General features: G+C 33.9%; 4 protein-coding genes across 6 annotated transcripts; 1 reads left to right on the top strand and 3 right to left on the bottom strand.

Annotated features, from left to right (window-relative positions):
* Window positions 1-22314: 22314 nt before the first annotated feature.
* Window positions 22315-23272, bottom strand: LOC109150636 (calcium load-activated calcium channel-like). The gene has a single exon (XM_019298617.1). The coding sequence runs from the start codon at window positions 23117-23119 to the stop codon at window positions 22529-22531; it is 591 nt and encodes a 196-aa protein (XP_019154162.1). The 5' UTR covers window positions 23120-23272; the 3' UTR covers window positions 22315-22528.
* A 4590-nt stretch (window positions 23273-27862) lies between these two features.
* On the top strand, window positions 27863-31481 carry LOC109150627 (lipid phosphate phosphatase delta-like). The gene is made up of 8 exons (XM_019298606.1): window positions 27863-28215; window positions 28369-28464; window positions 28553-28627; window positions 28733-28863; window positions 29594-29697; window positions 29770-29898; window positions 30325-30440; window positions 30952-31481. The coding sequence occupies exons 1-8, from the start codon at window positions 28054-28056 to the stop codon at window positions 31360-31362; spliced, it is 1224 nt and encodes a 407-aa protein (XP_019154151.1). The 5' UTR covers window positions 27863-28053; the 3' UTR covers window positions 31363-31481.
* A 182-nt stretch (window positions 31482-31663) lies between these two features.
* Window positions 31664-34908, bottom strand: LOC109150613 (fatty acyl-CoA reductase 2-like). Of its 3 annotated transcripts, none has more exons than XM_019298584.1 (10): window positions 34324-34908; window positions 34147-34293; window positions 33954-34057; window positions 33671-33870; window positions 33490-33590; window positions 33201-33411; window positions 32925-33086; window positions 32746-32827; window positions 32257-32654; window positions 31664-32175 (listed from the first exon to the last, which is right to left on the bottom strand). In XM_019298584.1, exons 1-10 carry the CDS (start codon window positions 34550-34552, stop codon window positions 32010-32012), a joined length of 1800 nt encoding a protein of 599 aa, XP_019154129.1. In that variant the 5' UTR covers window positions 34553-34908; the 3' UTR covers window positions 31664-32009. The 3 variants fall into 3 exon arrangements, with proteins under 3 accessions (XP_019154129.1, XP_019154139.1, XP_019154120.1); XM_019298594.1 differs by having other exon boundaries at window positions 34147-34284; XM_019298575.1 differs by having other exon boundaries at window positions 34147-34908.
* Window positions 34909-45057: 10149 nt separating this feature from the next.
* On the bottom strand, window positions 45058-49306 carry LOC109150604. Its single transcript, XM_019298561.1, has 3 exons — window positions 48868-49306; window positions 46836-47180; window positions 45058-45913 (listed from the first exon to the last, which is right to left on the bottom strand). The coding sequence occupies exons 1-3, from the start codon at window positions 49087-49089 to the stop codon at window positions 45386-45388; spliced, it is 1095 nt and encodes a 364-aa protein (XP_019154106.1). The 5' UTR covers window positions 49090-49306; the 3' UTR covers window positions 45058-45385.
* Between the last annotated feature and the right edge of the window lie 18431 nt (window positions 49307-67737).

The following is a 67737-nucleotide window of genomic DNA, read 5'->3' as shown; positions in this document are numbered from 1 at the left end:
ATCAATGCATAATTTGAATTAATTTATTTAATGATATATATATATATATATATATATATATATATATATATATATATATATATATATAAAAGGTGCATGGTTTTGGTAAGTAGTTATTGAAACTATAGAGTACTACTGACTCGCCGCTATTGGGGCTCGAACCTACAACCTCTCATATAAAAGAGCAATTTGGTGTCATTAGATCACAATATCCTTAGCGGTATCTAATAAAAAAACTTGATTTTCAATCTTGACGGAGATGGGTCGGGGATGAATACAAATTTGGGAATATTGGAACAGAATTGAGGTGAGATTTTTAGTTCCCTCGGATGTGGTTATCTTAAAAAATTAATTAATTATTTTGTGAATCGACTAATCTTAACTACCACAAACTAGTCTCATGATAAAAGTATATCATTCGAGACTTGGAGAGTATTGAAAATAAAGTGTGTAGTCGTAGAAGGAATGATTAAATGAATAGCGCATGATTCTTATAATTGAAAGGTCACAAATTTAGTGTTAGTCGAGCGTATTGCACAATTTTTGTTAGTGCGGTTTAATTGTTTAAGATCGAGTAGGAGCATTGATTAGATAAGTTTTAATTCAAGCTGGAGATAAACTCATCTAAATTTAAAATATTAAGAGGTAGGTAAAACTAAAATGGCAGAAAATCAAATTAAAGAAAATAAAAAACTAAAAATAAAAAAAGAACAAAAGGTATGTAGTAGCCACTAGCCACTAGCCAGTTAGAAAAAAAAAATGTATGGGGTAGGGGGGGGGGGGGGGGTGTTCCATAAGTGTTTATTCATTTCAAATCATTAAGATTTTGGACAATGCAACTTTGCACAAATGAGACAAAAATATGGAGCGGACCACGCGCATTTCTCTATCACCACCATGCACTACTATACCTCAATATATTTTTACATCCATACACTTTTTATAAAAAAAAAAAAAAAAAAAAAAAAAAAAAAAAAAAAAAAAAAAAAAACTGAATTCAGTACAGCCCCTATATGCATCCAAATTTTTAATTTTCTCCATATGGTTTGAATAGTATTATAATGTGAGTTTCTACAGTCTCATAATGTCCCCTGTCCTATTATACTTACATATATAAATAGTTATATGTTGAAACTTGAAATAGTCCATGGCACAACCAAAAAATGTTTATAACAAAATATGAAACATTATTAATTGGATAAAATAGATTATTGGATATATGTATGGAGGGGCGGGTCTAACATTCTGTTATAGTATCACAATAACTTGTTTAATTTGAAATTTGGTGGTGGGTCAATATGAAGATAGCTAAGACAGGAGCAGGGTACTTGTAGTTGGTGCTGCTTCTTTATTACCAGTGTTAGCCTGTTTTTAGACACATATATTATGGTCTGCAGGCATTAGTCAGCAATATAATGTCCTGTGGTCCTCCATTCTAGCTTGTTCATTCTAAGCTTAGTAACTAATCTCAGACTTACATTATTATAATATTATCATCTATCATGAAGCTAATTAACCTAGTACAGATCTTCATTAATTCATGACATGTTGGGTGATTTTATTTTATTTCAAAGCCACTTAGGTTGGAGTATTGTTACTATTAATCTTTTGTTAATAAACGATCTGTAAAGTTTGTATATGACTATAAACATTTTATGATCAGACAGCATCTAATCGATGTATTATCAATTATGTATGTCATAGGTATATGAGATTTATGCATTGTAACCAAGTCAGAAGTACTTAAACAAAAAAAGAATATGAGGTTTAATTTATAATGTAAATGAATGTGCTTCATTTTAATTTAGTGATCATGCATGTGACTCCGTCTTCGTTGAAATTATATTTTATATTATGAAGTGATGCATTCATTTAAAATAAAACAAAAATTATTATTGTAATAAGTGTATAGTAGAATTTGGGGCAATCTTAATCAAGTTAGTTGGATAGTTGGCTGGGAGGAGAGCTGTGCGGTCTATTGTCATTTTTTGTTTGAGCTGGTCAACTATATGCAACTTACGTTAGTTTACCTTTTTTGTGGTCCTTTGCCGGCTAAGCTCACAAGATAGGTTGTACTCCGAACGTATCTTTAAATAACGATTGCGAATTTTTTCATAAATCAAAGTATATAATAAAATTTTGATGAAAAATGTAATATTATTCTCCATATAGGACTAATTGATGCATGATATATTTTGGTTTACTGCTACAACTTTCTACCATACTATGTTTTAGTATAAAAATAAATGTGCATCAAATTATATTCTTAGTGTTATTTACCTCTTTTGTGTAATTTGAGATGCACATCATTAGATACCAATTATCGGCATTTCTTGTCACAAAAACAAATATAAAAGGAAATGCATTATTATATAAGTACCCAAATATATGTGCATCCGCCAGAATATATGTACATCTCTCCATCAATGATTGTCATGATTATGCAATATATTGTCATAAGAATTATAATTATTAAACCATATTCATCATTTAATGTTAATTTCATCTCAAGAAAATTTATTGTTGTTGCAAGAAATGCAAAATATAATTTTTTTTAAAAAATGAATTAAATTAACCTACAATCGTGCTAAACATTTATTTAAAGACAATAATATCTTAGTTAATTTATCTAGATTCCCAAATTAAAGGACATATTTTGACTTCTATTTGCTTTGATACCACATTAAAGATTAAATTAATAATAATAATAATAATAATAATAATAATAATAATAATAATAATAATAATACCACATGTTTATTATTGGATATATGTTTTATATTCAAACACTCCTATTGATTATTATCAACATCCTACTATTATGACTACTAGCTAGCTAGGTTGGGGTGCTTGGTATTTTCTAAGAAAAATAGCACTTTTTTTTCCTGAATTATATACTTATAGTATTTTTTCCCCTGAATTATTTAAGTGGCCGTTTTTCCCCCGTAAAATATTAAATGGACATATTTACCCTTAAAATAAATATTTAAAATAAATATTTTATTTATTTTTCTTGTCCAACAAATTATGACCACAATTTGGTTCAAACCAAAAAAACACTATAGCAACCAAACCGAAATATTTCAATTACAATTTAGAATCGAAACTCGATATTTAGAGTTATTAAAATCACGAACCGGAACGGCCGGTTCATGTTTCGAACTGAAAAATAAAATACATTTATTGTTGAATTTAGACTATTTTAAAATAAAAAATAAAATTTTAAAATAAAGACGGTTCAAAATCGCGAACCGGATCCGAAACTGCCGGTTCACGGTTCAGGGTCCAATTTTTTATTCATAATTTTAATAAACTGAAATGCAAATTAATATTGGGTCCTGGATCTGAATCATAACCGGAAACTTTTAATTCGATTGGTATACTGTCCGGTTTAGTTCGAATCAAACCGTGGTCATCCCTACATATACACAATAATTTGTTGGAGAAGAAAAATAAACAAAATGTTTACTTTAAGGGTAGAAATGTCAAGTTAATATATCATGGGGAAAAACTGTCACTTTTAGAATAATTGAGGGAGCTAATATGCTTACTTGAATAATTCGGAGAGAAAAAATGCTATATGTATATAACTCAGGGGGAAAAGTATATTTTCTCCTTTTTTTTTTTTTTTTTCTCTATTTGATCAGTGCAAGAATTTCTATATTTGTTAATCTTTTAATATTATTTATAAAGATACAAATAGTTATAATATATAATATAGTCTTATAAATTAAAATAATATATGTAGTGACTTTTTTTTATGTTTTAAAATATAATTGTTATTGATCAATATATATATATATATATATATATATATATATATATATATATATATATATTCAAATTTGTAGGATTGATATGTGAAATGGAAGTGGGATGATTATGAAAAAAATCAGTCTTTTTTTGCATGCAGTCCTTATACAATATACCTCTTCAATTTGCCTCTTCAATTAATAATTCCTTTGAGTTGCTTCTTCTGTCATCCCAAGACTAGTCACTATCCTCTATACCCAAACTAAACAAATAATTTCTTTTAATTCAATAATAAAGATCATACATAGAGAAACACACCCATTTCCCACCTTTACAAATTTATTTATTTGTTTCCTAATCATGACTTTTATTATATAATAATAATAATAATAATAATAATATGAAGTATATATATAATTGCATGCATCTAGTCTTAGGTGTTGGGATTAATATTATGTATCCCATCATTAAATCATGACGTATATTGTTACATAATAAAAGTGATAAAATTACATATTTATTAATTACTGATTATAACTTTTGGTCTAATGATAAATATTTGATTCGAATTTAATTAATATTAAGTTGTGCTTAAATTTGACTAATGTTACGACAGTAAAATTTAAAAATTTGGTAGTAGGTAAATTTTATAGTGGGATGAATTGCAGCATGCATATGGGGAGGTGGGGTCCTTACCTATCTCCATATCCAACAACAATAATGCCTTAGATTTAAACTCCAAATTTGATTGGAAACCCTAGCTAACACAACAGCTAGCAAACTCTTGAAATCTTTGCCATTAAAGTCATATTCAAGGTATGGACTATGGAGGGGACCATGAAAATTCATTTCCGTTTTTTTTTTTTTTAAATTAAAAAAAAAAATCATTTTCATCATATATATGTAATATATAATGTAGCTAGATACGATACGAAGAGAGTTAGTTCAACTTCATTGCACCAGTTGGTGCGTTCATAAAGTTGGAAAATTATCTGACATATACCTTTCTCTCTCTCACTCACTGGCCCTCCCTCTCTTCTTTTCCTTTAATCTGTGCCTATGTTTTGGCAACATCATCCTCTGTTAACTATTCATTCTCCATAACTACCTCTACCAGCTTTTCTTCTTCCTTTTTCCTTCTACAGTTCTACCTTCAACTCTCTCTCTCTCTCTCTCTCTCTCTATATATATATATATATATGCCTCGACCTAATTCACTAATCTTGATTTCTTGATCTAATGATTAATAGTACGGACTACGATGTATATAATTTAGAGGTTATATTAGAGATTCAATTTATTTGAATTATACATATAGAGTATGTACTTAATTTTTTTGTTTTTAATAGATCAAGAATCTATTAGAGCATCCTCAATAGTGGGTTTGTGGTTTTTGAGGAGTTTTTGTGAGTGTGATTAGGAAAGAGAAGATGGTAAGAAAGAGAAAAAAATGAAATAAATAAATAAATAAATAAATGCTGATTTCAATAAAATAAAATAAAATAAATAGAGTCCAATAACGCGCCTACTGGGCGCCATTTTGGCCTTCACGCGAGTAGCGAGCGAATGGCTTTGACAAGACAGTGAGTTCCACTTTCTGATAAAACCTCCTCCTTACAGGAAGATCTCTACCCCTCTCTCTCTCACACCTCACTAAAATTTTCTCAAAATCTGGTCCAAAAATTACTAATGGAAATAGCCTACAAGACTTGTCATGTAGTTGCACTACATACTTGTCTCAAATTTTTTAAATGATCAGCGCAATAATTTCCTTCTCGAAACAAGTTATGATGGATTCCCACCACCCACTTTTCTCAAGCATTCATCATCTACCTTTAGTAGTCCACTATAGCTAGAGCTCTAAGCTGATGATGTAAACCTATATATTTAATTTGGCCTTATTTAATATTGAAAAACATAATAGTATAGTAATTATTGACTATTAATTAACTTACTTATATTAGAAATTAAAAAGGTACAAATTTAATGCGTTTTATAATGAAATGATACTTGAGTTCCTCACTAGATCGAACATATTCGAGCATAACAAATATAATAAAATGTGTGGGGCTATTATATTTATATAAAAATGAGTTAATTTTGAATTTAGGCTTATGACTATCACTCATTTTTAATTTTAATCATTGATTTTTAAAGCTACCAAATTTGATTGTTCAATATTGAATCATTTCCAAAACCATATTTCCTAATACTTGCGTAGTAATCAGTGTTATGTTTCGATGGTATAGTAGGATGCTGAATTCGACTCTCCAAGCCATCATCCAACAACCCTTTTAACTGTACTTTTCGAATAAGCTGCAGTTTTGTTTGGTGGCAATGGATAATATGCATGTAAACTTCGTTGCTAGCTAGCTATAACTTTTAGTATAGTCGTAAATATTTAATCCTAACAATTGGTAGATGGATTGTAACAAGTCACTAGTTACTATATATCAAGACAAGTTTTAGTCTATAAAGCAACAAAACCACTAAACTACATTAAAATTTTACATAGTACATGGTTGTTATGCAAAACAAGTTTTAGTCTATAGAGCAACATAACCATTAAACTACATTAAAATTTTACATAGTATATGAATATTTTAGTATTTTTTTTCTTTACAATCTCTTCAATTTCGGTATTTCATTTAGAAACAAAGATTTGTCTTCCCCTTTTTCTAAATTTCCCTCTTCAATTGTGGTATATCGTCCATATTTTTCTCCCTATAAGACCCTATTAAAATAAAATTCACTATTTTTGTAGATGAAATGCCAAACTTAGAAAGAGTACATATAAAGAAGACACATGAGAAATTACTAAATATTAATGAACTAAGTAAAGCCCTAATAGAGTTTAATGGTTCTATTACTCTGATCTATGGATTAAAATAGAGTTTAATGCATGGCTTTATTGCTCTAAGGATTATAAATACAGCTTAAAAATTTAGAGGGTATATATAAAACTATAAATATTCCAATGATAAAAAAAAGGACTAAAATAACTAACAATAAATAATTGAGAAACTAAATTAAAATGCATTTGTCACAAAGTGTTATATTTATTAGCTTCTCGTAAATTGATCAATCACACACAATTTTTAAAATTCACCGAACTATCAAAAATTTCAATCAAATAACGTTACATCAAAATGTGAATACTAAAAATTTAAAACTCGTCAAAAATTGAGTCTAGCATGACCCATTATTCACATGATTGAAAAAATCGCTACGCACTCATCGGTGCCTAGCGCCTAGGCGGCGATTAATCGGCATCTGGGTGCTCGTGTATTTTTTATTTTTAAAAAAATTGTTTAAAATTTTTAAGAGCTGATAATTATAAACTACTATTTAATACTTTAATAGTTAATACTAAAATATTAACCAAAAAAATATCTAGAGTTTGAACAATTTAGGGTTATTTCGCTCAAAATGATGTCGTTTTGAATGAAATAATAACCAATTTAAAAAAGAATGAAACAATAACTAATCAACGCCGACCAGTCGCCTAGACCACTGATTATGGTGATACGCTATAGGCGGCAGCCGGGCAGCGCTTAGTGCCTAGGCGGGATTTTTGCAACACTGATTATTTTAATTTTCGTACCAATTTTGTGGAGGGAATGTGTAAATTAAAGAAGCATTATTGGGTTAGGTGAAATGATGCATTATATTATATCCCAATTAAGTAAGCAAACCCCACACCATGCATCGGTCGCTGGCACCTTAATACGAAAGGGAAGACATGACACAAACACAGATGGAAACACTTGAATTTGTGATAACTAACGTACGTTATTTATGCATGCCTATGTATGTATATGAATGATTAATTAGACGTAATTGTCCAACTACGAATTATATATCTATCTATCTATCTATATTCAAGTACAGTCGTTATTTATGGCTAGCATGACGCAGAACTACTAATTAATTAATGCCAGATGGAGACATGTCTCAATTCACCAAAAACCATGGGACCTCTCATTTTGTTATTCGTATTTAATTCACTGACGGGCGATTTGAGAATTGAGATCTATGGACAGCGGTCAAATAACAGGTCCGATCCCACACCCATTATTAATTCAAACCTATATATATATGGGGCTCATGTAGGAGAATCCGAGTTTGATTTATAATCATACCCTATTCATAGAATGTGTTATGAACTCCAATTTAATTCATCTTAGGGATTATCTAACGTTAATGAATTGATCCGGTCGTATGAAGTAGCCACGACCAGGTCCACTAGATATTTATGTAATTATAGGTGCCGGTTTAAGCTAAGGATTATAGGTTTAAGCTAAGGATTATATTAAACTTCGTCAAATTATTGTGTGGACTGTGGTCCATACAGCTGTGTGGACCACGGTCCAAAACGATGCCGTTGAATATTATGTGTTAGAATAATGTGCATTATATGTTAGAACAATGAAATTTCTGCGGTAATATAATGTACATTATGAGTTATAAAAATATATGTTGCAGCAGGTTGCGAAAATATATATATATATATATATATATATATATATATATATATATATATATATATATATATACAAAATAACGTGGTTTTTGGACCATAAAAAAAATGTCATGTCAACTCCATCCATCAGCAAATCTTTGGCATGATCCTCCCTACCTCACCACAAATAGAGGCCTTGATGTGGTTAGGGATTCAATTTTCAATTCTTAATTACACATTGTAGCCAACCACATCAAAGCCTACTATGCAACTCACTTATAGTAGGATTCAAACTATTGTATTCATATCTATTAATCGAATCAAATAACACTCCCATTACTCACCTAAACCATTTACTTGAATTCTATGAAGTAGGAGTATTCATATATCCACCTGTCCAAATCACAGTATGCTATCAAGTCCTAAAAGTGCCATTTGGGTGAAAATTGATGGACTAAACTTCTTTAAAAACTTAAAGTTGAATTATACAGGATACATTCTTCCAAAAGGTTGAATCCCCAACTCCAAGGGGCCCCACATAACTGGGAGGATGTAAATCATGGTAACTCAGTTGAACACAGAGGCTAAACCTTTACTTACTGCGCATCATGGTAACTCAGTTGAACACACAAGGAGCCCCCCCTTACTTTGAGAAATTACTCCCACACTGCCGCTAGTGAGATTCGATCCTGGATTATTGTTCACAAATTTTACCCCTGTGACTAACTGAGCTGTCCATGCATGCAATTCTACACAATACATGTATAAATTGAGTGGGGTGGTTCAATTGACATTCCTAATATTAGCATAACTTTAAAATTATATGCAGCCAAAATTTTGTTGTACATTAAAATAATGAAAGGTCGGTCAATGATTCAATTATATTTTTCAAATGGAAATCCATATATTTTAAAAATGCCCTTTTTTTATTTACCTAATTTAGAAGGGACAAAGTCTGAAGCTAGCTAACAAACGATCCAAAATTAAATGATGGTTTGAAAAATTAATCAAAGCTAGTGGGTTGAGTGGACAAAACCAAACAAGTGGCAGATATATGGAAGATGAGATGATTTATCCTAATTATTTTTTAAAATTTCAAATTTCCAAGTTCTAAGTTGCCTGAAGATGTGAGATGTCATGAAGTTCACTACCACCAGCAACACCAAAAAGTGTCACCATCCCACCTTAATGCTCTCTTTAAACTACATACATAAGCCAGCCAGCCAGCCAGCATGCAAAAGGAGTTTTGTTTTTGGCATCTATATACCATATCCCCTGGCTACCCCTTATCACTATGCCTGCCCCCACCCCCCTCTCAGATCTCTCTCGAGGACAGAAACGTCACTTTCCTGTCTTTGCAATCTCTCTTTCACCATAGGTGGCCTGAATGAGACCTTTAATTTGCCTCTTATTATTAACTCTTCTCTATATGTGTTGGCCTGGCCTGCCCGGGCTGGGGACCTCTCATCTCTCACCACTCTTTGCTTGCTTCTCCGCCAGCATGTGTTCCCCATGTGTGGACGAGCTCACCTTGATTTTGACTTGCAGTATGTAACGTTACGTTTCACTTTCTTTAATTTTATCAATAAATGTATTTTCTGGAATCACCTACATACTGCACATTTTTATTAATCCTTATTAACATTCCTAACATCTCTTTCCCATTCAATTATGTTAATCATAATTTCTTTTTTTAAGGTATTTGTTAGGCGGAGGCGGGTGAAGGCCGGATCAAGTCCAGCATCTTGTCTCTCGTAAATAATGTGGTATAAGGAAATAAAGTTACGTCTTCTATCGCTACGAGCTGAGCTATAACTTTTGACGTAGTAATAAACCTTCTTTAGTAACATAGTTAGCTTATCAGTCAATTTTGGCTTATTTGATCACTATTAGTTGTTTGACTTGGTTAAACAACCAATATCAATGTTTGATTAATTAGTTTTTTGTAACCAACTTAGTGCTCCAAAACGCTAAAATTCAAAAAACATTTTGATAAAGTCATTTTGCAAGTAATCAGTTATCAGCTAATTAACAACTAATTTACCAAACATCTTTCTACCATCAGCTAATGCTATCAACGAACTAATCAAAATCACTAACCCAATCAGCTAACAACTATTTATCAAACACCCATACACATAGACATTTGATCCTAACAAGTGGTATTAGAGCCAAAACTTACAGGTGCTAGGAGGGAAACTTGGTAGCTAAGAAATTGTTGGGTGGAGGCCTGTGAAGGGCCAAGAAAGTTCAACATCATACCTCTAAAAAATGTCTGCTAGACTAAATTTATCATTCTAGCATCAAAATGTAAGGTTGATATGCAAGGATAGTATAATATAGTTTTGGGTCACATGCGTGCCTAGTTATCATAGTTTATGGGACATATCTATAATTGGCTTGGTTAATATACCTGATCTGATTAATGATTACTTATTAAGAATGCCTGCTGAGAATTGGTCCCTCCTACAAAAGGCAGCCTACCAACATCTCTCTCTCTCTCTCTTTATATTAATCTAGGGTTTGATATGGAGTCAAATTAAAATAATAAGTATAATAATATTTGTTTCTTGCATTGATACAAATAGTATATATCACAATATTTTCAGTGGGATGAATTAAAGCGGAATTTAAATCTAAAAGTGGTCCACTAAACAAAGATGGGAAGTCATTGCCAAATGGCAATTGAGCTATATATACAACATTATTATATTTTCATGCATATATAGGGATATGAATTACTGAGAAGGAAAGATATTATGATAGGGCTACAATTCAGACATTCCTGATGCCTGCCCATTTTGAGCTTCCATCACATGCATGTGACTTCGGTACACTAAATATATAGATATTGACAAGTATTTTTTGAATTTTCAAAATGATCGAATCATTTAATTTTTAACTGATGATCCAAAATTTTGAGTTTTACAATGGTAAATTTTATTGTTATTTTTAATTAAAAATAAATAAATAAATTGACAGGAGAAGAGGAAATTTATTAAAAAAAAAAAAAAAAGGGAAAAGAGAAACATGTGATGGTGCATTGTGAGAGTGATGGGGCAAAAACGTAGGCATCAAGTAGAATATGGAGATCTCCTTAACTGTCAGTATAAGAACAAGTCTTTGAACTCTTAAAGAGGTTGATGAGTATGATCCATCATTGTTGGACCACCTATATGGCATCTTTTCAGATGTTGCATTAACAACACCTCAACTCAGACAGAAAAAGATGCATCTTTAAACTCACCAATATCCTTGGTCCCTTTCTCAATTCTCATTTTCCATCCATCACCACCTCCATTTTTATTTCTTTATTCTTTTATTTGGTTTTTATATATAAATCTCTTTGTATATGTATAATGAAAGATTTCGGTATCCTTACTTCTGGTGTTGTCATATTTAATTAAAAAGAAAGTAGAATGACTGTTTCGGAAGAAATTAAACTATGGGAGTGTTTGGTAAATGGATGTTATTAGCTTCTTCTGTCAGCGAGTTTGACTAATTGATAGCAATAACTGATTTAGAAAAAGTATTTGGTAAATTAGTTGTTAGCTGATTATATACAAAATGACTTTTTTCAAAAAGCTTATCGAAAAAGTTATTTTGAGCAGTTTTTTGAATTTTAGCATTTTAGAGCAATAAGTTATTACAAAAAGCTAATTAATCAAACACTTATCATATTGATTATTTAACCAAGTCAAACAACTAATAGTGATCAAATAAGTTAAAATTGACGGCTAACTATTTCACCAAACTGAGCCTATTTCTTTTCGATCACTTGATAGGATCAAAATACTTTTGTCCTTTTTATTATTCTTAGTAGGTATAGTGGAGGCAGTAGCGCTAAAGGATTTTTTACATACACAAATGCATGTATTTTCCTTATTTTCAATATTATGGTGAAATTTTCTACTTGTATATAATAAATTTCACTTGATATGATCAAAATACCCTTATCCAATCCCTTTTTAGTATAAACACAGAAGGCAGCAATGCTAAAGAATATTTTTACACTCAAATGTTTGTATTTTCCTTATTTTCAACATTATATATAGTGAAAATTTCTACTTTTATGTAACAAATTTCATATGATTAGTTTATAGTATTGTAGTAAGGTTGATTATATTATTAAAAGAAATGAGCTAAAACCTAACTACTATCAAAGGTTCTATGGACCGTAACGGCCTCTGATCTATCGCATTCCCACACAAAAAAAAAAAAAAAAAAAAAAAGAATATATATAGATTAGAAATTATATGAATTAACCTCCCTATTATAAGTCTATAAGAACTAATCTGGTGTATTAAAAAATTAAATTTATGAGTGCGGTTAATTGGGAGAATTAAAAAGGCGCATTTGGATATAGAGCATTATGATATTTGTATATTATGCATGTCTCTATGTTTAATATGCACACGTGCATTTTTTAACTTACTGAAGCCCAACGAATCAATACCACTTCTACTAGGTTCGAACCCATTAATTTCCCTAATTAATATAATCTATAGATCTACTTTTTTAATGCACAGAAATAATCAGAAATAAATTAAAGATGGGCAATTAAAGGAAGCTAATTATATTATTGATTGAATTTCAATGGTGCAAGTGTCGGTGAAATATCACTATCCTTAGATTCCGACTGGATTTTGATGTTCAATCATCAATGCCTCGTTTCTTGTTTATCTCCATTTGTGGTAGGCAGCCAATGATTTAATGCAATTACCACCTTATAACAACCCCTTTATTTTATTATTACTACTATTTTTTTACAGCTAGCTTAGTCTGCCCCATCTAGGGTTTTCACTTTTCATTAACTAGAGTATCTCAGTGCCCATGTTTTCTTAAGGCAATTATGAGTTTGGGCCGCCGGCAGAAACATAAGCCGATGGTCATAGGTGCCGGAATTAAAAAATTTCGATCGTTAAAGTTAATTTCTTTTAATTTTTAAAAATTTTCATCATTTGTGATGGTTAGAAATTTGTGACCACATCTTATGATACTTTTTTTTAGTAGTTAGTGTTTTCAATCACTTTTGATGTATGACTATTAATAATAGCAATGAGTACATTTTCAGACTCTAAAAGTGATTGGAATTGTGATTTCTTATTATAGACTCTAGGTTTATGATCAGGTTTTATGGTCAGAAATTTTAAGTTTTATCCATTAAAGTGTGTGAAATGTCTACATATTGGTAAAAAAGGTTGGATTCCCACTTAGAATTGAATATTATGAATGTGGTGAATAACTTAAAACGTAGTTTTCAAAGGGTGTGGGGTTATGGGGGGAGATTAATTGACGTTACGTATGTATGTATGTGTTGTTGAATTAGACAATATAATAATATATAATAATATAAACGAACATTGGTTGATGTATGTTGGGTAGTTGCAAGTTAAGGACATTCACATGAATGTTGTTCCCTCATTTACTTCAATCACTGCCTAGTGGTCCTCATCTTTGGTTTTAGATGTTGACATGAGAAGCTCAATATTGGTGGATGAATTCAATTCATTAAATTATTATATTTCATCTTTTTAGCTACTCCCAGGCCAATTTTAGATACATATATATTCTCAAAATGTATAAATTCAAAACAACAAATTTAATTATAGTTATATTTTGCTAAGTATTATCACTATGTAATGGAATATATTATTGAATGCAACACTTCTATACTATTTTGGTGTTACTTAATCATATAAGTCTTACCATTATTATATATGCTTTTAAATTCCTATTTGCAAACCTAAAGTAGCTAGAGCTCACCACAACTAGAAACACTCTTGTTTTCAACCACAAAAACATAGTTGAAAATTGAGGATTTCTTAGCATTCGCAAAAAGTCTTCTCCGATAAGTAATCCTGACCAATGTTCAAAGTGGTCGATTGTATTGATAATCCCCACATGTTATTGGAAATATTTGAACAAGTGTATCAACTTTGAGAAATCAATGTTTTCGACTACTAACTAGTGATGTTGTCTTTTTCTAGTTCGTGATAGTGTTATCTTTTCAAACTGTGGTTAAAAAATGTACTTATAGCAAGTTAGCAACAAATGGCAATGACCTCCCATTGCAAATTATATTTACCTATTACAATATCCCATACAACTTCAAAATGTAAGTAACACGCAAAAGGATAAGTAGTTTTAAGGAAAAATAGCGTTTTTCCCCATGAATTATATGGTTATAACATTTTTGCTTCCTGAATTGTTTATGTATTCACATTAGCCCTTTTCGTTATTTTAAAAGTGGTATTTTTCCCTATTTTCTATTAAATGGACATTTTTACATGTAAAAATAAATATTTCATTTTTTTATTTTCCAACAAATTATTGTTTATATGTGAGAATAAAAATAAATGCTAAAAAAACCAGACACGATTTATTATAATTATAATTTTAAGTTATGGCTAGAAACAATACAACTTTAACAATGCATCATTAATTTCCAAAAGGTAATCAACCTGCAACGAGGCTGCATGAGAGAGGGCTCTTATCCCAGCTTTTCCTTCTATTCAACATAAAAAGAATATTTAGATGTCATTTAATTTTTAATTTAATTATAAATGAATTGATTGTATGCAACTTATTAGTCTTCATCTGTGTTCCATGATAAGGATAAAACTAGCTACTTGATCATCATAATTCATAATTTAGCTCTCCTAATTTAAAAACTACTAAACCACCTTAATGTTTAATTTATATTTATATCTTACATAGATATCAATTGGTTTTAGACGTTTAGTTGATTGGTTAAAGAACTAAAACCATTTACATATACAGACCGACTGCTCAGTGACTAGTATCACCCCAACAATATCGATCGAACTGACTAAATAATAGACATTGTTGAGAAATAAAAAAGAGGTTAATTAAGGGCAAAAACTTCAATTCTCAAAACCTAGTTGTGGGACTTCCCTACCTTTGAAGTATGTCTTATGTGATCGAAAAAGAATTATTAAAAATTGTTTGATGGTTTTCCAGAAAAAGCAGTGGTTTGGCTAGTGTATGTGGCAATCATTTATCTGGTAATAGCAGCATACACGGGTGAGTGACTGAACATATGCGTCAGATTGCAGTTGTTGTAATTAAGTGTGGAGTACAAAGCAGATGAATATGAAGAGAGAGAGAGAGTCATAGTCCATGCACTTTGTGGGACTTTGCCTTCATTCATTAACATTGTTTTTGGCATCATCATACAAGTGTTGTCAGTGGTCCTAAAAACCAACAACTCCATTCTTCAATTCTCTGCCCAATTTGTCCTTCTCTTTTCATTTTTATCTTCTTTTCATCCACTTCCTCCACACATACTCTTCTTGACTTTTTCTTCCATCCCCCCACAGATGCCCATGCCCATGGCCTGCCCCTGGGGGGACCAACCTGCCCTTAAATTACCTACCTTCATTCCCATGCTTAATCAAAACTACTGCTCATGCAAAATTTTAAAGTGTCCATTGGCATCGATTTTAGTACTATCCCAAACTGAATGGTTGAGGGTTTGAGTTTGTAACAGGTACTATAAGCCTCGTATATATAAACATAGACAATCTTCTAAAGCTTTTGTTGTATATATTCATAGCACCAGTCTTGCTAATGGACACCATAGACTTTTCATATAATTTTATGTTATAAAGTTTCTCATTTAACCTACAAAGCTAAATTTGACCCTATATGGTGTTTGTGAAGCAAAGGAATTAGTTGATTCTCTTGTCTAACATCGAATATTTAAGGGGAGGTTTAATTTCCCCCTTTTTATACAATTAATTTCATTTCAATTGGTATTTAAAGTCTTATATATGGAGTATGCATGGACCACCTTGCATATGCCTACTGTGGTGAATTTTACCTAGAGCCTTAATATAGGGTTATTTCTATCATGTCATTAAGAAGTTATAAAATCATATATAATTAAAAAATATAAAAACATATAAGATTCTAATGTGATATATATTTTAACATGATGGGGACACAATAATTATTTGATTAGTTTTGCAAGTACATAAACAATAGTAACATATGCACTGGCTTATTATAGATTTTTCTTGATTTGTAAGTTTTCGATTGTTTAACTAGGTTGTCTTTGTTTATCCTCAGCCACATTTGTCAAATCCAAAGAAGCTTATTGGGTCCGATCCGATCCTTGATTTTGATACAAGATGAAGTTAAGTCGCATTCATTTAAAGTTCTTGCCAAATTTCTATACATTAAAGTAAAGTACATGCTTTACTATGCCAACATCCTTCATGATGCAAGTGGGATATATATATGGTATCTAAAATGATTTATTAGGTTTAATTTTTTTTTTCTTTTTTAACTTCATTCCAGTAAACTTAACATTAATCCGGTACACTATAATTTGGTTGTAAATGAATTGAAATTCAATGAACATGATGAATTACATTGTTTGGTTGGAGGGAATTGCAATTCTATCGAAATGCAATTCCCTTCTTTTGTTGAATTGCAATTCAATAGTTGTGAGAAAAGAAAATAGATGAAATGACAATATTACCTTTATTTATTATTATTACTATTATTATTATTATTATTATTATTATTATTATTATTATTATTATTATTATTATTATTACACAAGGGTATTTTAGTCTTTATACAACTTCTTTCCTTCCCAATTCCAATAATTTTATTTCTCACCACCAAACAACGTAATTTGAATTCTACTTTATTCCACCTGATTCTTTTCACACTAAATTACAATTTCTCTCGCTCATAATTCATTCCAACTAAACGCCTTGTAAATGCAGAGGTCCATACTACTTGTAACATTTGTTAGTCTTTTTCGAATAAGTTCTATTCAAATGCTTATAAGTTACTCCGTACTACATTGGTAATTCACGAAAAGTTATGATTAAATTATCAATTTTATGCTTCATAGAATTCAATGAAAGATCATTCAAATTAGGTCACCGAACTACACGTAAAAGTGCATGCATGGATGTCCTAATTGCACTTTATGATCATGGATGATGTTCCACACCAATAGGATGTCCTAATTGTATTTTTAAGTGTAGTGGTTAATTTGAGCCTTATTATCATAAACAATGTGAGAATGGGGATGAGAAAATTCATTAGTCAAAGAGGGTTGGAATGAATTTCCTCACTAAGAGTGGAAGAAAAATGATCACATACATAAGTGAAATGAAGAAAAATTCATTACTTTTCATTGGTTTCTTGACTTCTGGTTGGTGACTGCATTTGACAGTGAGATATCACATATGTGAAATGAAGTAGTTTGGGTTCATCTTATGATTCAAGTTTTGCTTCATCTTCCATAGGCAAAGGCAAAGGAATTCAGTGGCTTTAATTTGTAGCAGCAAAAGTTCCTTTCAAGATAGGATAGGAAACACATCATATATATTTGTAAGAGAAGTAAGTACAGGCTTGTAAGGACAGAATGGTAGAATTTTGGCAATAACCTTCGTAAGAGTGTTAGAATACACACACAATTTGAACACATGTGATGACCTAACCTCATAGCGGAAGCATAATGATCAAGCAAAAACTCCAGCCATAGTTGATACTTTGTTGAATTGTATTGTTGCTTCAAGAACTCCAATGATCAAAGTTTTGTTGTCTACCATTAATCTCCTGTATGAACTAGATGGTGTAGTTGTAAGGCTGCAACAGGAGCAATGGGAGGACAATGCTTAAATAGCCTACATGCCATCATTATAGGCTAAGTAACGGAAACCGTTACTTCCGTTTCAAACCACAACATAATGGCCATAAATGACCTATTAAACTTGCACCACTTAATAGTGTAATTATAATGAAAATGTTACAAAGAGGACACTCAACGTGGAAACAAAAGATTTCCAAAGCAGTTTCCGAGAAGAGCCTAGAGTGTGAGTCGTCTAATAAGTGTCTTGAATTCTATTGTTTGGCCTAGCAAAACTGTTAAATTGCCAGGGTTGTTTGACAATTTATTCCAACAGGATTGCTGTGAATGTGGTTGACTATGTGTTGCTTGTTCTAAGTGGGATGCAAAAGTTGAAATAATATAAGATCCATTTGTGGATTCTTGAGCACCTACAGCTGCACCTCTTCCTCTATTGCCAAAAATAAGTGCTGCAACCTCTCAATCCATGGCCCAACTTTCCGAAGCTTCATAATTTTTGAACTATATATTCATAATTGTGAACAGTTTTAGAACCGTGTCCACCTTGCAAGGTGGACATGATTCCACAACATAATTTGTCGCATATGATGATGTGCATTTAGTTTAGAATTTTTGGACATTACAACTTATATTTATAGACATATAAAATAAATATTAGAGTAAATTTCAATTTTAATCCGCTGACTATTATACATGAATCACATTTGGTCCTTGACTATTAAAATTTTCTAATTGGGTGCATGACTATGTAATTTTTCGGCCAACTATTGTCGTAAGTTCTCCTTCCGAAATAAGTAAATGCATGCAGTGCTCCTTCCATAAGTGGTCATTCCGGAAGAAGCAAATGTAGCACTTCCGGCAATAGTTAGCTGGAAAATTGGACGAGAAGACTAAATGTGATACAAATTACATAGTCATGCACCTAATTAGAAAATTTTAATAGTCAAGGACCAAATGTGATTCATGTATTATTGTCAGGGACCAAAAGTGAAATTTTTTCTAAATATTATTGACATAATACGTGATAAATATTATTAAACATGATGCGTCTATAGTAATATTTATATACATTAAACTTTGTTTTTATGAACATTATGAACCTACTATAGAGTGAATGTAATTAATACATATTATGTATATTTAGTTTAGTGTTCATGAACTTTAATGTTTATGTTTATAGACATATATAACAAATATTATGTGTATAGCACACAATGAATATTACTAAACATGATGCGTTCATAGTATACTGTCTATGAACATTAAGCTTTATTTTTATGAACATATAGAATGAATATTATGAACCAACTATAGGTGAATGAAAATGCATATAATGTAATTTAGTTTTGTGTTTATGGAGACTAAAGTTTGATTTATGGACATATAGAACAAATATTATGAACATAGTCTATGATAATGTTGTTAAATATGATGTACTAATTGGCATTTGATATAAAACAATGTCGTTTTGGACCAGGATCCACCATAGAAGGTGGCCTTGGTCCACCTTGGAAGCAACACGCATTGCCTGCATTTACTAAAAGAATATATTATCCTGGACACCTTAAACAACACACATAGCCTGCGCTTACTAATATTACATTATATTTAGTGTAATAGTTTAGTATATGCAAATTCTAATACTTTTGGACAGCCAAATACATTATTTGTCGTGTTGACTATATTTATTTAAAATTTTCAAATTCAAAATTTATGTCTAGCAAAGTCACTTTGCAATCTAGCTTTTAAATATGTCCCTTAGCTTGCTTATAAATACCCACAAATTAAGTTCAGTCTTTGTAATTTTTTTGGTATAGTTTTCTTTGTATGCCCATGGTATTTTTGTAGTTTGACAAGTGATGGGTATATGGTCCCTTTTTTTGGAATGAAATTTCTCACTAAGGGTGGAAGAAAAATGATCACATATGTGAAATGAAGAAAAATTCATTACTTTTCATTGGTTTCTTGACTTCTGATTGGTGACTGCATTTGACAGTGAGATATCACATATGTGAAATGTAGTGGTTTGGGTTCATCTTATGATTCAAGTTTTGCTTCATCTTCCATAGGCAAAGGAATACAGTGGCTTTGTAGCATCAAAAGTTCCTTTCAAGATAGGAAACACATAAGATATCATATATATTTGTAAGAGAAGTGAGTACAGGCTTGCAAGGACAGAATGGTAGAAATTTTGGCAATAACCTTCCTAAGAGGACCAATAGTGGAAACAAAAGATTTCCAAAGCAATTTCCGAGAAGAGCCCAGAGTGTGAGCCGTCTAATAAGTGCCTAGAATTGTATTGTGTTGAGTAAAAGGGTTTTGTCTTGAAAATTCAAGTTTCCCCATTTTGTGTGTGATTGGTGAATGATAATATTCACAAATAAGGCATCAAAATGGTGTGCATATAGGCTTTGTGGAAGGTCAACAGTGCATGGAACTTCTAATCCATCACCAGACTCTTCTTCTTCACAAGTTTGTGTGTGTGTTGGTACAAAAGGGTCTTGTTTTCCCCTATTGTTTCAGTTCTAACTCAGAAAAGCTGAAACTAAATGTCTCGAGCATCCTATTACTGGCAAGGGATGAATGTTATGCAGAAGTTGGATTGTTGAGGTTTCCGAACTTACTAAACTCTTATAAATCTGGAAAGTGTCAAGCTTCATCTCGTGTCAAGACCTATACTTAATTCCAGATTATCTAGCACAGCAAGAAGAGCTGAAGCAGAGAGTTACAATAAGCTATTTGAAACTTTGATGCTATTGATATTTAGATGATGTTCTGGGGGCAAACTCCATTTGCCCCCCTCATTTTTTTCTAGAAGCAGCTAATGATTCAAAACACCTGCCTGGCATACTTAGATTTCTCATACAGAATTATTTTGGAACTGATTCAAAAGAACACCAGAGTTTTGGAACCAGAAACTGAAGGAGGATAGTTCATACGCCAAAGAATTAGCATCTGCTGCAGCTATTGTTAAATGCGCAGTCAGATAGAGTGTCAAATCACTTGAACCCAAAAATGAAATATTAGTTGCTTGGTACAGCACCAAAGAGTTACCCTGTCCTGCTATGCACAAAAACAGAATATCGCCACACAAAATAGACAGATGGCCGTATCATATGAAGTGACACAACCAGGGAATGCTAGTGTCATATATCAAAAAAGGGTTGGTTTTTAGGTATGATTGTATGAAAGCCTGTCATGTGAAACTGGCTCTAGCAAAAAAGGATCAGAGATACTCAACTACAAAGGAATGTCAGAAGAATCCAAATCAAGAGAAGCTTATCATGAGAATGAACTAGCCAAAACATGGGACAAAGCCACACAGCTAAAACCGATAACCCTGAAGCAACATGATATGACCAGAGAATTCATGGGTTTTGATTTTGGTTAACCCATTGAACACAAAGAGTTTAAGTGATTAAATCTGTTAACTAAAAGCAACAATACTTCATGCCAGTTCCCTATCTGCTAGGTTCCTAGGTAGGGTTGGTTTTAATTGCCCAGGTTTCTTTCTTACTAGTCTGCCTTTTTCCCTTATTAACTTGACACCTCCCATGTTGTATGTACCAAATTGATTGTTTGTGCAAATGACTAGGCCATAATATAGTTAATCAGTTAGACTTTGGTACTTTAGCATCTTTTATTCTCCAATCTCCAACTGTACATCTGTAAAATTCTTAAACTACATGGTCCATCCATTCCTTAGATTCTACTAAACAGGTAAAAGAGCACACCAAACACCTTCAATTTAGAGGCTAGCATTGGATGGGGATGCTGGCTAAAACTCACTAAAGAACTACTCCTAGTAGACCTTTTGTATAGATATTTATATAGGGGGTGTTTGGTAAATGGCCGTTAGCTGATTGGATTAGTGGATTTGACTAGTTGATAGCATTAGCTAATTGTAGAAAAGTGTTTGGTAAGTTAGATGGTAGCTGATTACATACAAAATGACTTTCTCAAAAAGCCGATCCAAAAAAACTACATTGAGCAACTTTTTGAATTTTAGCATTTTAGAACAATAAGTTCTAATTAATCAAACACTCATATTGATTGCTTAACCAAGTCAAACAGCTAATAGTGATCAAATAGCCAAAATTGACTGATAAGCTAACTATTTTACCAAACAGGACCATAACACCACTAGTTCAGTATAAAAAATACTCTTAATAGTTATATAGTGTCAAAACTATTACAAGCAGGAAACCTATGAAACCTCCCAAAATGCTAGTTTTCAATGTTTTGATTAAATCAACTATATAAGAGGTGGAAGATGCCTAACAGTTTGATGCAAAACTTTACAACATCAAAACACACCATTCCATCTCTCTCACCAAATGAATGAAGATCAATAAGAAATACCTTAGGAACAGCATTTAATTTTACATAGAAGTAAAACATCAGAAAAGAACCCTTCATATGATGCTAAAATAAAATAAATACCAACATTAAAGATTCAAACTTTCAATGAAAATGGTCAAGCAAAGATAAAACATTTTCCATGAACGTAGTTTCTATGAAACAAACTATGTCCCCGAGATAAAATTATTGCTATCATCAAAGTGTAAACCAAAAATCTGAAACAGCTATTTCTAATAGCAAAAACTCAAAATAGATTCAAAAAGGTAAACTGGAAAAATAAATTATTAATAAGACAAGAATTTGGATCACCGGGATCAATTGGTCTTTGGATCAGGCATAGGGAAGAGGCCAGCTCCAGCAGCTCCGCGCGGTGGTGCGAACCCTAAGAACTTCTGAAGATTTGTGCGAATACTAATTGAGCAAAGGAAGTACAAAAATGCCATTGAACAATCCGTCATATCCTCCCCGGGCAACCCTCGGTGGCTCATCTTCTGAACGAGCCGAATGGGCACAAAGGGCAATTTCGCCACTGGCTTCCCCTCAAACAGGTTGTTGAGAAACCCGAAGACCAGAAAGAGAACCACCGCCACTACAAACCCTGATTTGAACTTGAAGAGTGAGAGGTCGCGACTGGACTCCTTGAGTGAGGTCTCGACGCGATCGATTTTCTTAGTTTTGGACTTTTTAGTGGTCAAGAAAGCAGCGGGATTGGATAATTCAAGGGTTTTCATGGTCTCAAGCTTCTTGGAGGCCTTGTCGATGGTGGATTTCAGAGATTTGTAAGAGTTGGTGCGGTAGATTAGAAGCCATGAGATAGCTTCGCAGATTACTGCAGTGCAGATTGAGATGCCGACGACGGTGAGGCTGTCGGAGTACCGGAGGTGGGAGAACGTTGTCGCCGCCATCTGTGTCGCCGAGATATTGAAGGGAATAGCGAAGAAAACTTCTTTCAAATGAAAGATGGGGGAGTTCTTTTTATGGGCAAAGTTTGACTTCCAGACTATAACCTCATAACTTAATGAAAAGGGAATTCCATTGAGAGTTGTGGTTCGTTTATTCCATCAAGAGTTCAAGACTGCGTTTATAAAATTTAAATGATTTTTATAGAAAAATTTTAAACTTTTGTTAACATTTATAAAATATTCTATAAGTAAAAATTCAACGTCTCACGGATCATTGTTCAAGTCAATATAAAAATGTCTGAAAAATGTAATACTTTTTACTAATCAACACTAAAGTGTTTATTATTTATAAAGGAAAGTATAATAATTTAAAGAAAAAAACGTAATACTTTTAAATTAAAATATAAAATATTTCATTTTTTTTTCAAAAATATTGCATTTTTCAATGATGGTGCTTTTGATAAATCGTTCATCTTATGGAAGCTTAAAATTCGACCCAAGTGGAAGACCTTTCTATGGAGGACTATAAGTGATATCTTTTCCACTACCAACAATTTGCTTATAAAGAAGGTAAATGTTAATCCGATTTGTGCCATGTATGGAATCATTCATGAGGACACTATGCACTCATTGGTATTGTGTGGCTATGCAAATTCCATATGGGCTCAATCTAACCTTCCACTCACCAATATTGTGACAAATGTTTTCCATATATGGTTTAGTGCAATCTTGAATGTTCTAGACACTAATGGAATTATGTACACAGTTGCAATTTTATATCATATTTGGAGAGCGCGGAATGGAGCAGTTTGGGACGCCTATCTACCAATGCCGAAGAAATTGATTGCCGCAGCGGCTGCCACCATGTAGGCATGGCGACGAGTACACCACGCGGCTGCCGACTATGCGCCAGCCGAAGATGCCGGTTCTGACAACACTGCCGAGCCGACGCTGCCTCCACCGCCACTGCCTACTGTTGTGACCTAGACTGCTGCAGTACGTCAGAGAAGGTGCTACGTCGACGCTGGGTATCATCATGCCACGAACTCGGCCACGACCGGAGCAATACTTCTCGTCGCCGAAGGTGGTTATGTTTCCCACTTATGGCCAAGGCATTCGCGTTCAAAGATGCCTTGTCATAGCGAAGGGCTCGTGGAGAACAGTCTATATAGCTAGACACAGATTGTCATACACTTCAGTGCTACCTATCTTCAGCAGGTACTCCGCCTCGATCGTATATTGGTTATGCTATTGATGGTTGCAAAGCTTGCATATCTACGTTTGATTTTTGCTCAATTAATTTTATTCCTAGATCACAGAATTATTTAGCTCACACTTTAGATTCTACAGCTTTTGAACATGGTACGACTATGTATTGGGACGTTGTCTGGCCTGACTCTATTTCAGTTTATCTCTAAAGAAAATCGCATTGGTTTGCTTTCAAAAAAAAAAAAATCAATATTTTATTTTTTATTAGTATTAGTATTACGTTTTTTAGGATCCGCGAGACGGTTTCACAGGAAAGCCACTATATATATATATATATATATATATATATATATATATATATATATATATATATATATATATATATATATATATATATAATTTTTTTAAAAAAAATAAAAAGTCTACTAAAGGTATTAACACTCTACTTGTGTGTTGGTGTTTCTCGCGTCCTCAAAAGATTTGGGGTAGTGAGAAATTTTGAAGTAGGAGTTACCCCAAATGGAGCAGAAGGGGAAGGGTTTACCGTCCACTCAGACAAAAGAAAAATCTCTCTTACTAATCCATTCAGGCTTCCTTGAAAAAGGAGTCGAAACAAAATTTGATGTTTGAATTTTGGACTAGTAGCATGAAAAAGAAGTCCACATTCAGTCCATTCATGTCTCCTTGAAAAAAGGAGTTGGAACAAAGTTTGGCAAGTTTTTGGCTAGTAGCCTGACAAAAGGAGTCGAAGTTCAATACATTCATGCCTCATTGAAAAAAAAGAGTAGGAACTAAGTCCATCACGGAGTTTATAATATGTTAGTAGTGTACTATGTGTCATTTTCTGTATAATTTTTGAAAAATATCTTTGAAAAAATATTTTTATTGTTTTGAAGATGCCTCGTGACACTTGTGTTATAAATATTTTATGAGTAAAGAATGTTATGTTTGTGAAATTATTATTTTGAAAATGAATTATGTATATATTGAAAATCTATTTTTGAGAAAATTATACAAGTGAATATAGTGTTGTAATTGAGAATGTTATTTTGATAGCTTAAGGGCAAAGAGTATTGGTGTAAATTGATATTATTTTGGAAAGGTTATGGTTGTGTTATATATTTTGAGATATATGTTGTAAAGTATAATATTATTTTGAGAAGTTTTATATATACAAATGTATTATTTTGGAGGAAATGATTATAAAAATGTAAATATTTTGGAGGATATGTGGATTGTGGGCTTCGACCCTATTTTGTGAATTGCATATGCTAGAAAACATTCTGAATACGTTATTTGATGATTGATTTTGGTGAGCTTCGGCCCTATTTTGTGAATTGTATTTGGTAGAAAATATCATGGATACTTTATTTGAGGGTAACCTAGTAGAAAATTTCATGGATTAATAGGAATAGTTTACTACCCGGTGGGCTTGGAATCTTAATTAGGGGTGTGCATACTTAATGTAGTGGTCTTGATTACACCTTGGTAAAGTTGAGTTTTGTGGTGTGTTCAGTAGGGAGTTACTGTTCACCTAGGACTTTGTTGCGATGATGTTCATGCCCTACTAGTAAGATATGAATTCCTCTATATGTGTATGTGATACTTGGAAAAACATTTTTTTTAAAAAATTATGATTTAAATTCCTCCATAACTGTATATATCTATGTATGTGTATGAGAATGATTTTTGAGAAAATCTATATTTTGAGATGATTGTTTATCGAGCAATACTACCTAACTTTGTAAATTCCTCCATATCTAGACAATGTTTTTAATTGCCTATTGTATAAGAATCATTATGTCGAAAAATGATATTTTGAAATCCTCTACATTTATGTATATTATAGATATGTTGTGAGAAAGTATTGTGCCTTGAATGACTTATGATATTCATAGTTTCATACTATGCCTTAGAAATGAATTTAAATGCTTATCTTGGGGATCTCTTGTTTTTAGTATGAGTTATACTCGTTAAGTCTTTCTCTTTTATTTATTTATGAGAATTATTGTATTTGGTAAAATGTTGTCTAGAGATGCCTTGAAAACTCTTTTGAAAATGTACTTGTAAGACCCTTAGCTAAATCTTTTCTAAAATTTAGGTTATTCGAGTATAAAAACTTATTTACAAAAGTATACTTATTTTTTAAAATAAAAATTTAATTATTTTACGGGGCAGAGTGGTTCTTACTTAGCATTTTTATGATAACTTTGTATTTTTATATGTTTTAGACTAAACCTCTTCAGGATTGGAGTAGATGTTTGCTTCCGAGAGCGCGTAATAGTGGTTGTAACTCCCGTATTGATTCCTCTTGTTTAGATTTGACCCTTGAGACATTAGTATTATGGTTTGAGAAAATTGTAGACTTGATAACTTTAGACGCTTGTTTTTTTTTTTTTTTTTTTTTTTTTTTTTTGAAAACACTTTAGACGCTTGTTATTTTCTTTTGGGTTGCTAGTTCTTGGGTATTTGTATGATGAATTTGACAATTGGGTCTTGTGGAACCCGTGTTTTGGATTATGTTAGTTTTAGTGGTAGCCTTGCATCTATCCGTGAGTGGATAGGTGGGCAAATTATGCTGTGCATCCGTATGCACCATGCATGGTGCACACAGATGCAAAAACGACGTCGTTTTGACTAAAAACGCGCGTCCACTTAAAAAAAAAAAATCAGTTTCGATTCTCGGCAACAGCATTATGTTGTGCATAATTTGAACTATATATTCAGAATCAATGAACTAAAAATTCATAATGAATGAACTAAAATCTATAATGAATGAACTAAAAATCCATAATGAATGAACTAAATATCAATAATGAATGAACTAAATATCCAGCATTAATGAAAAAAAAAATTAGTTTCGATTTCCGTCTAAATATCCAGAATCAATGAACTAAAAATTCAGAATCAATGAACTAAAAATCCAGAAATCAATGAACAACATAATGTTGTTGAGGGGAATTGAAATTGGTTTTTTTTTTTTTAAGTGGGACGCGTGTTTTTAGTCAAAACGACGTCGTTTTTGCATCCGTGTGCACCATGCATGGTGCACGCGGATGCACAACATAACGATTGGGATAGGTGTGGCGGTAACACTCCCTTGTTTTAAGGAGTTTAGTATTATCTTAGTTGGATGAAATCTTAAGAGTATTTATATTTTTCAATTAGATGATTTCCTTATGTTATTGTGTCACAATTTGACTAAAATGTCAACTAATTTTGGTCATGAATAGACAAATATAACCTTAAAAACTTTTTATTAGATGACAATTAGCCCGATTAAGCCATGATATGATCAAAGTTGCTAAAAATTGATATTCATGCACTAAAGCTACTAATTTTAATAGATGAGAACCTAAATTGAGATGACCACCATAGTTTTGGGAGTATAAGTGCAATTTTTTTTTTAAATAATATATTTTAAATAAAAGTACTATTTGAGACATTTTCAAACAATTTTTTGTATAAAGAGCTTCTATTAAATGCTTACACTATTACACTACTTTGTTTATAGTATAAGCTATTTTCCATAAAAATTTTACTAATTGGAAGTGCATGCCCAGCCCCACCTCTATAAAGGAGCCTAATTTTGTTTTGGTTTTTTGGGTGTTTGGAGAAAGAACAGAATCTTTCGGGTGTCATCAACCCTTCTTTCTGAATTCTCGAAATACAGGAAAAAGGAATTGCGGAGTAATATTTAGAGAGATACAGAGAGAAGGGTGTTGGAAATGAAGAGCATACCTGGGTGGCAAGGTGTGTTTCTGGGAGGAATAGCTTCATGGGTTGTGATATCTTCAATTCTTAAAGTGACTGAAAAGCTTAGATCTCTCATTCAACCATGGGTTTCTCAACATGTCATCTCTGGCACCCCCTTCACTCTCAAGATCCAGGTCTTGCACCTTAACAATATGTTTTCTTTATGTGTGTGAGAAAAACCAATAATTCATACCGGAGTATTCACTTTTTTTTTTTTGCGATTATCTCCTAATTATGTTTTAACTTATTCTTGTTTCATTTGAATTTTGATAATTTGGGTTCTGCAGAGGTACCAGTATAGGTATTTGGATGCCTTATTTTCTGGTTTGTCTTGTATTGTTTCTGTACCTTTCTACACTGGCTTTCTCCCATTGCTCTTCTGGGTAATCTCTCTCTCTCTCTCTCTCTGTGCGAAAATTTTTGCTAGTTTTTTCTGTTTATGGTATAAAAATCTTAGCTTTTGTACTGCAGAGTGGGCATTGTAAATTGGCTAGGCAGATGACCCTTTTGATGGCTTTCTGTGATTATATGGGAAACTGCATAAAGGTAGTGGCTTTCTCTCTCATTTTCACCTTTCTACATGATCTTTGGGTGTTATTTTTCTATCTATTGATTTTGTTTTGTGATTCAATGTTTGATTGTTCTTTTCAGGATGTGGTGGCAGCCCCTAGACCTAGTTCACTTCATGTTAGGAGAGTAACTGCAACTGAGGATGAGAAAGAAAATGCACTTGAATATGGACTACCTTCTTCACATACCCTTAACACTGTCTGCTTGTCAGGGTAATGGGGTTTATCTATTTCCTTCCCTAGATGACATTTTATATGAATTCTTACAGGATTGTTATAGAATTAGCCAAATATTCATCCCGTGCCATAGTCACTGATTGTATTGTTCTTGGCTAAATATATAGGGGTGTTTGGTAAATAGCTGTTAGCTGATTAGGTTAGTAGGTTTGAGTAGTTGATAGCATTAGCTGATTGTAGAAAAGTGTTTGGAAAATTGGCCGTTAGCTTATAGCTGATTACATGCAACATGACTTTCTCAAAGAGCTGATCGAAAAAGCTGTTTTGAGCAGCTTTTTGAATTTTAGCATTTTGGAGCAATAAGCTGTTACAAAAAGCTAATTAATCAAACACTCATATTTGATTATTTAACCAAGTCAAACAACTAATAGTAGTCAAATAAGCCAAAATTGGCTGATAAGCTAACTATATTACCAAACAGAGCCATAATTTATCTTCCTCGTAGTAAGATTTCAGGCTGTCACTAACAGCAAAGTCTTGAGAACCCAAAAGTATTGCCCTTGTCTTCGTGTTTGGAACTTCCTGGATTCAAACCCCAAAATCTCCTTCCTCCCAGAATAAGGAAAAAAAGGATAGCGTGTTTTATGAGGTCTTGTTTCCCTTAGAACAAAGAAAAGAATGATTGCCTTGTTTGAAACATGCTGCTAATCTATGTTACTGGAAATGTGTATACATATTTACTTCTGTTCTTTCTATGGCAACTCAGATTCCTTATGCATTATGTCTTATCCTACACCCAGAATGAAGATCTTTCCACAGAGTTAGCAGGACTTGCGGTGATTTCTTTGCTTGTGGGACTGATTGGTTTAGGCGAGTTTCATTTTTATACGGTGCTTTCTGCATTTGTTTTTGAGTTTCGTGACTGAATTGCTCTCTTGTTAGGAAGAATTTACCTTGGGATGCACAGCTTGATTGACATTATTGGAGGTCTCGCTATTGGACTGGCAATCCTGGCATTTTGGATTTTTGCTCATAGTTACATAGACAGTTTCATAGTTTCAGGACAAAATGGTATGAATACACTTAACCGTTCGTCAATTTTAAGTTCATACCCATCCTTACACTAATTTTGTGCTGTTATTACAAATCATAGTTTCTTTTTTTTGGAAAGGGGAAAACTTATAGTAGAGAACATAAAGATATTGTTTTAGTGTCTTATTTGTAAAGAGCACACAGATATTGTGTTTTCCTTAAGAAAACGCTTTCTCCAAGTACGGGTCTTTATTATCCGATCCTTCCTAGGATGGATTTGCATGTAGGGGTTGAGGTGTGCTGATGTATCTAGTATAGTTTAGTAGGACAACCTTTGAATGTATAATAAGATGAAATGGAAACTGCTAAAAATGGTCGGGTTTTCTAGTCTCATACTATGCTTTTGCTATTTTGAATATCAATGATTCCTCTGGTTCTTACTTCCTGAGATTTTCCCGTTTGCAGTTGCATCCTTTTGGACCGCACTTGCGTTCTTATTGCTCTTTGCTTACCCAACTCCCGAGTTGCCTACTCCAAGTTTTGAATACCATACAGCTTTCAATGGCGTTGCTTTGGGAATTGTAAGCACACATCTCTCTTCTTTATTTTCCATTATTCGCTACTATTCAGGAAATTGTGGGGGTGTTTGGTAAATAGCTGTTAACTGATTGGGTTAGTGAGTTTGACTAGTTGATAGCAGTAGCTTATTGTAGAAAGATGTTTGGTAAATTAGCTGTTAGCTGATAGCTGATTACATACAAAATGACTTTCTCAAAAAGCTAATCGAAAAAGCTGCTTTGAATTTTAGTGTTTTGGAGCAATAAGTTGTTACAAAAAGCTAATTAGTCCAACACTCATATTGGTTGCTTAACCAAGTCAAATAGCTAGTAGTGGTCAAACAAGCCAAAATTGACTGATAGGTTAACCATTTACCAAACAGGGCCTGTGTTTTCATTGCTATTAGAGTTGCTCCGTATTTTTTAATGCTCAAAAACTACAAAACTGCTTTTATCAAAGTTGTTTTTGATGAAAAAAAAGAGGGATAAAGAGACTAAAACCTTGTTTAAACTTCATGACGAAACACTTTACCAGGTAATTGGAGTCCAGCAAACATATCATCAGTTTCACCATGAAAACGTTCCACGGATCTTTACTCCTCAGCTCTCGTTCCCTGCATTCGTGGGTAGAATGCTAGTCGGGCTTCCAACAATACTGCTCGTGAAGTACTGTAGCAAGGCTCTTGCCAAGCGCACGCTGCCCATGCTTGCCAATGCCCTGAGCATCCCGATAAGATCAACCAGCTACATACCCGGGCTGTGCGGTCCAAACACCACTAAGAAACCAAACGAAACAAAACAAGCCGGTTATGTACTGAAGCTATTCTTCTTCTCTCAGCAAGACTCCTTTGATGTCGATACTGGTATTAGGCTCCTTCAGTACACTGGCCTTGCATGGTCTGTGGTTGATCTTGTTCCATCTCTATTCACCTACTTACACTTGTGATGATATTATAGAAAAATGATGTCTTTTTGATGATACAATTGGGAAAGTATCTTTTGTTTAGATGACATTCTTGGATCTCAGAGCAAACTTAACAGTTGAGGTTTTTTCTCCAGTTCTTTTTGTGGGTCCCACCATTCACCTCAGCATTCACTATCTCACTCAACTTTCGAGTTTTTTTTTTTTTTTGCGGACCCATTAATCTATATCAACTATATAGTGATTTACTGCAGTTTTGTGAGTGTGTAAAAGATAGCCTTTTGTGTGAGGAAGTATTTGTGATGAATGAGATGAGAGATTAGATTATAAAATGTACCATTAATAAAGGAGGATATGATGAATCAACTGACAAAGGTTCCAAATACAGTAATATTTCTACATACATCTTCTCTCAGTTCCAAGCTTTACTGCTAAGGAACTCCAAACACCACTTATAGACTTGAATTCAAAGGATATTACATCTTTAATCAGAGATTAACATGCAATTTCTTTGCTCCCATCTTGTTGGAGAAAAAGGAAGAAAGAAAAAAAGAAAAACTCACCAAAAAAAAAACACAAGAAAAAGAAAAAAGAAAAAGAGCACCATTACTATACTTCCATTACAATAAGCTGCAGACATTAACAAGCAGAAGAAGCATTATGTGTGGCCCTTAGCTGCATGAGCCTCTTCCTTTCATGACATGCCTCCTAAGCCCAGGAATGTGGACATTGGAGATATAATCTTTCCAATCTATACTCTCGACTTCAAACCCAAATTGCCATCTTTCTTCTTTAGACATGCATTCCATCAACTTCTGGGCATTGCTGTTATCAAACCTGCAGTTTTAGGGTTGTTATAAGTGCAGAATCTTACAAAAAACTGTTGGAAGTGTGACATTAAAGTATCTTTCTTTATACCTTCCACCATAAAAAGTGTAGGGTTCATAGATGCTGGCCAAGTACTTTGCTTGCTCCACTGATTTTCTGCAGATATTCTCAAGCTTGGTAGATAGCTTTCCCTTGGAATCTCCCAAAGCTGTTAGTCCACTTTTGTCAATCGCGTCTCGCCATAAGTGGGAAGACAAGGCTTCCATGGAGCTGAAAAGCTTCATTCTTGGCACATCAATTGGTTTTCCCTTTGAGTCAATGTATGGCTTAGATTGGAAATGTTCATACAGCAATCTGGCCAAGTCATCGAAGACTAACGGGTTTACAACAGACGAAGCAATGTGATAAATGCTTGTTCCTGGTTTTCCAGCCGCCCCGTGCTTTGCCATGGCCGCCAAGGTTGCATTTACAACCATGTCTGCTGGAACCTGAAGCACAACAGGTATCAGATACTGCATTGTAACAGAGTCAATAGTACTAAAAAAAAAAAAGAAAAGACATGAAGTTAAACTGGCTTACCACATCAAGTACTCCATTGGGGTCTACAAGGAATCCTGTAAGTTGCCCTTTCCCATAGTGCAAAATAATTGGATCCATCATCCTCCATGATAGTAATGTTTAAGGTTTAAGGTTTAAGGTTAGTCTAGGACGAACGTACAAGAAACTGCCTGATGAAAAACGAGTTTATCTCGAATTACCTGTTTCCTTCCATCCATCCAGGGAAGGGTTCTTTATGTGTGCTCTCAATGACACTAGGCCGAACTATAACCACCGGTATATTACCCCTCATATTATCAATCATCATTTCCCCCATAGCCTTTGTGAAGACATAAGTGTCTTGCCACCCAAATTTGTTTGCTCTGAACATGCAAAAAAAAAAAAAAAAAAAAAAAAAAAACCATTCTTTTCAAAACTCTGTACTTCCCATTTTAACTAGAATGGCTATGCCATGAAAGTTTTCGATGCATTATTACCTCTCTAGACCGAGTTCTTTCATCTTCTGAGCCATCGCACCATCTGAGAGACCTTGTTTAGCACTCAAAACCATCTCCATCTCATCCTCAACATTCAGCTTAGGGACTGAACTTTCTTGATTCCCATTCACCACACTTTCGCCCGCTATACTTTCACCTATGCAGAATGGTTTCTCTATGATCTTTCCTTGTCGTTGTCCATTAACATAAGCTGTTCATTCAAATAAGCTTAAAACCATTAACAGAAGCACATGCATATATAGCTATGAATAACAAACACACCACTCACCTGTTGAAACATGGAGGAAGAGCTTAAGCTTGTGGCATTGATGGGCAAATTTCATTAGGCGATTAGGCCCCCCGGTGTTTATATCAAGAGCAACATCATATCTGAAAAACCACACAAAAAATTTCAGTCCCTGAAATAGAAGATTGAGAACAAAACAAAAGTGTATGCAAATTAAAGCAACCTTTCATCAAAGGTTGTATTAGCTGCAGAGTTAACGATGATGTCGACCTCCTTGGCAATCATCTCAGCCGTGTGATCATCTATTCCCAGGTCAGATTCACACACATTCCCGACCACGGGAACCAACTTGCTGAGCATGAAGACTTGGTAAGATTTCCCATAGGTTTGTTTCAGAAACTTGAACAGCTCAGCACTGATGATCTATAGAGACATGAAAAGATGTGAGTAAAAACAGAAATTGGAAGAAAATTAAAAGCCATATATTTTAGCATATATATACTGACTTCTTTTTTCAATCTCTCCATAGCAACTTCTTTGTTGTCTGCCTTGATTAAGATGTATATTTTGTGGACATCAGGCACTGTCCTCAGAATCTTCTCGATCAGAACTGATGAGAAACATGAAGATATATATTATGAGCAAATTAAAAACCAAGAAAACTAATCTGGGAATCTGCAATAATACTAAAAACAATACCTTTTCCTAAAAAACCAGTTCCACCAGTGATGAGAAAGGACTTCCCACGAAGGAATCTAACAATGCCAATACCATCTTCATGCTTCTCTACATAAGAAGACACCAATTCCTTCATCCCAACATTCTCTGCAGCAGAAGCAGAAGCAGAAGCAGAAGAAGCAGCAGCCGCCTGGGCATTCCCATTGGGGGCCAAAAGCAAGCTCCCGGCCTCCATTAACGCCGCCGCCTTGCTGGCCTGATCCACCGCCCTCCCGGTGGTCACAATGTTACTCCCACCACCCTGGCAGTAAACCATGTTGTTGATCCTGAGTGGGAGGCACAGTCTATGCTTGGAGACCACGAAACAAAGCCTTCTTGTTCTGGGGAGAAAGGAGGAGGGAGGAGAAGAAAGATAAAAAGCTTCCATTTGTGGGAAGAAATGGAAACCAATTAAGAGCTCTAATGGAATACAGACAGTGCAGTGCAGTGCAGTGAGGTAGCTAGCTAACCACCAGCACACTACTTTTCTTTGTTGTTTTTTTTTTTTTTTTGTTCTTTTGGGAAAAAAGAAAGTAAAAAACAAGTTAACAAACTTGAATCTATCAATCAAAACAGGAGAGTTTTGGTTAGATTTAAGAGGGGGATAAAGAGTGAGACGAGTTGAAGAAGCAAGAGTGTTTGGTTGAGGTTTTAAGGGAGAGTGAGGGAGATGAAAGTTAGGAGAAATGGCTAAAGGCTCTCTTTTTGCCACCCTCCTTCACACAATTCTTCCTAACGGCTTAGATGCCGCTTCTCTCTCTCTCATCTCATCTTCTTTATATACTTTTCATTCTCATTTTTTCAACTTTCTTGCGTGATATGATGACTTCACTTATTATTTTAACATTTAACCACAAACGGTGTGGGTTGTGTGCCTCTATCATATTATATATAATATTATTCCTTTTTTTTTTTCTTTTATTATGCTCCTCAGCCATTTTTATATTTCTGCATGCCTTGCCACGTGATATAATTTAGTGGGACTACGTCAATTGTCCATTTATACTTTTTTTTCCTGGAGAAGTGAAGGATTGGAAAAGAAAAATTAAAAAAATGTAATAATATGTTTATTTCAACATTTTTTTTTGTAATTTAAAAATAAAATAAAATAAAAATTTAGAGAATTAAAATAAATGCAACTTAAATTTTGCTTAGGCTGATTAATTGCTTATTTTGAATAATTTGTGTGGACTTATGAATAATTAATAAAAATAAAAGTTAATTATGAAGTCACATTATCGTCAAAAAAAAAAATAAATTGTGTACACAAGTATATAAGAGCTAATGTTGAGCTTGTCTCATATAGGATTATGAAGAGCTAATTACTGAAACGGTCTCTTGACTATAACAAAATTACCAATTTGGTCCTTGACTATTTTTTTTGACCAATTAAGTCCTTAACTTTAAAAATCTTAACGAATTTGGTCCTCCGTTTGTTTGACCGTTAGTCAACCGTTAACTTAGGACCAAATTGATAATTTGTTATAGTCAAGGGACCATTTTGGTAATTAATTTTAAGGGTGGACAATTCAATTTAGTTTTCTCGAACCGGACCGTACCAAACTAGTTAGATTCGGTAATATACCGAATAACTGAACGATAATAGATTCTTGTATACCGAACAGTTTGGTAAAAACTCGAACCGAACTGAATTTGTTCTGTAAAAACCGAACCGAACCGAATACCCTTTGAACTTTGGATTGCTATTTTGTTATATATTAGACTTTGGATATGGACTATGTAAACACCATAACACATAATATAGAACTTTTGATAACAAACTATAAAGAAATCAAATAAAATATTTACGACAGATACCTGTGAGAATGTGAGCTGAACGGCAGAGCAAGCAGTAAGGGACTTGGATTTATTATTTATTTATTTATTTATTATTTTTATTATTATTATTATTATTATATTTAAAAAAAAAAATCAAACGGTATTTAGTTCAGTTCAATTTTTTACCGAATAATTCGGATCGATTTTTTATTGAATGTTCGGTATACAAGAATCCAATACCGTTCGGTTGTTCGGTATATTACTGAACCAAATTAGTTCGGTTCGGTTTGGTACGGTTCAGTTCGAGAAAACTAAACCGAATTTCTCACCCCTAAAGTTAATTACCAAAATGGTCCCTTGACTATAGCAAAATTACCAATTTAGTCCCAAGTTAACGGTTGACTAACGGTCAAACAAATGGATGATCAAATTGGTTAAGATTTTTAAAGTTGAGGGACTTAATTGGTTTTAAAAAATAGTCAAGGACCAAATTGGTAATTTCGCTATAGTCAAGGGACCATTTCGGTAATTAACTCGATTATGAATATAAGTCTAACTTATATAAGGAATATGAGATAAGCGATTTGGGTTAGATTCATTGTACAGAGATTAGAGATAAATACATTAATTGGTTGTATTCCTAAGTGTTACCACCACAATCATCACTCCCGTGCACGTAGGCACATTGTCAAACCATGTAAATCATGCCTACTTTCCTTTTCCGTCATTATTATTGTTTCTTATTCTTGTTAATCTCAACAAATTGATATCAGAGCATTGTTGAGATGGTCAGTTCTAGTACAAAATTCGAGGCATTATGGTACAGAGACTTTTGATTTATGGCAGTCTAGGGTAAAAAGTTTGTTGGCCCTGTTTCAAGTGCAAAATTTGAGGCATTATGGTACAGAGAATTTTGGGTTATGGTAGTCTAGGGTAAAAAGTTTGTTAGCACAATAGGGCCTTCTGAAAACCTTGAAGACTAAAAAGCCAGTTGATTGCGATGAGTTGAAGGATCGAACCATTTAGTTATGGCTCGATGATAATTGTGTATCACGTTATGGCCCTGGAAATCCCAAAAGAAATTTGGGATAAATTAGAAACTCGGGAAAAATTTCTGTATCTAACGCAATGGCTTTATGGGCTTAAGATGCCAGAGAGTTCAAACTTGGTGCATCATATTAATGTCTTCAACCAGATCAGATATCTCAGATCTAGCCAGGCTTGATGTCAAGATTGGAGATGAAGACAGGGCAATGATCTTGCTATGTTCATTGCCTCTTTCTTTTGAACATCTGGTGACTACTCTTATATACGGGAATGACACGATTAAATACAGTGAGATCTATGCAGCCCTGAAGGCTCATAATAAGCGTATGCAGAATGTCACTGCTGGAAATTATGGAATTTCCGACCAGAGCAAATTACACTTTTGGTCCTGTGACTATTGGGTGTGTGTTAATTTGAGTACGTGACTTTTAAAACTAACAATTTAGTCCTTTAACTATCATTTTTTTAGCAGATTTGGTCCTCCAGACCAAATTGCCGGTGGAATTTGGCCGGAAAGACGTTCGAATTTTTAAATCAAACGCTATTTTTTTTACAATTAAAAAGACCGAATTACCCCCACTAATATTTGATTTAAAAATTCGAATGTCTTTCCGGCCAAATTCCACCGGCAATTTGGTCTGGAGGATCAAATCTGCTAAAAAAATGATAGTTAAAGGACTAAATTGTTAGTTTTAAAAGTCACGTACTCAAATTAACACACACCCAATAGTCACAGGACCAAAAGTGTAATTTGCTCTTTCCGACCACCTGAAAGTGATCTTAAATCAAGTCGAAAGCCTTGTTCCGACCACTTTTGGTATCCGGAAAAACCTTTGTTGCTATTTCCCACCACTTTTTACTTTTGACTTGATTTAAGATCACTTTCAGGTGGTCGGAAATTCCATAATTTCCAGCAGTGTGTAGTGGAGGGATCTGTTTGTGAAAGTTTGTATGCTAAGGAGAGTCATGATCGTAGAAGGAAGCAAGAGAGAGATAATTCTGGAAAGAGAAACTCTAGGTCTAAGTCTAGAAATAGCAAGAAAAGTCGGTGCTACACGTGCAAAGAGATTGGGCACATGAAAAGATAATGTCCAAAGTTGAAAAAACAACAAGAGGCAGCGAACGTGGTACATACTAATGACTCATGAAGGTGATGTTCTAGCTGTTAATATTGACAAGATCAAACATTGTTTGGACTTGTTGGGTGTTTCTAGATGCTAGATGAGAAGGTGGGGAGGGGCGCTGTAGTGTTGGCAGCGTGGATACCAAGAAGGGTTGTTCACCTGGTATAGGCTGATATGGACTCGGTATGAGCTAGTATGGTATGAGTCGAATGTGAAAGTCGACTGAGGGGTGCTGTAGGGATGGGCAAAACGGGTACTGGGCATGGTGAGGACCTAGCATGAGTAGCGACTGATATGATAGGTCGACGACTGAAGGCGAACGAGTTGGGATGAAGTAGTTTGTGAGCGTGCACTAGTGGAACGCTAGATAGTGCATGCAATGGTGCATGTGGTTGGCTAGTTGGGATGAACATGAGTCGCGACTGATATGGCAAGTCGACAATTGAAGGCGAATGGCTCGAGACGAAGCAGTTCGTGAACATGCACTGAAAAACATTTGATGTTGTGTGGTGCATGTGGCTGGCCAATTGGAATGAGCATGGTTCTTTCAACCCATGTGTATATGTGAGATAAGTATTTTCTCATAAATGGCATATTCGCCAAGGTGGAGATTTGCTGAGTTGTCATTTTTCCTAAAGGGCATATTCGCTTAAGTTTGTCTCATATAGAGAGTAGGAATATGAGTCAGTCTTATAAGGAATAGGAGTGTAGCAGTTTGGGTTAGTTAGACACATTATACAGAGGTTAGATGCATATAAATACATTGGTTGTATCCCTATGTGTCAACGTGTCGTATCAACACAATCACAATAAGAATAGTTTCACTCCCCGTAGACATAGGCACGTTGTCAACCACATAAAATTTATATTCTTTCTTTTCTGCCATTATCATTGTTTCTTGTTATTGTTAACCTCTAACAGCCAAAAAGTTTTTTTTTTTTTTTTTTTTTTTTTTTTTTTTTTTTTTTGTCAATAACAGAGCTTGGATTGTTAATGCATGTAAAGGACAAAAATTCTAACTACATATATACTACACCACATTATTAATTTGTTAATATGTTTGTATATAATTGTTAACAACATACAGTGTGGGTCGTGTGGGTGTATAATATAATATTATTCCAAATATGTTTTTCTAGTGATCCGTCTTCATATTCATACTTGTTCAGATAATAACTGCAATTAAAAAAAAAAAAAAAACAATAACTATCATTACTATCACCACCACCAACACAACCTTTTATTATTATTATTATTATTATTATTATTATTATTATTATTATTATTATTATTATTATTAGTAATATTTAACTTTTATAATATTATTATACTATTTCTGCTATTAATAAAATAAAGTATTTAATACGGAGTAATTAATTTGATGATAGACTTAGGTAAAATTGCATAGAGAGGAAATTATGCATTGACGCAGTCAGCAGATCGGTGTTGACTTGATGCAGACAGTTATGGTAAACTCCGTAACAGATATTGCGCTAATGCCGGTACGGTCAAGTCGTCCACCATCTTAATTTTCCGAATGAATTGAAGTGGACTCACTAATCACTATAAGAGCAACCCAATAGTAGAAAATTTTTGGTGATGGTTTATGGCAAATTATTGTGTCCACCGTGAATATAATATATATTTTTAATATATTAAAAGTATATTATTTGTATACTAAATTTACATTATTTGATAATATATAAAATATTATATAATTTCAAATATTTTATGTATGTATATAAATAATGTATTTTTTATTTATGATTCACGCAAATGTATCGACCATGGTCCATGAAATAATAATTGGGTTTTTGTCATGACAACAAGAAAAGAGAAAGAATATCAGAGTGGAGAGAAAAAAAAAAGCAAAAAAAAAAAAAAAAAAAAAAAAAAAAAGTAAAAACAAAAAATTAATGCGCCCAGTCGGGCACGTGCATGGGTGCGAGATGTGCTGCACATACGATTCTTGTGCATTAATTTTGCCTTCTTTTCTCTCTCCTCTAGGCTCACAATAAACCTATCTTCACAAGAGAAAAACCCCTCAAAAAATCATTTATCCCATTTGTTAAAAATCAACCCATTCATTTGTTACTCTTTCAAAAACTACCAAAAGTGCACTGTTGTAGATGCTCTAAGTATTGTCATGAAATCCACATAGTACAAAGTTATACCGGACTTGTTCACACGAGCTTAGCTCATTGATTTAGTAGGTAATATTTGGGAGAAGAGACCAAAGTTCAAACCTCAACAGTGTGGGAATTATTTTCAAAGTGAACAGACCTCTTGTACACACTGACATTTGATCATGTCTACTGAACAATTGAGTTACCATAATTTACATTCTTCCAAATGCTATGTTAAATTAAAGAGTTAATTCCAGCAATGGTCCTCCGACTATAGTGATTTTCCAAAATTAGTCTCCGACTTTTAATTTGGACACTTTAGGTCCCTTGACTTTCAATTTCTTTCCAATTGAGGTCCTTTCGTTAGAATACGGTTCATTAGACTTTAAATGAAGGGGTAAATTCGTCCTTTCACCTGCCTATGTATTATTCTTCGTATTTCTCCCTTCATATTTCGTTGTTATACCTTGTAAACATCTCAATAATAGAGGAACGCACACACGAGTAGTCAGCAAATGGGGAACGACGAGGAACATTTTAGGGTTTCGACTAAGATTATCTTCATATATATCGCGTATACAATGGAGAAATACTAAGAATAATACATAGGCAAGTGAAATGATGAGTTTACCCCTTCATTTAAAATTCAATTAACCGTATTCTGACGAAAGGACCTCAATTGAAAAGAAATTGAAAGTCAAGGGACCTAAAGTGTCCAAATTAAAAGTCAGGGACTAATTTTGGAAAATCACTATAGTTGGAGGACCATTGCTGGAATTAACTCTTAAATTAAAATATAAGAATCACTTGAAATAGGAGATTTAATAGTTTAGGAGAAAATAGTTATACCGGACTGGGCCTTTGGGGATTCAATCTTAAGCCACTAATGTAGACTTTTTGCAAATGTAGATGTATTTGGGACATCTACTATGTTCGTGGTGTTTCAAAATAATCATTGGACTTTGAAATGAGAGCTTGGAAAGTTGTTGGAATGTCAATTCGAATGTTTTCCGTCTAATTCAGTTTTCACTTTTCAAATAAGTGGTTGTGGAAAAGTTAGATGTATGCTAGAATATGAGTCAATTTTGTTTACTCCGTATTAATTATAGTGATGTTTTAACTGTTAACTAGGGGCTGTGTGGAGCATATGAGAATAAATTTGGATTTTTCGGAGTGGAGAGTGTGTTTGATTTATAGATTTAGCTATCAGAGATGAGAATTTATTATTTGGTTGATAGAATTTTAGAACATTACTATAAAATTTGATTACCTTCTTAATTTGAAAACTAATTCCCTAATAAAATAATGATTCCATTCCATTATTTCTCTCCTAATTGGTAATTTTATTTTTAATTTTGCATTAGTGCTTTTAAAATTTTGTTTTTACTCCATTTTTTTTTGTTCATATTGGTGTTTTGGACGTCTTTATATTAGAATAAATTGTCTTGATTTTTTGTTATTGTATTTTTTAAAACACTTATTCCCATTATAGGATCATACATGACCAAACAACAATATTGATAATCATTTCGATTCCACCCTACTACCAAACATGCAAAATACTTTCACCAAAATTCATTACCATTACCAAGTATTTAATTATCATTCCGATTCCAATTCTTATGTGCGAACCAAACACACCCAAATTTACTAAATGCAGATTTGGAAAATCTTATTCCCATTCTCATTCACAATTGTTATATCATGGACCAGGGTTCACCTTGCAAGGTGGACCCTGGTCCTAAATTGTGTATTTTTAAAAATTTGTGAATACAATAGATGGTCATCATAAATTGTAAATTTTTAAAAGGTAAATTGTGAACATTTAGTATGTAAATTGTGTATCTCTGAACGCAGGTCCACAGAATAATTTGCCAACCAAAATGGGGAGGTGCGGGGGCCAACGACGATTGAAGTTTACTAAATCAAATACGTTAATATCCATTTAACATATTTCAACATAATCAATATATTATAAATTTATCAGGACTATGTGGTCTAATGGTATTCGGGTTGGATTTTCATTTGGAAGATTATGAGTTTGAGCCTCAGTGGAGGCGTTATTGGTTTTTTGTGTTTCAATAAGTTGAGAAAGTATATGAACAGATACTACAATGTAATAGAGTCAATAGCTTTCAAAAAAATATATTATAAATTTACTAAAATTTATATCTTGATCAAATTCCGTGAACTCCGCAATATAATTCATCAAAATTCGAAAGATTCAAAGTTTTAAAAGGGGAGGGGGGGGTTACCTGTAGACTTGTAGCTTGAAGAAGAAGAAGATGTGAATTGTAGTCTATTTGTCTGGTCTGAGATTGAAAGCCAATGTATAAAATGTACTCAAAAAGCTTGATTGATGGGGGTCAAAACATTTTGATGAGGGACCACAAAAGAATATTACGGAGTATAATATTAAAAAAAAAAAAAAAAAAAAAAAAAAAAAGAGGGGAGCCAAGACTTCCTACACTTCCGACTTTCCTAGGTAGCATTATAATATGTTTTTTTTTTTTTTAAAAAAAAAAAAAAGAAAAAAGGACGGGGGAAGGCAAATTATTCTGTAGACCTGGACCAGGGTCCAAATAGGGATGTTAACGGAGCGAGATGGGGGCAGGGGACATACCTCCATCCCCGCCCTCGATTTTCTTCACATTCCTCGTCCCCGTTTCCATTTTCGTCGGGGAAGGGAAAAATCCCCCATCCCCATTCCACGGGGATTATTTTGGGATGGGGAATCCCCACCCCGTTAATAAGTTATAAAAAAAATTAAAAATTAAACATTAAAAAGCATTTAAATAAATAACGCATATATATATATTCATCTCCAACTTAAAGTAGTATTAAATATTTTACAATTAAACATGTTATTTAAATATGCATTTCATAAGCATGACATACAATGACAAGAATGCTTCTAAAATTATATATATTGTATACAAATTAAAGTAATACATATGTGTGTTGTGTGGATATATATATATATATATATATATATATATATATATATATATATATATATATATCGGGGACTACTCTCATCCTTGCCCCTGTCCCCGGCGGAAAATTTAAAATTGCCCTCATCTCTATCCCCGATCCCGTATTTCTGTCCTCATCCCCGTCCCCATAGGGACGGAAAATCGAGTTCCCGTCGGGTGTGGGTACAGTTGACATCCCTAGGTTCAGAGATACATAATTTATATTGAATATTCACAATTTTTATATATTAAATATTCACAATTTACATATTGAATGTTCATAATTCATATTCTGAACATGTATGTAAATTGTGAACATTCAATATATAAATTTTGTATTTGATCTGAGTTCACTTTACAAGGTAAATCTGGATACATGATATAACTATCGCGGGGGAAGGCCCCTGCACTGCCCATGTTGCTCCGTCCCGGCAAGGGACTTTATCAAATTAATCTGAGTCATTTATTATAAAATGGATGGATTGATTTAGCCCAATTGATTTACTCCGTAATTGATTATGCTAATGAGCTCAAAAAGTTAATCAATTGGTTGGTTTTTGTGCGACGAAGTGTAAACGTGTCAGCTCATGTCTTTGTTCATCAGACTTTACAATGAGGATGTGGGTTTAGTAGAGTTGTTTCATTATAGTCCTTGATATTTTTTTTCTACTATTTGTACAAACGATTTGGATATTGCTTAATGAATATGTGTGGTTTTTTCCTTTCAAAAACTTAATTCAATTAAATTGATTATTTTGGCCCAAATGCAAATTACCTAATCATTATAAGGCAAATTATACTATCCACCATACACTTTGTATCATGGAGTTAGCCCAGAGCTCAGTTCAAATTATGTACCTGCAAATAGTGTTGTAAAAATCACACCTAGACGCCGATTAATCGGTACTTAGGCGCTAGACAACGCTCAACCGTGTCAAAGAACGCTGAAATCGTCCTCCTCCACGGCCAGGCGCCTAGGCGGTCTAGGCGGCCGAACCCCTAATATATTTTCCTCAAAAAAAAAAAAATTATATAATATTTAATAGTACCAGGTACCTAATCTTGTCCACGGTATAACTATTAACAAATTATATTGTGAATCACTAATACAAGTTTATTTTTAGTATACTACATGCTTATTTTATAGTAGTACAATAAGGGTCCATTTGGAAACTCAGAAAATGACTTTCAGAAGTTTTTTTTTTTTTTTTTTTTTTTTTTTTTTTTTTTTTTTTTTTTAATTTTTTCTGTGTTTGGAACTTTGGATATTCAAGAAAAATATTCATTCTGATCAACGGAAAAAAGACCCAATTAGATTTTTAGTCAGAAGACATTTTCGAATTCTTTATTTTCACGTATTTATGTTCTTTCTCATATATTTTCAAATTAGTTTTCGAATTATTATTAGCACCATCACTACCCTCACCACCACCACACAACCACAACCAATTATTATTATTATTATTATTATTATTATTATTATTATAACAATAACAACAACAAATAATGTATTCATTTTCAAGAAAATGAATACAGAAAAAAATCCAATTTCCTAACTTTCACTCAAATAAAAAAAAAGATAGTTTTATGAACTTGAACCGAACATTAAAAATTAATTTATTTTTCAGAAAATGAGACACTTTCTTAAAATCATTTTTTGAAAAACATGTTTTAGGTTTCTAGTCTAGACCATAAAAGAGATCTTGCATTATACTAAAAATAAACTTATATAAAAATATAATGAATTTATTAAAAATTAACGTGTAGTATAGTACAAAATGAATTTGCAGATTACGGAAAACAAACTTGTATATTCTACATTGCAATATACACTATGATCCATGGTATAATGATCATCACTGTAAATAGTGACCTGAGAAGACCTCAGAGAACTCAGTACATACTGAAACTGCAGAAAATCTTCAGAGTTAGTTTTTCAACAGTGTTTGAAAATCTTCATTATACAACAAAGGGTACACTTAGCGTAGTAATAGTTTAACATGCATGGCATATGAAGACAATATTTCAAACAGTTTAATGCAAGCCTATAGTCTATATATACAGAATTGGTCATCTTTTATGGTCTAGGACTTCAAGTCTTCAAGTTAGTGCCTCAGTGGTGATCACTAAAAAACACCATTCAACTACACAGCAATATAATGGTCCTTTGCTATTGCTGCAATGGATATCTGCAATCAAGATTTTCCTCTGAACAGTCTTTCTGCAATTCTTCAGGAGGTATGAAGGAGTCGATGGAAAGGCCGGGGACATTAAACGCGAGATCGTCTATGGTATATGTTTCTTGCATTCGCGTGGTGGCAGGCCCAGCCTTTAGATTGTCTCCAAACGTTGTGATTATTACACTCGAGTAGCCAGAATGAGCTATCATCACTCCCTCTACGGGCCGATAATCCTCTATCCTTGTGCACATTGTGGTTTCCCAGTATGTTGCAAAGGAACCGGGGGACTGAATTCTGGTCAGATATGAATCCTCGAGGTAAATGAGCAGGCCGCTTCTTTGGCTGAAGTAACCGAACACAATGTGCTTTATCATCTCCGCTGTGCTATCACTGCGGTCAGCCAGGTCTTTGTGAGTCGCAGATAATTTCAAGACGAAGCAATCAACTCCCAGGATATGCTTTTCCCCGATGTACTCTGCTCCCGAGAACACAGCTGATATCGCCAGAGGATCAAGCCCCTGGTTGGTGAATTTAAGGTTAAACAAAGAAATAGTCAGCAAAGTGATATGAAGGAACTCGATAAACTTAAAAGAAAGATACCAACAAACACTGTGAACAAAGAATTGGACTCATTTCTTGAAATAAAAATTATGCCAGCCAAAGGGTACTGACCATATGACCAAAAGGCTTACTGAGTCGATGCATTATGGTGAAAAATCCCAGATCTAGTCTCTTCATGTGTGTAAATAGCCAACTCTCTATCTGTTGTCAGAACATGATACATCTTTGGGAGACAGTGACCAAAAGACTTTGTAAGTCAATACATTATGGAACAGTACATCCCAGATCTGGACACTTTATACGTGTAAATAGCCAACTCTATTATTTGTCAGGACTTTATTCATGTTAAGGAGGGTATTCAATGCTACTTAGGTTGTACCTGTTGCACAAATCACATCATTGATACTTGGCCCCTTTGGCACCAGCCATAAGATCGCTAAATGCCTGTCAAGCACCATTACACGTACTTTTCACCTAGTTCATCTAACTTACCACTTTACCACTTTCATTCAAAAGATTATTTCTTACATTTTAGTATTTAGTTCCTTTAACTTTCTGACTCCCTTTTATCTTTTCAGATGATATATATGTATATATTCTGTGGAGGCATATGGGAAATGAGGTGAGAAGGTGGTCACATGCCCCACCAATTCTAGCAAATGCCATTATTTGTGGAAGTGGACTCAGAAACTAGACCACACAAGGGAAGAACATGCAAAAGCTAATGAAAAACAAGATCCATACTGGCCTTCCATGTCTGCCACTAGTGGAGGGAGTATTATTTTAGAATTTACTGCTATGATTTTATAAAACATTTTTAGCACAAGTTCTGTGAGCTAATTAAGAACTTGAAAGGAAATAATAATGGCAGTTACTTGCCTGGAGAGCACGTCTGAGAGGACGAACGCCGCCTTTAGCTGCATGAGAACCTAGCCAAGGCGTGTGACGCCAAGCCACATTGCCATCACTGCCCGCTATAATCTTGTGACCGCCCACAACAAGTTCAATTTGCCACTTGCCCGGAACCATTTGCCACATAACAAAACAACCCTTTTGTGAAACACTACTGCCAGATCCAACAGGCGAACCAGTCGAGCCAAGCTCATCCACCACTGCCATTGCAACTTTTCCAGTAGCATACATGTTCTTTACCATCCCTTCCAGCTTCCGGCAGCCAGTCGCTGCCATGAAGTGTTGTATTATGTATTCTGCTGATGACGAGACCTGGATTGTGAAGAGTTTAATCATTAATCTCTTCCAAATCAATTATATCATTTACCAGTGTTGCAAAAATCGCGCCTAGGCGCTAGGCGGCCGGCCTCCTAGGCGCCCTAGATGCCTGCCTAGGCGTTCTAGGCGCCCGCCTAGGCGCTCTAGGCGGTCCCCAGGCGCCTAGCAAATTTTTCAACATTGTCATTTACCTTAGATACATAATTTAGGATCACAGAGAAAGGGCTTTTGCCTTGAGTAACTCTTTAACTTTTTTTATCTTCATTATAAGGGTAACAGTAAAAAGTAGAACCATTTGTGGTACCTATTTAAGATTAAGTACTAAGAAAGTAGACAAGTTTTAATGATGGTACTAAAAAGTCAACATGAACAATTAAATTGGACAGCAAAAGTACTTACTAATTAAGATCCCTTCATTAAATACAGCAAAAGTTTGTTCATATGCTTTTTCTTACAGTAACTATTCTACACCATACCCTCCAGTATAGTGTAAATGTCTGTCCAGATGAGAACCTAACGCTAGAATATTAACCGAGAAGTACAAACATGTGCATGTGCAACCTCCACAAACATCGCTAGACTGAATCTAACCCAGATATGGGATAATTATTTCACTCTTCTTACCCCATACTCATAATCCTGAATTAATATTATTAAAGACAACCAAACACACTACATGGGATTATTAAAATGGTACAGATTAATATTGTTTTCCAGACAGTGCCTGCAAAAATGTTGGCTTATGGAACTTTACCATTGAAACTTCAAAGTCTTTACCGCATATCAATGAAGGATTTGTAGTGGTTCAATAAATTAAAGAAAGCAACCACTGAGTAGGACAAAGAGGAATGGGTTGTGGTATAATTTTAGTAGAAGATAAAACACTCAGAAACTACCAAACATTGATGTCTACAAGTCTGCAACCACTGGTAGGTAGAGTTGGGTTACCCCTCTTGAAGAAAGCATGCCATTAAAGCACACAACTAAAAAAATGATAAAAATCACAACTTTACTAAAAGCTACAAGTGTGGCCATTAATCTTATAGATGTGACAGCAAATTATATTACCAGACATATAAAACAAGCAAGGAAGAATTAAACACGTGTAGTGTGTATACAGGCATAAAATTTATGCAGAATTCCTATCCGCGGACCACAAATATCGAAACTTCTGATCTTGCTCTAATTTGTCGTTTCCTCTGATAACAATTCTCTGTGGAAAATGATGTTTTCACCCCCATTTAACATCCCCAGCTAAAAATGGATGCAAGAATTTTTTTAAAGTTGTTGCCCCAACACTTTTTCAGCCATGTCCGGGGTGGGAGTAAAAAAGCAAGTTAACCTAACATTACTTTGATTTTTGGAAACTGCAGCCACTATCTGAGTGATAAACTGATCGGTTCAAACTAAGAAAGATAAATTCTAATTTAAAATCTTAATTACCAAGCTAACTGTTCGAATAAATTAGCTAGGTTACCCCAAAACCTAACATTAATACTCCATAGAAGTATTAAATCTTAAACGAATGTTTAACTAAACTAAGCATCAAACATAAAATGGGATAATTAGAGTGTGATTAATTGGGTTTTGAACAAAGCATAAACAGAACCAAAGGCATATGATTATATGAATAATGGCAGTGATCAAGAACGAGAGAGAGAGAGAGAGAGAGAGGGCTTACTTGAGAAATAGGAAGTTTGGGATGGAAAGAAACAGGGAAGAGAGGGCAGCCAAGAACACTGAGAAGGATTCTGTGGTCAGATTTCTTGTGGATAAAGAGCAGAGACGACAAGTGGGTTCTGAGCCAGTTTCTCCATGTCTGGGATTTCTTCGAACAGTTGTTGGACAATTCCTCCATTTCTTCGCCATTCGGAACTTCAGCCAATGGCGCCAGACGACTCATCTCTAACGTAAACTATATGTGATCCTAAGCTCCAATCCTCACTTCCCCTCTCTTCTTCGTGGTGCTCATAATCTGCCCCCTCCCGCGTCTCCTTCTACTTCACAATCTCATGAAAATGTTAGCAGAAGAGAGAGTGAGAGAGAGAGAGAGACAGACATTTAAAAGCAGCGGCGGGTGTAGCTTTACCGCACGTACTTTGCCCGCGTGCGCTCACTTCTTTCCACGAAAAAACGTCACAAAAATTCGTCGCATAATTTACTTTTTTTGAGATACCCGGACCCCGGAGAAATATTTTATTTTATTTTATATGACTTTTTAAAAAAAATAAATTTTATATGAAATTATTTTAGGTAGAAATTTGTTTTCAACTAACTGATCAATGTCATTGTTCATATCTCATATATGTTTTAAATGAATCACACTTGCGTGAGACATCTCAAGGATATTAAATTGTGAGACAAGTCAAATTTATGATAGTTGCTTGTTATTTATTATAGAAATTATAATACTTATTACAGAAATTTTAATACCAATTTGAAATAAATAAAATGCTACTTATAATAGATATTGTAATTGATAAAATTATTGTTACTAACGATAAATATTGTAATATTTATAACTGAAATTCTTATACTTACAAAGTGTAATTCTATTGTAAATATTGTAATACATATATGTGTAATGTTACCTATGAAATAAATTGTAATACATGTTGGTTTTACGTCCAAGAGGTAGCTGTTCGGCGGGCCAATACTACCATAAAATACTAGGATTTTGGTGAAAAAATAAAAGAAAGCTTGCTAAAAGAGTTTGGCAGCGTAACATGATTCTTTATTGAGTAGTCAAAAATCCGACGCTTTGGGGCGTTTGGTTATAGGGAGGGAATTATGTGGGAAACAAATTGCAATTCCATGGGAGATGAATTACTGGGGATAAAGTGAGAATTTAAATTCCAGTGTTTGGTTTACAGGAATATAATTATTGGGAATTTCAATTTCAATGTTTGGTATACATGTGAATTGAAAGAGAATAAGTAGTATAAAATTCAAAATGCTGGTGTAGGAATCAATTTTAAGTTAAAAAATGGAGGGGTAATTTTGTCTCATGATTATCTTTTTTTCTTCCTAAAATCTATGGAATTAAAATATCACGGGGGACATGGGATTTTAATTCCATGAAAATGAGGGAATTGCAATTCCTTCCAACCAAACTAAAGAATTTACAGGGCGTTTGGTTGGAGGAGGGGAATTATGTGGGAAAAGAATTGTAATTCCATGGGAGTTGAATTACTGGGAATAAAGTAGGAATTTAAATTCCAGTGTTTGGTTGACAGGAATAGAATTACTGAGAATTTCAATTCCAATGTTTGGTATACATGGGAATTGAAAGGGAATAAGTAATATAAAGTCAAAAATGTCCATTATTATTGTTAGACATTAATTTTAGGTTAAAAAAGGAATGGGTAATTTTGACTCATCACTATCTTTTCTTTCCCGGAATTAAAATCACAGGGGGGGGGGGGGGGGGGGGGGACATGGGATTTTAATTCCATGAAAATGGGGGAATTGCAATTCCATGGAATTGCAACTCCCTCCAACCAAACTACGGAATTTAATGGCCTTTGAAATTATGTGGGAATTAAGTGGGAAGGGAATTTAAAATCCCTCCAACCAAACGCCCTGTTAGTGGCCTTTGTAATTAGGTGGGAATTAAGTGGGAATAGAATTTAAATTCCCTCCAACCAAACGCCATGTTACATGGTGACCCTGTTGGGGTATTTATACAAAAGAAGTAAGCTTCCTACAAGGAAAGTAGGGTAAAGATGGAGTGGAATCTGCCAGCAGATCCGCTGTAATCACGGTAATAAATGCTTAAACCGAGGAAGGAAGCTGCTGGCCAAATAAGGAAAGGAATCTCCGTAAAATCAGATGTTCATCGTCTTTGGACACGCACTCGGTCGGGGACGCACCGGCCGCCTGATGAGGTAACCCGGCTAGTGAGGCTATGGTACTTAGGCAAGGACGCACCGACCGCTGAGTCTGGTCACCCATCCAAGTCCTCATATGGAACCCGGGCGAGGACACGCCGATTACTGAGCCTGGTCGCCCGTCCCAAGCCCGAGAAGGGACCTGGTCGGTGACACGCCGACTACCGAGGCTGGTCGCCCATCCGAGCCCGTTGAGTGCACCCAGTCGGGGACGCGCAGGCTGCAGAGTCTGGTCGCTTAACCTGAGCCAACCAACATCCGTTCGAGTACGCGCTCATCCGCTGGTCTTGTCTCCTGGGTGCTTCGCGTGGCAAGCGGGGACAGTGGACGCATCCCATCTCCTTGAATTTGTCAAGTGTTATACTTTGCTCGGACTTGACTGCCATTCTATTCTTACTAGAACGAGTACGCGATTTAGGGTATCTATCAATACCTATTGTAGAAAATTTAATACCAATTTAAATTAAAAATAAATCATTATGTTACTTAATATATATATTATAATATTTATATGTGAAATTATGATACTATTTAGGATAAAATTAATTGTTACTGATGATAAATATTGTTATACTTATAACTAAAATTGTGATACTTACACACTCAATTGTATACAACCCGACCCGTCTCACAAACAATGATATGTGAGACGATCTCAAATTTTAAGTACCTTTTAAATAACGTGAAGTTATTCATAATTCGATACATCTTTCTTTAATTAAAGTTACAAATTCACACAAGTAATTAGTATCACTTATGACTTACCTTTTTCAACTCATTTTATATGTATAATTCGATTAATGAGATTTGAGCCAAGTTATTTATAATTTAATTTTTGTAATATTTAGTTTAGTATTAATATATTAAATTTATATATCCATAAACTACATTAAAAATATTATTAAACATAAAAAAAAATTTTAAAAATTTAAAAAATTGATTTGACTCGTAATAGTGAACTTAAAACAGAAAGAGTATTAAATAAACTAATTATAATTTAGAAGTTGAACTCATCACCTAACAAAGCGGCTAGTAAAATATATGGTATGTGACTTGTGCTATAGATGCATGAAAATGCAATAATATAAAGAATATGTATTGTGTCTTTAATACAATTAGTATATAGTGTGATGATACATCTGTTATCATTTCAAATGAGTGGTGAACTCATTAATTATTTGATTCTTTGAGTTAAAATAGATTGAGAAAGTATATAATAGATATTACGTAACTTATTTATAAAGAATTGAGTGTTTCAAAAAAAAAAAAATTATTATGTTTTGAATGAAAATGCTATATATTTGATGAATCCGTATAATATGAATTATTATTAGAGAAAAAATTATAATTTTTTTTTTTTGTTACATAAAATTTTCAATTATTCTTTGAAAATATGCATTAAGTAAATATTGCTCCTATCTCATACCCCACTCATGGTAAAATACGTTAGTAATATTATCACATATATTGAGATATGATGTAATTAATGTTTCTATGCATAGTATTGCTTTTTATTAATTTATAACTTTCAACATCAAACCTAAATGTCTCTTATTAATTTAATTTATTATGATGTGGGTCACTGTAATTTATATTTAGGATAGGCCATTACATCATTTCTTGTTCAAAGATTATGATGTTTCGATGAAATCAAAGATGTTAGTTGCTTTTCAATGTTTTACCTAACCAAAGACAAATAGCATTTTGCAATAATTTATGATTGACTCTAAGCCTCTCTTTTAGATGATTAAGGTCACTATAGCCATAGCAGTAAGCAGCTTAGATTAGCATAGCAACGTACGGAGTATTACTTTAATTCTTAGTTCGTAACAAGTTTATATAAATTTTGCATAATAAGTTTTGACCAACCTAGGCATGAAATAATAGTTAGGCAAACTCAATGGGTTATATACATTACATAACATGATGTAAGTTATAATCTCAATAAATTAATTTAGCAACATTATTAATCTTTTGCCAATAAATAATTTTAGTCAATTTGGATTTATATCCTTAAGTTTTAAAAATTGATTTATTTTCTCTACATTTTATTTTAGTATTCTTCCTCCATTTCTACTCTTCCCTTCCTCGATTCTTCTAGAAAATTATTTCTCTTTTTTAAACCTTCCCAAATTACTTTGAGCTAACAAGCTAAGAATGATGACTTGGTAAAGATTAATGATTTGTCTTAAATTAGTTAACATAGATACTTTAGTTAGTGTGGCATGTCAAATATTAAAATATGCACAATCAGTCAATTCTATATGTTAAGACTTAGGTTTTAAGACCTTCACAAGCTATAGATAAGACTTACACAAATATAATTCATTTTTTTGGTAAATAATTAAATAACTAATTAATAATACTACAAGCAAATGCAGATATGAACATAACACCTACTCATCCCCTTTCTTTTAATTAATTACTTCTCACAAATACTGCCTACTTAATTACCTTCTTCTAATTAATTACATACTCATCACAACGGTTGAAGTAATTTAATATTTGTTTCCTAAAAGTGTTGTATGGTTTTGCAAGGCCGTAGGAAGATTAGAGTAAATTACATTTCTAGTCTTGACTATTGTTGTATTGTCACATTTAGTTATAATTTTTTAATTTTGTCACATTACATCATTGATTTTTTTTTTTGTCACACAATTAGTCATCTTTTTTTAACTGTTGTCATCTCACCATTTAATAAATATAACAGACATGTAATTTTATCAATCTATTAAAATAGTTAACATGAGGATAAGAGAAATTACATGTTGGGCAAGAGGATTGAATGATAAATTACATGTTAGTTATATTTATTAAACATTGAAATAACCAAAATCTAAACGGATGGCTAATTGTGACAAACAAATAAAAATTAAATGATGTAATGAGATAAAACTAAAAAAGTATGACTAAATGTAACAATGTCATAATAATCGATGACTAAAATTAAAATGTGCTCTCATACAAATTACTATGCATTAACAATTCATTATATTGTATAGTTTATTGATAAGTTGATGGCAAAATTAAACTTGCCACTCTTGTAGGTCAGATTGAAAACTCGAGACCATAGCTAAAGCATAAGCTAACAAGTTCATTGAACGCCTTACATATTTAACAATTAGATTTCCAAATATATACATAACTTAGTCATATTATGTTTATTACAATTATTAATTAATACGATTAATTGTAACTTTATATAAATATTAATATAACTATATATATAGTTAATATGGAATATAAAATTTATTTATCACATAGACTATATAATTATTATTTTTTGAAACATTCATAATTCTTTATAAGATAATATCTGTTTTATATTTTTCAAAGGTAAAAATCTCCAACTTGACCAATTTTGACAATTCTAATAGCAAGGGATGAATCGGTTGAAATAGAAAGAAGAGCTTTTAAGGGAGGCAGCAGGCGAGGGGTCTCCCTCTTTCCACTTGTGTGCAATTATGGCCTTTCTGATAGTTTGGTGCTGAACTTAGATTTGCCATATAATAATTTTTTAAAATTAAATATGGACAATGACTAGTAAATGCTTATAACAATTCTAAATAAATATAATAAAATATACTTTCTACAAAATGATTATTATAGAGATTTTTTTTTTCAAAAAATAAATAATCCAGACAAGAATACAAGACTGAAACAAATTTTACCTATTTTTTAAATAAGACAAAAAAATAATAAAATAATATAACGTTCTAACATCTTTTTGCGTGTTAAGAGGAATCAAAAAATGTGTTACCTTATTTGTTTCGTGAAAAATATTTGAGCGAAATGGAATTGAAACTCAATGGAAAAAAAATTATTAAGAAAGTTGTATATATATAAAGAGAAAATGGTTAAATAGGCCATCGAATTTTATCTGAAAACTCAATTAGCCCCCTAAGCTTTTTAAATGTGCAATTACATCCATCAACACTTTATTTTGGTGCAATGGAGTCCAAAAAAAAAAGTTAATGACATGCTATCACAGGTCATTAGAGTTCCGGTCACTCTCCGACGAAATTTTTGATAAAAAAAAATGACCTGCGACAATTGCGAAATTTCCAGCCAAAAAAGTGACCGGCGACCGGCAAATGGTCGCCGGTCACAGAGAAGACACCAAGAAGGCGACCGCTGGGTCGCCTTCTCCACGGAGAAGGTGACCTTGGTGTCTTCTCCGTGACCGACGACCGTTCGTCGGTCGCCGGTCACTTTTTTGGCGGAAATTTCTCAATTGTCACCGGTCATTTTTTTTTCTGTCGAAAATTTCATCGGAAAGTGGTCGGAACCCTAATGACCTGTGATAGCAGGTCATTAACCTATTTTTGGCCTTCATTGCACCAAAATAAATTGTTGATGGGTGTAATTGCACCTTTAAAAAGTTTAGGGGACTAATTGACTTTTCAGCTAACGTTCGAGTGTCTATTTAACCATTTTCCCTACTTTAAATTGTAATATATAACAATATTTAAATTTGAATATATAAATTTATAAAAATATCATTTTTTGTCTTTTTACACTTACATCTTACTCAATAGCTAATTTTACTAAACATTTTAATTTTATTAGTTAGATTATTAGCTAATAGCTTTTTCAGCTTCAGCTACTAGCTTTTCAACTTTCAACTAGCTTATATATATATAAGCTAGATATCCTAAACAAAGCCTATAATCTTGCTGATGCTATTGTTGTTATTATTGACCCAGACTTGTAGAGTTTATAAGGGGATTAAATAGAAGTTTATAAACTTTTTAATTTAATAGAGATTATCAAACTAATTAGTGAAAGATTTGAACTTATCAATTCTTTTTGTAACATGTTTTGTGTGGTAAAGTATGTGGCTTAGATTAATTTGTACATAATAAAAGAGAATATTGAAGAGAGATTGAGATAATATTTTTATAATGGTTCGATCATGAACTCTTTATTTCATTCCGTATTTAACATTAAGGAGAATTTCATTAATACAAATGTACAATACAAATGCAAGTTAAATATACACTTTCACGCTAGTTGCAAACAAACCCAACTAAGTTAATAGTTATCTTCTTGACAATTGTTTAAACAACTTTCTACACAAAGATGCATGTTTGTCATTGTTTGATCTTTTTTTTTTTTTTTTCAATGGTCACCCATCAAGTCGCATTGAATAAATATTTTCAACTTTTTAATCATATAGAAAAATTTTGTACCAGGACTATGTGGTCTAATGGTACCCGGGTTGGACTTCTATTTGGAAGGTTGTGAGTTTGAGCCTCAGTGGAGGCGTTATTAGCTCTTTGTGTTTCAGTAGGTTGAGAAAGTATATGAACAGATACTACAATGTAATAGAGCTAGTAGCATTCAAAAAAAAAAAAATATAGAAAAATTTTGTAATTTTCAGACAATTGGATAGAATTTGAATGATTCATTAAAACTTAAAATGCTTAGATAAAAGTTTATCATTTTGCTTGAGTACTCAATAACTTAGCCACACAACTTACTTTTTTTTTTTTTTTTTTTTTTTTTTTTTTTTTTTTTTTTTGTCATTCTTTCCAAATTTTAGGGTAGCTCTATTTATAGAGCATAAAATGCCAAAATTTAAATCATCTAAGTAATTGTTACCGTTACTTTCAAAAAAAAAAGTAATTGTTACCGTTCTATAAAATAATAGGTGTCAAAAGAGTATCATCTTCTTATTTTACACTGCACTATATTGGTATAAACTATTACTTTATTCAAAAAAAAAAAAAAAAATGGTAAGGGGTCTTGCCGGTTGTTATACCATCCACCATGGTTCGAAAACAGCGTCATTTCTTTAAGTAAAGAAATAGCGATCATTAAATTTTTACAAATTCCATTTTTTTATATGTTCATAACAAAATAAAACTATAGTGTATCTAAAATGAAAGTTAATAACTTGTCTTGTATATTGTGTTATATTATCAAATGAAACTGTAATTGTATTGAAATAATACTTTAGTAATGTTGAAATGAAACTGCAGTATGTATAAAATGAAACTGAATAACATGTCTCACATATTGAGTGTATATTGTCAAATAGAAATTGAAATGATACTTCAGTTTTACTGAAATGAAACTACAGTATGTATAAAAAGAAACTGAATAACATGTCTCACATATTGAGTGTTTATTATTGTCAAATGAAACTGTAGTTATACTAAAATGATACTTTAGTTGTGTTGTAATGAAATTACAATGTATATAAAATGAAATTGAATAACAATTTCACATATTTGAAGTGTATATTGTCCAATAAAATCGTAGTTGAATTAGAATCATAATTTAATGGTGTTGTAATAAGACTACAGTGTGTATAAAATGAAATTCAATAACATGTCTCACTGTAATAAGACTATTGTATGTATAATGTCGAATGAAACTATAGTTGAAACAAAATTAAACTTTAATTGTGATGAAATGAAACTACAATGTATATGAAATGAAACTGACTATGTTATGCAAACAGAATTAATTATGCGAAATGAGTGTCGTTTCTTTTCATTAAAAGAATCAAACTCACTGTAAATATGCTGGGTCTTGACGCAAATTATGCCATGGAATCGTGTTCACCGAGAATGGTGAATACAAGGCAAAACGACGTCGTTTTTAGGCCAAAAAAAAAAAATTCGCGGATGTGGAGTTAACGGCGCGCGTTTGATCAAATTATGAATTTTCTGTTATGAGATTATGAATTTTATGAAAATTCATAATCTCATAACAGAAAATTCATAATCGCATAACAGAAAATTCATAATCTCACAACTGAAAATTCATAATCTCATAACAGAAAATTAATAATCTTATAACAGAAAATTCATAATCTCATAGTTCCAAAGTGAATGTGTAGGCATGGTTCCAAAGTGAATGTGCAGGCATGGATTCATAATTTATGAATGTCCGTGATTTCGGACGGGAATATGTAGGCATGGTTCCAAAGTGAATGTGCAGGCATGAATTCATAATTTATGAATGTCCGAAATTATGAATGTAATGAAAATTCATAATCTTATAACAGAAAATTCATAATCGCATAACAGAAAATTCATAATCTCATAACTGAAAATTCATAATCTCATAACAGAAAATTCATAATCTTATAACAGAAAATTCATAATCTCATGGTTCCAAAGTGAATGTGTAGGCATGGTTCCAAAGTGAATGTGCAGGCATGGATTCATAATTTATGAATGTCCGTGATTTCGGACGGGAATGTGTAGGCATGGTTCCAAAGTGAATGTGCAGGCATGAATTCATAATTTATGAATGTCTGAAATCTTTGTTCACCTCAAATTAAAGTGAAACCGCAAAATGTGAAAATAAAGAAAAAAAGTCACGCAATTAATTAAAAAAAAAAAAAAGATAACGGTGTACTAACACCATTAGAACCGTGTTCATCATGAATGGTGAACACGGTTCCATGGCATAACGTCTGGGGTCTTGAGGAATGGGCCTTTGCAGCTTTCCAGTCTCGATCCCAAACATCAAATCCAATAAATGCAACTGAATAGGCTATGATCCATTATTCTATATCCTACCTTATGTACCTTCAATCGTTATGCTGTGCATCCGTATGCACCATGCATGGTGCATACGGATGCCAAAACGACGTCGTTTTATTAAAAAACGCGTGTCTCCCTTTTAAAAAAAATCAGGTTCGATTCCCAACAATAACATTATATTGTTCATTCATTTTGGAATTTTAGTTCATAGATTATGGAATTATAGTTCATTGATTATGGAATTATAGTTCATCGATTATGGAATTGTAGTTCATCGATTCTGAAATTTTAGTTTATAGATTATGGAATTTTAGTTCATTCATTCTGGAATTTTTAGTTCATAGATTAGATTATGGAATTATAGTTCATCGATTATGGAATTATAGTTCATCAATTATGGAATTTTAGTTCATATGTTGTTGTTGGGAATCGAACCTGATTTTTTTTTTTAAGGGGAGATGCGCGTTTTATTAAAACGACGTCGTTTTTGCATCCGTATCCACCATGCATGGTGCATACGGATACACAACATAATTTAATGGGTTAGGCTCGCTTTTAAGGCTGAAAGCCCAATATTTACCTAAAGCCCAATTTCACCCAAGTCCAATAAATTTAGCATTTTCCCACCTTTTACCCTTTAAATTTCAATCACTGCTTGGAATTTAATTTCCTACAGGATATTTCACTTTATTTGATGTTATTATTCCATTCAAGAATTACTTCTTTATAATTTTTTAATTAAAAAGATGATGATATTCGTTAATTAATTGTGAATTGACGGATCCAATTACCTAGTACTCATAATGAACTGACTATATTATATGTAACTTTCACACTATTGTCCGTGCAGACAAATCCTTAATCCTCTAATTCTTCAATTTTATAAAAGTACAATGATAGAGTAACATTATGTAATTTGAAGATGCAATGTAACAATTCTTCTTCTTCTTCCTTTTTTCTTTTTTTTCCTTTTAAAATTCTTAGTAACGTAAAATGTTTTTATATTAAAAAAAAAAAAGAAGAAAAAAGGTTTGTGCTTTAAATTAATCAAATGGTCATTACCTATACTAGTTAAATATCTCAAAATTTTTATAGTGTCAGTATAACAAACTATCAACCTTACTTGAATTCGTCAACTATTTTCTTATATAATTATGACATGTGATGGGATATCTAGGTGTACTATTATTTTCATTAGTTAAATAAACAAGTTAATTAAAGGTGTATGTAAGACATAAATTATTCAAAAAAGGTGAGACAAGATGATACATACATATAAATATAAATAAATAAATAAATAAATATATATATACACGAAGGTGAGGTAAACTACCACCGCTGAACTGCCTAAGAAGACACCTTATATGATAGAATTGACTGAAAAAGTGTTAACTTTGTAATTTTGACACGATTTGATCCTCTATCTATTTGACCGTTTGTTGACAGTGATCGACAATCTCCAGAAGAACCTTCAGCTCTCGTCGGAGCACATGAAGGCCTCCAGGATGATGTTGCACTAGTTCGGAAACACGTCGTCTTCTTCGCTCTGGTACGAACTCACTGGATTTGCCCACACGTCGTCTTCTTCGCTCTGGTACAAACTCACCGGATTTGCCCACACGTCGTCCTTCGAACTTCAAAAAGGAAGAGTCAATCTATTTTGAATGCCCGAACATTGATATGCAATAAGTCGAGAAAATGGAAATCGAATTGAAAAAAAGCAGAAAAAGAGAAATCAATATCTATTACATATTGCTAGTTCCTATTTGATCTAATCCGTACCCCGCCCATATTAGATATGTGAAACGGCGGGATACAGTATATTCTTGACTTGGGGTTTCCGAAAAGAAATTCTTTCTTTTCGCCATTTTCTCTAAAAAGGTAAAAAACTGTGCTCACTGCGCACAAAGAACTCCCCTCACTTTAAGAGGTTGCTCCCACATTACCGCTTATGAGACTCGATCCCTAATCATTCTTCCAAAGTTTCACCTCTGTGACCAATTGAGATGCCCATGCGGGTATTAAAAGAATATAATTACTTTAACGTGAAGAGGTGTGATAAAACGTTGGGAGCAAATTAAACATTTTTCAATAGTTTAAGCCGACTTTAACGACCGTATTAATAGTGTATTCTTCCAGGTTCGATTTTTCCAATGGATGATTGTATGTGGAAAACGACATTCTGTTTCTTTATCCTCCATCACTCTATTAACCATACACTTTAGTTGACTTTACATCAACTACTTGAAGGAGTTGTCAATATGGGGTTGGATTAAAATTTTTGGGTAAATTAGTTGTATTATATAAAATACAAATATTAGTATAATATATAAGTTATTTAAGTTTCAAAAGGAAAATTTTAATTAGTGTATTTTTATTGAATATTACTCTCCACACATTCTAATTTATTGGGAGAAAAATGGAATTTTTTTTTTTTTAATTTTTTTCAGAGTTAATCAGTATGTATCATGTGGTTAAAGAGTAGAAAAAGAGAGTAATATTGCTTGGTTTAAAATTCACCTATTAAAATTAAGAGTTAATATTATAAGTGATTTAAATGATATGTCACACTTGATCCATACGTAAGTACGAAGTTCATATTATAATGAATCCTATTACGTACCTAGTCTATGCAACTTGCATGCATTTTTTATTATTAGGTCATGTACAATGTATAGTCCATTTTGCTAAGCTACTATAATAAATTTATTTACAGATTGGCCTACTAAAGGGTATTACTCGTAGCATAACTAAAATATAAATCATCGCCTTGAAAGAAGTGATTAAATGGGTGAAACATGATTTTCGTACTTAAAAATTATGAATTTGGTTATTGCCAATTGTTTTTTGATCAGGCATAGGGTTTTCCACATGCATTTTATAGATAAATAATAACCATGGATAAGTAAATTCCGTAATTGTAAGGATAAAATTATTGATATATATGATGCTAATTAGTTTTTTTTTTTTTTTAAAAAATGATGCTAAATTATTGTTTTATAGTGAAACAAACAAGTGAAAAAGTGAAGGATTCGTTATATTGAATCAATATCAGAAGTCAACTCTCAAAGTTCTATCAATTCCGATCCCAATCAATCATTTGAGTGGTAGACTTCATCTTGTGGGTGAACCCTGCATGCTTATCCAAACTCACCATCTTGTGGTCCTAAACTCACCAAAGGATCATAAGAAGATAACCGGTTTAAATTGTTCATAGCTAACCGATTTAAACTAATAAAGTCGATAAATAGCTCCCATAAAAAGTTAAACTTGAAATTTTATAATTGTAAAATAAATTATTAGACAAACCTAGTTGAGTTGCTCCTAAAATGGAGTTGCCAATCTTTTGTTGGCAAGAGAAAACTTGAGTATTATAATAACTTTACTTTTATCAGTCTTACTCTAGTTAGGATTATCTCTTGTATCTCTATAAATACATCCATTCATATACCTTGTAAATACGATTAATCAATAATAAAACTCTCTCTTGAAATTCTTCTTCTTAAAATTAGTACCATGAATTAATTAAACTTGTCACTTATAAATGACACATTTAACTAGATTCGGTAATTGTAAGGCTAAATTGACATATTTGGCCAACGTACCTTCGAGTATCGGATGTGAGCTTTCTCATAAATTAAAGGATATTATAATGCTAAATTGACATATTTGACTAGGGTGCAAATGAGTCTAGTCACTCACAAGGTGCTTAGCTTGCAAGTTGTTCAGTTAAAACTTGATTCTAGTTCAACCAAACTCAAACACAAGTCAACTCGTTAATCAGTTGACCTAAACTTGAAGTTAAAACTTTTTAACTTGTGTTATCAAAAAAAAACAAAAAAACTTTTTAACTTGTGATTTGTCAAGTCACTTGCGAGCCATCCTCGGTCCACCCACACATATATAGTTTAAAATCGAACTCAATTCTAATAATCTGAATCGAGGTTGAGTCCTATATATAAAAATTAACATGTCAAAGTCAAGCTTATACTTTTTAGTTAGATTGAGCTGGAACTATATATTATAACTATTTCAAATTCAAACTCGAATCAATTTATGTTCGAGCTCGACTCATATTGTCTGCACCTCTATATATAAGTGTGAATGATTGTTTTATAGTGAAACTAACAACTACATCAGTGAATAAAAGTGATGGAGTAGAAATTAGTAGTCCATGTAATATAACTCCATGAACAATTCCTTGCATCAAATTAAATCAACATGAAAAGTCAAATTCCGGAATCCTTATTATTCAATAAATTCTTTTTGGGGTAAATTAAAGAGTACATATAATTGAGGAGTATAGTAAGCAATGACTTAGTCTTGTGTTCGCAATCAAGTGGAAATTAAACTTGAGTAGGGTATGTTAATGTACATCTGTCATAATAATTGACATGTATTATACAGTTATGTAACAGTATTTCTTGGATATATAATGACTTTAATTTATTTATATGTCAACTTCAACAATATAATCAATTAAAATTTAATAAGAAAACTAGTCCGAATTAATTATTTTGGGACAAAGTCATATTCAGTTATTGACATCTTGCTCTTGCATGTATTCCGCCTTTGCATGTTTCTCATGTAATCGGACAAATACTGGATAACCTACGCCACGACGATTTTCTTCTCTTTTTTTTTTCCTCAATAATTTTGAGATTTTTTTTTAGAAAATAAAATTTGGACCATTTATACGTGTAAGGCTTTAAACGTTTGGTCGAGTGGATGTTGCTATCAATTTGAAAATGAGTTGTAACTTGTATCCAATTATATTATTAGAGTGATGAGGAAAATATATCGTTATTATTTGATGGTGTGTATTATTTACAAATCTAATAAGAGTAAATAATATTAGACCCTTAATAGGAATAAAAAAAAATGTTGATGTAATTGTTTATTAAAAGCGATAAACGGTGCCCTAAATGTGATAATTCCATCTTGATGAGTACGTTTTTCTTTTAAAAGAAATAATGAAAAATGCTTTATTAAAACTTACTTTTGAAATTAATATGTGCCCCATATTTTTATTGCTAGAATCAAGAATATATGATTAAAAAAAATTCTCCGCTATTTTAATAATTATTTAAAGTAAGGCCGGATATATATTAATAATTATCAATAAACTTGTGGTCTGAGTAGTACGGAGTAACTCTCAATAATGTAGCACACATCTTAATGCGGTTTATTTCTCCTATATAATTTGTCAAATTTACCTTGTACACATTTCCAAATAGGAACACATCCTAATGCGGTTTACTTCTCCGATCCTATATAATTTGTCAAATTTACATTGTACACACTTTCAAATAGGCACACATTCTAATGCGGTTTGCACTTTCAAATAGTGATTGCATATTTTTTGTCACATAATAATTGATGGTTTTGTCAGGGTGCTAGGCCAAAAAGGGTACAAGAATAATATTGTAGCTACTAGGAATCAAATCCTGATATACAGGTTGAAGGTTAGGAACACAAGCCATTAAACCATGGAGGCTTTAGTGAACCAAGGGATGATGTCTTAAATGGAGGGAATGGTGCCTTATATAGTGTAGAGGGCCTTCTAGATGATTGACAAATGTACGGCATCAGCCAGCCTTCAATATTAGTCATACACGTGTCCCCGGCCCACACTACTTGAATATCAGTGATCTTGTTGGCAGCACCTCCGATCCATCCTCCTATTTCTTAACAATAAAAATAGATATTTCACTTCGATCAAGACTTTTCCAATAAAATGAACATCCAGATCCCATGTCCTCATCAATAATAATGTAGCACATACAGGTATCAGTAGGGCCAATTGATCCTTATGAGAGCAACTGATTGCCGTATGCCGATGCTTTGAAATAATAAACTTTTAAAATTCAAATTTCCACTTTCTAGCCATGCATAATTGCTTAAAATCAAACCTTGCGATTGGCATTTGTTTTTTCAACGCACTAAAAAAAAAAAAAAAGAAGTACAAATGTATCGGCCCCCTAATATTTATAAGTATAAACTCTTCATATTCATTGATTACTCATGAATTATTGACCGATCTAGTTAAAATTAAAATTTCAGAGAAAATGTGATTTAAAAAAAAAAATCTCTCATTTTTTTAAACATGATAATTGTTGAGCACGTATATAATATGTAAACATAATTATACAGTTCAACTATCAGTTGAAATAGAATACACATTTCAATTCAGTATCAAAGTTAACATTAAATCATATCATAGAGAAAATTTCAATTTTGGTCATATGATTATAGGGGCTTTGTTAATTTCAGCACATAACTTTTAAAAGTGTCAATTTAGTACCTTGAGTATGTAATTTTTGTCAATTTTGGTCACTCCGACAAAATTGCCGGCCAAATTTCGCCAGAAAATTTTAATAGGTAAAATAATGAGGACATTTCAGTTATTTTACCCTTTTTCCTTTCTTCTCCGATGAGGTGTGATGGTTTTTGGGTTTTCGGGCCCAAGGAGGTCCAACACAACCTTAAGCTGGAGGATACACCTTTCACAAAAAGTCTAGATTTTTAGTGAAGTATGATGCTCAATAGTGCTCTCTATTCCCTCTCCGGGTTCTCCAATCTGCCTCTCACAAGGGTGGAGGAGCCCTCTTTATAGTGGCTCCTCCTCTACTGACTTAAAGGCCCATGATGGCCGACTTAAAGATTACATTCAATGTGTCGAGCCGTTGGGGGACGTTACGGACTCTGCCAACGGCTCTCTCTGGCTAGTAACTGGCGGACCGAGTCCGACCTTTGATGCCTCAACGGCTCCTTGCCTTGACTGCTCTGAAGGCTCCCTCAACGGCTCTCTGGACCGAGTCTTCTCCTGGGCCGGACCTGGGCCGACTCCTCGTCCCCGTTTGGCATTGGGCCGTCCTTTCGGGCTCTGAACTGGGCCTCCTTCTTCAGACCTGGGCCGAGTCCTGGACCCGGCCCATGCATTCTTTCTGGGCCTCTTTTCTTGGGCCGGGGTTCTCACCCCATCAACTAGTCCCTCACTTTTCCATACCCGGTCCACCAACCTGGGTTTGGAAAAGTAGTAACCGCCTCCCTCTCACCGAATCCGTGCCTTGAATGACCCATGATTGGGCTAGATTATTCGCTATCTCCCAGATCTCGCGGGACCGTTCTGATCTCCTCGGCCTGGCCTGGCACCTATAAATGACCTTGGCCGTTCTTCTCTTAACTTACTAATTCCTCATGGGTCGCTCACCACTGAAAGGGAAGCGAATTGACTTTGGATCGCCCCGGCGCCCCCTGCCTTCGAAACGGACTCGGCCTGAGAGGGAGCCTAGAAGGAAGGCTCCCCGTCCGACTCCACAGAGATCACCTGTTGGCGCTGCCTCCATGGCTCTTCATCCGCCGACTCCTGCTCGTCGTGAAGTCGCTCCGACTTCTCGCCCTTCTCCTCCTCCGGGGACTGCTCGAGTAACTTCCCCAGGCGGGACCGTTGTTGACGTGCCTGTCCCAGAGCAGCTGACCTTCCATATGACCTTTTCTATTCCTCTGGATGACTTGGACGGTCCGGTTACAGGGCTAATGAACGAGGAAGACTTTGCTCGTTATCAGGAGATGTACCCGGACGACGAAGAGCTGGTTGTGCCACCACTCATGCCGGCGTTCTGGGACACGCTTTGCCCACCCCCTCCTGGACCATCGGGAGGGTTCTTTGGAAGCGACTCCTCGTCGAGTGAGTGATCTTTGTGAACTGGGGTCGGCCGGATTCTCTAGAGGGGTAGTTCTTTTAGGAGCACTTGCTTACTCTGTAATAAGCTCCTTGTAACCTGCACCTTCTTTATTTTATAATAAAATATTTTCGGCCTTTAGTTTTCATCTTTTTCAGTATATTTAGTGCACTCGTCCGTCCCAATTGTCGAGGAGTCGGCCGCGATGTCGAGTCCTCCCTCCGCTTGACACCTGTAAAATCTCGCTTCCCAGGGCGAGCCAGGCTTTTTTTTTCAATTTAGCGTGCGAATCTCGCCCTTCCCGAGCTAATTGGATGGGATTAGTCTCTGACAGAGATTCGCGCTGCCCATCCAATCCGGCTCAGTTATGTCAGTTACGATTCCCTCCGTGATTTGCGCCTCGGTCGTCGCTCTCTCGAGGCTCTATATAAGGGCTCTTGGTAGTTCTGTGCTTTCTCACCATTTTACATCTCAAAACCTCAAGCTTTGAGTTTCAGGGATGGTGATCGTCGTTGGTCCATCCGTAATGAGGAGCATGCCCGGCAGGAGGAGCTCCGGCGGAAGAGGGCGGCTAGCGGAGGGCACCTGGTGGGCGACTCTGCTTCTGATCCCATCGTGGTGCCTCCTGACATGCTTGATCTGATGGTCGTGGAGCCGGAGGAGGACGAGATGGAGCCCATGATAGAAGATCCAGAGCCAGAGGAGGACCTAGACTGGGAGGCTCCTCCGCTTTTTGGCGTGGCCATGTCACCGAGTGCTCTAGAGAGGCCCCTGCGGATGGTTGTAGATGGGAAGCCTGCTGTGTATCTGGATGAACTGCCCGAGCCCGAGCCTGAGCCGAGTCCGTTGCCTTTCCGCCCCCACTACTACTTGGAGGGTCCGCAGCCGGTGCGTCACGCGGAGGAGGAGGAAGTTAAGCCCTAGGCCCGTCTTTTCTGTGTAATGCTTGTGGCCGAGTCCTCGGCCTTGTACCCCTGTCTTTATGGAATAAAATATCGTTTTTACTTTTCGGTTCTTGGTTTTTGCGTGTTCCTTTGGCCGACTCTTGGTCGTCATGACCGACTTGTAGACTCTGCCCGACCAAGCCCTGTGGGTGATGGATTCGGCAAATCCGTCGGCCGACCTTGCGACCTGAAGCTCGTCCGGGCCCCTCCATTTGGCCGGACCCAGCCGGGTCACTTCTAGAAACTTCTAGCGTGATCTGGATGGGCCCCCATAGCTTTTGCCTTGATGGGCCTTTGGCCTGGCAGGCCGGGTCATTGTCACTCAACCTCGGTCTAGGGTAGACGCGCCGCTTGCAGGCTAGCCCTAGGCCTGAACCGTCGTTCCGCCCATCGAGGCATTAAATGCGGCGTCCCTTCAACGTCTTGTCGCCTCCGATTCCTCCACTACGGAGGCGCCGCGTGGCAACCTGTTGGACTTCTTTCCCCCCTTAAAAGGCCTTTTCCTTCCATTCTTCTTCTTCAATTCTCCC

Source organism: Ipomoea nil, unplaced genomic scaffold, assembly GCF_001879475.1.
Source record: "Ipomoea nil cultivar Tokyo-kokei standard unplaced genomic scaffold, Asagao_1.1 scaffold0268, whole genome shotgun sequence".
In the NCBI taxonomy this organism is placed as follows: Eukaryota; Viridiplantae; Streptophyta; class Magnoliopsida; order Solanales; family Convolvulaceae; genus Ipomoea; species Ipomoea nil.
The sequence above is the reverse complement of the archived record's forward strand: the minus strand, read 5'-3'. Positions and strand labels throughout refer to the sequence as shown.

Bases quoted from the DNA above. Each gene is read 5' to 3' on its own strand.
- LOC109150604 (XM_019298561.1), bottom strand. From the start codon at position 49,089: ATGAGTCGTCTGGCGCCATTGGCTGAAGTTCCGAATGGCGAAGAAATG. The intron at 47,181-48,867 runs GTAAGCCCTCTC...TTCACAATCCAG, and splicing joins CCAAACTTCCTATTTCTCAA to GTCTCGTCATCAGCAGAATA. The intron at 45,914-46,835 runs GCAAGTAACTGC...TTCACCAACCAG, and splicing joins CTCTCAGACGTGCTCTCCAG to GGGCTTGATCCTCTGGCGAT.
- LOC109150627 (XM_019298606.1), top strand. From the start codon at position 28,054: ATGAAGAGCATACCTGGGTGGCAAGGTGTGTTTCTGGGAGGAATAGCT. The intron at 28,216-28,368 runs GTCTTGCACCTT...TGGGTTCTGCAG, and splicing joins CCTTCACTCTCAAGATCCAG to AGGTACCAGTATAGGTATTT. The intron at 28,864-29,593 runs GTAATGGGGTTT...ATGGCAACTCAG, and splicing joins AACACTGTCTGCTTGTCAGG to ATTCCTTATGCATTATGTCT.
- LOC109150613 (XM_019298575.1), bottom strand. From the start codon at position 34,552: ATGGAAGCTTTTTATCTTTCTTCTCCTCCCTCCTCCTTTCTCCCCAGA. The intron at 33,591-33,670 runs GTTGCTTTAATT...GTGGTTTTTCAG, and splicing joins AATACAACCTTTGATGAAAG to ATATGATGTTGCTCTTGATA. The intron at 32,828-32,924 runs GTAATTCGAGAT...ACTATCATGGAG, and splicing joins GGATGGATGGAAGGAAACAG to GATGATGGATCCAATTATTT.
- LOC109150636 (XM_019298617.1), bottom strand. From the start codon at position 23,119: ATGGCGGCGACAACGTTCTCCCACCTCCGGTACTCCGACAGCCTCACC.